Genomic DNA, 63,719 nt, shown 5'->3' on the forward strand with positions numbered 1-63,719 from the left:
TGTCGCATGACAGGAGGAGCCCCCACCATCATTTTCCCCATTTCAACAAGCTAACCCATTCAATTCAATCACCCCCTCTTTTCTCTAAACTAATTGCTACACTTGTTTCTTCCAAGTAAAAACATAAATTAATGATGTATCAGAATAAATAATTTCAATTAGACATGATAATATGGCAAATAAGCATGCTATATCTCCCCAGGTAAACGTTATATCTTTGGAATTATTTAAATCTTCATGTTTGTTGTCACTTCATGATAAGAAAATTGATAAAATTCAAATCCATTGGCGATTATATTTATCCACTGTCAGTTTATAAAAAACATTCTAATTATAAATCTAATATCAATACATAAGAAGTCAATATATAAATATCTTGTGATAGTAAGAAAGTAATTTTTTTTTTCAAATTCACTCTCTTTTTCAAAGCTATTATTCATCTCTTTTCAACTGATATTATAAATCAATCATTGTCTAATTACTAACTATGACTTTTCGAGCGGATCAAAAGAGATGAATAATTCACGATCGATAACAATATATTATTCTTCTCAACAAAATATAATAATTCAACTCATATTTATTTTATTTTTAATATTATAATATAGTCTTTTGAAAGTATTTATATTTTATTTATTTTTATTTAGCTAAGGTGATTATAAAGTAGTGTCTTTTTAAATAATTTTAATCATTTGATAATGAATGTTCAATCACCCTATTGTAATCGATGGTGCTTGAACCTGTGACTTCAATGAACTATAATAATCTTTTAAACACTAAGATAAATTAATTCATGCATATTTATAACTTAATATAAAATGATTTTAAAGCAAGGAGTAATGTGAACTTTGCGTGAAAATTAGAAACGGATGAATATAAAATTCATAAAGTAATTCCTGATTTTTCCACCTCAAATCAGAACTATTTTTTATTTTACAAAACTACCCCTTCAAGTCCCTTACAAGAAACGCAAACAGCATGCAACCTAGGGATACAAATAGTTTATGGAAACAATTTTACTAATCGGAGAAATCGATAAAAATGGTACCCATCACTACCGTCCTCTTCTTCTTCCTCGAAGCTCTCTCATCCCTTCTCACCACTGCTTCCTTCCATCCCCTTCCTTCTCCGAGCTCGTTGGAGACGACGACTGATCACGGCTTCCTTTTCCTCCATCTCGATTCCCCAACATTTCACCTCTTGCAATTCGGATATGCATTTCCATGAAAAAGGTAATTTGATCTTCCATCGTTTCGAATGCACACTTCGTTTTTTCCTTTTAGTTTACAATGGGAGAACAAACAGTTCACAGATCAAGAAGTTTGAGAATGTAAAAGTTTATAATCCATCTTCTTAGTCTGTATATTTAATACATCGTTTGCTGGATATATATATATATATGATGTTTTACTGCAGATCCTACTTTCAGATGTTAATGTATAGCTAAGCTTGTGAATTGTGCAAGTTTACTGCAGATTCTAATGCAAATAAGAATTGAGATTGACTAATCGACTGAACTGATTTTAGGGATCAGTTCAATTCGGTAGGTATATAAGAATCAGATTAATTTAGTAAATATGTTAGTGTCAGACTGATGATAATTCGATAAAAAATCTATTGAATTAATAATAAATTAGAATATATGTATTTTATAATTAATAAAATTTGAATTATTTTTTGTGACATCAACTTCGTATTTAGTTTTGTAGTATTAATTTATTAACACGATATCAAAGAGTTAAGAGTTTAATAGATTTTATCAGTTACTAAATTATATTTAATATTTGTTCTACATTAAATAACCCTCTAAAGACCGACTGTTAGTGTTCTTTTTAGAGCATTTAGGGAGAGGGAAAGGGAGAGGTATAATCCATTCAACAAGTAACCGATAATCTATTAAAAAAAATCAAAAGGAACTACAGGTTTTGTTACGTAAAAACATATTAGGTATTTATGTGTTCTACAAGTAACCGATAATCTATTAAAAATATTAAAATGAGCTACATATTTTGTTCCGTAAATACATATTAGGTATAGTACATAAATAGTCATCGAGTATAGGGTGACATTTTATTGAGTCATTCGACTATTAAAAGTTGTAGAATGATTTTCTGACTATAAGATATTTTTTAAGTCCCCGATTATTAAAAGTTACAAAATGGTCATCCGACTATTTATTGTGTTCCAAACTCGTCATTTTTCGTTAAAAATTTGATGACAATTTAAGTTGGATGTTAATATGCTAAGATATGATATAATATGATCCCAAAATCTTAAACAACTATCATATCTCAATAATATGATCCCAAAATCTTAAACAACTATCATATCTCAATCAGTAGGTTAACGTTTACCTCAAACTACAATAAATATTTTTAATGAAAAAGGACGAGTTTGGAACACAATGAATAATCGAATGATCATTTTGTAATTTCTAATGGTCGGTGATTTAAAAAAGCAATGTCCTATAATCAAGGAGCTAATTTGTAACTTTAAATAGACGGAGAACTCAATAAAATAATCCTCTATAGTCGAGGGACCACTTGTGTACTTTACCCACACATGCTAAATAAAACAATAATGTAATATATGTTTGAAAGGAAAAATAATTATCTAAACCCTTTTCAGCACCTCACTGTGGTCCTATCCAATTATTTTATGCCACGTCATCAATTGCTTCCACCTCATATTTGAAAATTTTTCTTCTTCATCATCTCTAATAGTTTTAAACTAAAGAAAATGCTGAGAAAACATATAAACCAAAAATATTTCTTGTGATGTTTATATAACAGAAAAACCTTTTAATTACCGCCGATCGAAGGGATAAAGAAAATAAAACGGGAATAAAATATTGGCCTGCAAAACTTTTAAAAGTTTATCTCCACCATTATTTCTCCCAGAATTCTCACTGGAATCCTCTAAATTTTGGTTTACATTTTTATTTGAGTTTTTTTTATTGATCGGACATAATTACACACAATTCAATATTATTTAATTTTAATTTTTTTTCTTATTTGATGATTCCTATCGACATTTTCATTCTCATTTATACTTTTTTTTCCTTTTGGATTCATCAACCCATATTTTTGCTCTAGATCTGAATTTTATTAGATACTTAAGCCCTTCTTTTTTGCATTCTCTTACTTTTTCAATCATCTATAAATAAAAGGTTTTTATGCAGTACAAATATCACAAGAAATGTATGTAATTTAAAAGTTTCAGATAAAAATTCTCTCAGCATTTTCTCCAGTTAAAAACTTTGAGAGATAAAAAAAAGGAGATTTTTCAAATAGAGGATGAAACAATTGATGATGCGGTATAAACTTTGAGAAATATATATTTGGTTGTGTAAGACATAATCTAATTGTTGGGGTTGGTTCAATAGTTAAAGTGTATATTCTTCTCCCTGGGGCTTAGGTCCAAATCACACACCCTCAATGCCGTGAATGAATTGGGTTAGAAGTCGCCACCAACCATTTTAAAATGAATTTAGGTAGGTCGGACAACATCTTACATGATCTGCGTTTTACCAGAAATGTGTCGGGTTCGGGAGTCGATTACGGTCAAAGAATAATTAGCACCCTGCCATTTCGGTACTAATTAATTTGTCGGTTGCTTTGTTGCGAAAAAAATTAAAATTAAAATTTACAATTTCAATTCAAATACTTACATTTGATAAAAAAAATTATTCTAAAAAATAAAAAATGTTAGCTAAAAAATATTAAATAAGCAAAAGAAAAAAATAAAATAAAATATTAAAAATAATAAAATGAATGAAAAAAAACATAATAAATGAAGGACCATATAGTGAATTTACCCAATGTTCAAAAGCATGGGTTTTTAATCTCACGCAAAAAGCCAAAATAAATGTCTTTAAATTCATTTGCCAGATATGTCAAACGTGGGCTCCTCTTTGGGTGTGTTTCATCGTGTTGTCTCATGCTTTATCTCCTTCTTCTTCTTCTTTTTCATTTTCTTCCTCGTTGGATTCGGGACTACGCAGCATAGGCTAGCCAGAGCCGAGACAATCAACACGACCATTCAGACGCCACGATATCCATCACGGAACAGTGAGGACGGTTCACCGTTCTCTTCACCACGGAGGGGAACTCCGAGATGCGAACTCTCCGTCGGCCAGGACCTCACTCTCGCCGGAACCCGCCAAATATCGATCCGTAGTCACTACGTCGGCATAGTCCCCGAAGTTCTCAAGGCCATCGTTTTCGTTCTCTTCCTCTTCATCTTCCTCTAGAACCACGTCCTTATCTTCCAACCGGTGCTTCGATCTTCGCTCTCGTTTCTACCGCTTCCATTGACCTCGACCATATGTGAACTTCTAGTTAAAACTCCGTAACAGTAGTCGATGTTCATGTTGTGGGTGATTTGTTGCCAACACTAATTCCGTATGATTCTTTATTGCAGGTAACTGGACGTGCCATATCAAGCCGAGGAGTGTTAACGATTCCATGATTGTTATGAATCTGTGGTTGCAGCACGAACGGCTTCAATGACATAGGGTGTGAGGTGCTTCAGATATCATGGTTTCATAGCTCATCCGCCCAAGGTTATATCTCCTCCTTGTTCATGAAGTTCGTTTTGCTTTTGGCATTAGAATATTGGTGTCATTCTCCAGGCAAAACTCCATGGGGACCAAGATTTTTTGGAATTAAAAAAGAGAGAGAGAGAGCCCGAAATCCTGTTTGGAAGTCAAAAGAATAATAATGGGAAAATGTTGTTCCAACGTGCTGGCATATAGACCCCACTTGCAGTGGGGATCTCACTTAGGTTTCCCCCTTTGAATCACGAATCCAAGAAGAATTTAAAGGAGAAGAAGGAGATATTTGAATCTGTTTAATGCCAAGAGGAAGTGGTGTTGTTGGTAGTTGAGGTTATGGACGGTGTGGGGGTAGTGGAATGGTGGAGAGTTTATTGGAAATAGGGTTGAACATGGCCCTGCAAAATAAAAATAATAATAATAATAATAATATTAAATAATAATAATAAATAAATAAAATAAATCCCAGACAAAAACAACACATTTCTTTGTACTTTATTTTTGTTTCCAATAATATGGTGGTACATGTATTATTTAAAGCAACAAATTGATAGAATATGTAATTATTGAGGAATAATTTTTTAATTATCATGTCAACACTTCAGTTAAATGTTAACGATCATTAACTTGGTTAAAATTGAAAGATCGATGAAAAAAAATAATTATACATTTTGGCCGTAATAAAAATAAGGATAAACTACAAGTTTAGTACCTAAACTATAACTTTTATTCTATTTTGGTATCTAAAGTTTATTTTTTCAAAATCATACCTAAACATTTAATTTAGGTTTTAATTCGATACATTGCCATTTGAAAAATTAACAGAACTGATGATATGATGATTTTTTTCAATGATGATGTAACATTATATTATGGTGACACCTCAACATCGTCGATAAGTTTTTAACGATTGGGGTGCTAAAATGAAACATTAACTAAACATAAATATAATTATGAAAAAGAATTTAAATATTAAAATAGAACAAAAATAATAATTTAGTTATAAATATATAGTTTATCTAAAAATAACTTTATATCCTCGTTTAGTCCCAAATTTTTTCAAGGATCATATATTAAAAAAAATGAGTAAAGAAGGTTCAAACTTAAAAAGAAAAAAAGCCCCTAGTTTCTTGATTTTAAAAAAAGTCTTAATATAAAAATAAATGCTTAAATTATTTTTGGTTTTTAAATTATAATATTAATATTTTTAAAAATTCTTTTTTAAAATTTTATATGTGTAAATTGTATCAAATAATGGTCAAATTTAAAGGCTATTACATTTTAAATACATAAAAAGATAACGTTAAAAATATTAAAAATCTATTCTTAACAAAAAAAAAAATTATTTAACACTCAAAATTAATTTAAAATATAATTTATACTCTATTAATCCAAAAAAGGGAGAAGGTTGGGAAAAGTCCTTATAACGTGATGGTCAATTCGCTATTTGCCGTTTTGCCATTTTCTTCTTCATTGGCAGAAAAGTTTAGGAAGAACTGCGCGGGCGAGCGAGAGACAGAGAGATGCATCTATGGCCATCAGTAAGACTAAGAGATTCATTCAAAATTGCTTATTTAAGGAAACTTGAATGGAACCTCCATCGAATGAAATTAGAGAAACAATCTTCTTCTTCCCCAAAGACTCCAAACAACCAGCAAAATCTCTTAAATGACCAAGAACCTGTCGAGTCCAACTCTGCTTCTTCTGAATGCTGTGCTAGTTTTACTGCGATCTGTAGAGAGATTTTCATGGTCCTTTCTTGCTGTTACTGCTGCTTCTGCTGTGGAGGTAACTCTCAATTTCTCCCCCTTTGACTTTTCCCCCAGGAAACTTTGGTTGAAAGTTTAGCTATTTTAGTATGGGGGTTTGATTTTATTTTGGATTATGGTGCTTCTAGACCTGTGTTTTTGAGTTTACTCGATTTTGGTGTCTTCTTGTAGTTCGTGGTCTGCCATCTTTCTTGTTGATTTGCGAGGTTTAGTTAATGCTTGGGTTATATGGAAATGGAATCTTTGAATCCATAGCATTTTAATAATTCCAACTTAGAAATTCAGTACATATTGTCTTGATTAGTTGTTAACAAATCTCTTTATGTTTCTGTCTTGAACTGGAAGCCTTACAGCAAGTTAATTTACCCTCTTTTCTTGACATATTACTTAAATTAAATTGACCAGTCATTCAAATAGAGTGATGGATCATATTGCTTCAGCCTTATCTCTTGATGATGATACTGCTAATAATCTTTGCGTTCGGAATTAAGTGTGGTATAATCATATTGCTTGGTATTCCGAGCCTGCGAAAAATGAGTTATGTTTGGTACACTCTTAACCTTGAATTGTTGATAAAATGAATCCTTGAAATTTATACCACACTTAGTTTCATATATGAATCCTTGACTGAGTATGTTTATCATGTGGTTTGACAATAAGAAGTTAAAGAGGGACCGATATTAACGTTTATCATGAGCCGATACACCGTCGGTCTTGAACTTTGAAAAATTGTAACTTTTCAAGTTTCCATCTCTTTTCCTTTGTGCTACTGTTTAGTTAGCTTCGGCAAGAATCAAAGGTATCAGCAAAAACTTGTTTCTATATGTTCAGTTATAACTTTTCAAAATCAGTAACGCGGCTTTACCTGCCACCAAACTCAAGAAACCCGAAAGATACTGTGAAGTTTTGCTTCCACTGAAGCATATCAACTTTTAGTGATGATCTTTATTTCACATTTTTACTGGCCCATGTCCTTATGGTTTCTGGAATTGCTTTCGAATTTCGCTACTCAAATCATGTTTCTCATCGATGGATGCCATGGCCGGCTTTCCTAGCTCTCTTTATAACCGGTTTATATATGTGTGCTCTTTCATTTCATGTTTCCTTTGTATATATGCATCTTCTCTTGTTTCTACATGCCGTGATTCGTTACTATCGCCTAACGTTTTGAATGACCGCATTCAGCTTCTCATTTGAAACTTAGTTCTCAATTATCTCCTAAAACTAACGAAGAACGAGAGTCTATGGCAAAAGTTTCATATGCTAATGCAGTTGGGAGCTTGATGTATGCAATGGTGTGTACGTGTCCTGACATTTCACAAGCAGTTGGAGTTGTGAGCAGGTACATGCATGATCCTGGAGAAGGACATTGGCAAGCTGTGAAATAGATTCTACGATATCTCCAACAAACCGTGGATGTTGGTTTAGTTTTTGAACAGGATGAAACACTTGGTCAGTGTGTGGTTGGATATGTTGATTCCGATTATGCTGGTGATTTGGATAAGCGTCGATCAACTACTAGGTATATGTTTACTCTTGCTAAAGCCTCAGTAAGTTGGAAGTCTACATTGCAATCTACGGTGGCCTTGTCTACTACAGAGGCAGAATACATGGCAGTTTCAAAGGCTGTAAAGGAAGCAATTTGACTTAACGGGTTGATGGAAGACTTGAGAGTTGTTCAAAGTCACATTAGTCTCTATTGTGACAGTCAGAGCGCTATTCACTTAGCGAAAAATCAAGTCTACCATTCAAGGACTAAGCATATCGACGTGAGGTATCACTTTGTGCGGGAGGTCTTTGAAGAATGAAATATTCTACTTCAGAAAATTGCGACATCAGAAAATCCTGCAGATATGATGACCAAGGTGGTAATAGTAATAAAGTTCAATCATTGTTTGAACTCGATTAACATTCTGAAAGTATGAACACCTTCGGGTGTGTGGTGCTTGTGAGCTCAATTAGAGGCACTACAAATTTGAGGAGTTGAAAAAGTTGAGTAGGCTTGGTAATTTCAAACCAAGGTGGAGATTTGTTAGATTTGGCTTGAAATTAAGTTGGCAAGTTGGAAATTTCATCTTGGTTGGTGGCCAACTTATTAGAAATTTCATCTTGGTTGGTGGCCAAACTTTGAACGTGGGAATTTCATATTTGGTGGCTAACTTATACACATTGGAAAATTCTTTGGTAGGTGCCCAACTTATTTTTCATCCCTAAAATATTAGGTTATTTATAAGTTTAGTTCTTAAAACTCAAAACTATAAATAGACCTAAGTATTTCATTAGAAATCATCCCAAAAACAAGTTCTCTCTTTCTCTTGTATTCTTCATTCTCCCACTTTGTGAATTCTAAAGATTTCCATTTGTTGTAATATTTGTTGATAGTGAAGTTATCATCCGGTGTGGTGCCCGAGGAGTAGACGATATTCTCGTCGAACCTCGTAAATTTGGTGTGTTCTCTCCTTTATTGTTTTTATTCGGTTTTTTCCATTGTGTTTCAATATTCAATAGTTTGACAGGTTTATCCTCTGTACAACCTTTGGTGGTTTTGATATTGACATTTTAGGTCAATTTTAAAACTACGTTCGTGTGGGAAATAACCCGATTTCCCCAACAGATGCAATCTGTTTAAGAATGATAAGATGTCAGTTTCTATGTTGATTCCATTTATTTGTTTATAGGGTACATTAGGGATTTATAGAACACATTTTGCACGCTTGATCTCACCTGATAAAGAGACTTGAATCATATAAACACGTGCAAGCATGCGTGACTTTGTGCAAGCTACGTGATAATTTTTGTTTGCTTATTAGGCTACGTCCATTTGGTGAATGCTTAGATGTGAACTAAACATAGACGAGAAGTTGATTTGACAATCATGGTTGCTGTTCCAATAGTAGTAGTCATTGCGTTTTTTTTTTGGGTGGGGAGGATTCAATGTCAGCTCACTTCTGTTTTTTCCTTCAGCAAAAATGGCTGGACTAAGACAGGCCAAAGAAGAGGCAGAGAAAGAGATTGCTGAATATCATGCTCAAGTAGAGTATGAGTTTCAGAAGAAGGTAGCTGAGGTGTGAATTCGTAAATTTTATCATTTAGTCTGTTTCAATGACACAGCAATGTGCTGAAAATCTATATATGAGCAACTGATCTTTTTACTGAATATATCTGTTGCCTAATTTATCTTAGTTAAATAATTTCTGTAAATCTTCTGGATTTATGTGTGTTAATTAAAATTCTGATTCTTATCCATGTTTGTGGACTGTCATACAGAGCAGCGGAGACTCGGGGGAAAATGTGAAACGGCTGGAGATCGAAACAGATGCAAAGATCAATCACTTGAAGAATGAAGCTGCAAGGATATCTCATGATGTTGTACGGATGCTTTTGAAAAATATGACAACTGTGAGAAACTAGGGATTCTCCATGAAGAATGACGGTTTAGTCGTCTACAACCTTCAATCAGTTCCTGTATGATTATGTCGAAACTCAGAGGTCATGCTTGGGAACAATTTAATGTCATTATTTATCGTTTTTTGTTATTTTAGTTGTGCCATGTTCTGGCTGATCATCTTCCTGTTCTGAAATAATGTTCATTGTGTGCTCCCAAAGAAATTGTTTCTCTTCAGTATTTTCTGGACTTGAGCTCAGCTCTCTATGGTTTAATGGATTCATTGACACCTTTATGTAAATGATTGAAATTTGTTTGTCCATGTAGCAATATTTCTTCCACTTTGTTCAAATAGATGGAACTTGAAATGAGTTCATATGATTGAAAGGAAATGCAGGTAGATACTAAAGGAGAGACCGGTATGATGGAAAGTGATCAATAGGGAATTAGTTCTATTAGATATTATTATTTTTACAATTTACAAATTAATCCAATCATTGAGATAACTGCAATGCCAAGAAATCATGTAGAATTTGCTCCACAATTAAACCACAGGCAAATAACCCAACTCCCAGAATTGCAGGCTTAGGCATTGTTAACGCCTTCTCATTAGAGCCGTCACCTTCTCTGGTTTCCATGGCCCAAGCCATTGCCGGTGGAAGAACTCCATACAGCATCGTCATACAGTAACCCCCCTGCATCGATGTCCCAGAAACAGATAATGAAGCTAACCTTGGGTTTTCTATTACATGGATTTTTCGTAGAACTTAGTGCTTGAAGTTCTACATCCTAATACTGTTATTGAATTCATATATGGCTTCAGTTTGAACTTACAGCAATATCTGTAGCAGCAGAGAAGGCATCTGGAACTGTTGTTGAGACTAAAAGTGTTGGAGCGACCACCATTGCCATTGCTGTGAGCCTGGTTTTGTTTCTCCCCCACCAATTTGTCTGTGCTGAGGGTTTGTCTGGTTCCTGCTGTATCTCATCCCCTGCCAGTGGCGTTATCTGCATAGATTTAAAAGAGTGAGTGTTGGCACAGGGTTAAGTACCAAACTCAGGTATCTCTTCATGTATTTGGAGGATCATATTCTCGTATTCATGTCCAGAAATGCATCGGATACGGGTGTTTTATACCCGATACTTTCGACATAAGGAGAATCGTAGCAACATAAATCAGAGCAACCTGTGCCGAAGAAGAATTCCATGACAGGTCCTTAAGCTGCTCCTTAAAGAACTCCGAGAAGCCGAGGAGGGTGCCGATCATTGATGTTCCCACGGCTAGAAGTGAAAATGCTTCTACCATAAATGAAACTCCACTCCATTTTACCCTGAAAAAGAAGTAAATTCACCTGCCAAATCAGCAAATTCATCTGACTATATGAATCATCCACAACAATCCTAAAGGAATCTGTGTTTGACATACCTCGTAAGCAGCTCAACAGGATCAACAATTTGATCAGGTTGTGTTGGGAGGCCAAGTGCAATAGCATCCCAAACAAACAATGCCAACAACGGAACGGCGCTTCCAAGCAAAACCGAAGCCCTTAATCGAGTAAGGTCACTGCCTAAATAAGCACAAAGAACTGCAACAAGTAATGAAATAATAAACCAAGAGACATTGTAACCCCGTGCTTGGAAAATCTGAAGCTTCAACTTAAAACAATCGAGATTTTTTCTTTATGACCTGGTGCAATGTCATGATAAACCAAAGAAAATATCATAACAGGAATGGTAGCCGGAACTTTCCCCCAATCACCATTTCCCTCCAGGCCTGACCATCCTCCAAATACCACTGCTAACCCTTCAATTGTCATTAATAAGCCTGTTCACATCAGCAAAGATAAAATTATAAATGTTATTCAAAACTCGGGTATGAGTGTCATATACGAATATTTTCAGTTGTATTTAGAAGGTCCTTAGAAGATCATATCCTCGTACATGATATCTATAAATAGATGTCAAGTAACCCAACAGTCTAACAATTGGTCCAAAATCATACCTATCATGGAAATAGTGAGCCATTGGTTAACGAGATCAGTGGTTTGAGTCCCACCAACAGAGATGAGAATGGTGAAAATTGCAGTGAACAGGAAGCCAGAAACTGGTTCAGAAAGATTGATCAAATGGAAAAGGATGTCCCCAGATTTAGAACTATAAGCAATCATCGAAATGTAACCCAAGAAAACATAGGTAATAGTGGCCAAATTTCCACCCCAATCTCCAAGTGTCTGTTGTGCCATTGTCCTTATGGAAATCACATCCAATTCACCCTCTTCTTCATCCTCCTCCTCCTTCGTTTTCCTCCTTAAAACAACATTTACTTCAATGAGCAAAAGTGCTTCAATTAGCAAAAATGCCCAGCAAACTACCAAGGATATTGAACTTGGAACCAGGCCCTGCAGTGTAAAAGGAGACTTCTAAATACAGTTTCTATCTAAGAAGTTACTCACAAAAGGAGAAAAATGAAAGCAATTTACAGCAGGAGAGGCCTTTTGAGGGAGAGCAAGAATCCCGGAACCAATACTGGTGCCAATAATAAGAGCAACCGCCCCTGCGATGGTTCCTCTTTTTCCAGCTCCATCGACAGCCTTGTCTTCCACTTTTATAACACTTTCTCCTTTTGTGACATGGATTTTGTGGTTCATCCATGGGGTTTTCTTCTTTTGCAGCCATAGACGAACACAAGGATGCTTCTTGCTGCCAAGACCAACCCCTCAAAAAACATGGATGAGGAAACGGGAAACTGGTGTCCATGTATAGAGGAAAATCTAAATGAAATGGTAAGTGACAATCAGAAGGGGAAAGTCATACATACATATCGACATTGATGCAAGCTGTGTCTTTTCTTTGGAGAAGAATTGCAGACTTGAAAATTATTGGGGCGTTTTTTATTGGAGCTTTGGGCCTCGGTGAAGAAGATGAAGTCATGCACTTGGTATCCATGGAAGAAAGGAGAGTGATATGAAGAAAGGAGAGTGATATGAATGAGTGGAGTATATGAATAAATGCAAGATTCTGCTCCCAGATTTTTGTGAACTTCCTTGGATATTTTTGGACTAAATATGCTTTTTTTCTTAATAATTAGGATATTTCATTATCAACAAACGTGTGATGACTGAATAAATACGGTTATAATTATCAAAAATAAAATATAACAATGATTGTTTAGAGATAATTTGATAAACAAAATCATTAACAAATGAAATAATTAACTACATAAATTAAAACACTAATACTTTTGGGCATTAGACATGAAGGAGAGAAATTGAAGAATAACCAAAATAACCAACGGAAAAAACAATCTCCTCTTAATAAGAGTCTCATCTAGCATATATATGCGATAACTGATGAACCGTCTTGTAAAAACGAACGAAGGATTCAGACATCGAAAAAGCAATCAACCATGTATGTAGGGAAAATAAAAGATCGAGAAAAAGACCAATAAAAAATTTACACCAAAAATCCAAAAATACCAATAATCATGATACTATTTATAAAAAAAAGATAAAAGAAATTATCATTATAAATACGATAAATTAAAACTAAAAATGATATAATTGTGGTCAGAGCCATGAACAAAGATTTTAAAAACCGCTTTGCAATTTTATAACTTCCGCAGAGAAATTTGTAGCTTCCGCTTTGTAAATATTCTTTGAATTGCCTTTTTAACCAAGTATTAGTTTCAATTTGATTTCTCCATTACAATGCACACCATGCACGTTCGTTTTTAATTCAATGATGTATGAATTGTTAATTTTAATTAAAATTTTAAAAATGTTAAGAAATTTAATTAATTAAAAAAATGATCAAATCAAACAATTTAATTAAAGACTTTTATTATTAATTCAGTTTACCAATTAATATTTGTTTGGTTTCATTATTTTTTAAAAGCATAATTATATGGTTAGATTTTTTAAATCATTGACAACGTATAGATCTTATAGACATTATAATTTGAATTTAAAATCTAAAGAGATAATAATATTTCCTTTAACCATTAATGTCACTTTACGAGTTCAAACGCAATGAGAATAGATCCAAATATTATTGTTCATGATTATTAGAATATTCATTTCCCAAAAAGGGGATGATTAGAATAATCAATGGTTGCACACTGGGCTTGAACTTGAAGTCATGCCTTGTAGACATCATCTTTCATAGGGGAAGTTCAAATGCTTGGGAGGTCAATTCATCTACATTTAAGTCGTGCTACTTATTCAGATATTTAAATTATATAGATTCTCAATTAAAGGATTTTTAATTAATTATAAAAATATAATATATTTTACCACCGGGGAATTATTTCTAACGTTCCTTTCGTGAATTGTTTTAAGACCCTTGTTTATCAATTTCCCAAATCAGTTGTCGCGGATTTTTCTTATATATTCTGAGACCTAGCACTGAAATATATGTCAAACATTTTGTTTTAAACGAATAGTCCATGGTACATAGGTAACACCTTAAACTAAACTAATACGACACATAGTCGCTTTTCTTTAATTTCTCATTTAATAAGCATATATAAAACCATTTTGAATAAGATAATTTCAACCATAATGTATATAATAAAATGTACATCGGGAGTTTCCAAAATAAGTATGTCAAAATAATACAATCCAACATTTCAAAATAAAGTTATGACTCTAATATATAAAGAGAAAATCGCCTCAGTGACCAAAAATGCCTTATAATATACGATTTTAACAAACTTTTTTTGGATTTGCCAAAATGACCAACAAAATCGCAACGCGAAATAAAAATCGCAACGCGATCCCCAGAATCGCAAATCAGTTTCCAAAATCGCAACGCGATTCTTGAAAATCGCAATGCGATAGTACAAATTCGCATTGCGATTTTCCAGAATCGCAACGCGAATATGAAAATCGCAACGCGAACACATAAATCGCAACGCGTATCCGTAAACCGCAACGTGTATCCGTAAATAGCAACGCGTATCCGTAAATCGCAATGCGTATCCGTAAATCGCAACGATAATCCGTAAATCGCAACGAGAATCTGTAAATCGCAACGATAATCCGTAAATCGCAACGAGAATCTGTAAATCACAACACTGAAATTTTGGGTATATAACTACGCAACAGCAGCAAATCATAAACTAAATCCCTAAATCGCAACTCATTCCATCTCCATCTATCACTCTCTCCGGCGACATCCGTTCCTATATCCAACGACATCCTTCCCAATCCGGCAACAGGTTTTAGTTTCGCAGCTCGTCTGTTTAGTAAATTAATTTACAACCATGAAATCATCTAATGTTGATCATGTTTGGATAGATTTGTGTTTTAGAGGATCATGGGATAATGTTCATGGTGTTTTACAATATATGCCTTTACCCATGAATCTTCAACTAAAATTGTCTTTACAAAAGTTAACTTATGAAACTCTAATGCTACGTGTTTCAAAGAAATTGAATTTAGAGTCCCTAAGTGGATTTAGGCTATCTTATCAGAGAAATGGTAAAGTTTATTTGTTAACCGACAATGAAGATGTTGAACGATTCATTGCTTACATTAGTGTTTCACAAGATGATGTTACATTGTATGTTGTTGAACCAAGAAGTAGTATTGTTGGGTCAGTAGCGGGTAGTAATCAACTAAGTTTTTCTCAAAATCCCAATCAACTTTCAGCACCAAATTCCGGTTTTCGTATTGACCAGTTAGACGATGATGAGCCAACAGAAAAAATTGTGAGTACTAGTCAGTATTCGAAATTTGGTCTTGGTCAATATCCGGACTTTGATATTGGTCAATACACGGATTTTGATGATGTTTCAGAAGAAGAAACAGACCCTGCGTGTAATGATTTTGATATTGGTCAATACCCGAATTTTGATGATGAAACAGCCGTTGCCGAAGAAGGTATTGTTGATGATAATGAGGAGGAAGTTACGACTGTGAATGAACATGTTGAACATCCATTCTGTAATTCATATAATCCTGAAGAAGAAAAAGAAGAAGAAAAAGTCCCCGAAGAAAAGAAAATGCCACGGGCGTATAACTGGAATATGCCAGAATTACTTCAGATACCGGAAGAAGAGTTGGTAAAGAAAGCAGTTGATTGTTACACAAAAGTTATTCGTATCAAGAAAGATGATTGTTTTAATACAAAGGAAGACTTGAAGATAGCTTTGTATACGAAATGTGTGGAAGATGGCTATCAACTAAAAGTTAACAAATCAAGCAAAGATCGTTTCGAAACAAGGTGTATGATTGACAAAAACTGTACGTGGCGTATGATTGCAAAGAGAATAAAAGATTGTGAAATGTTTCAAGTTAGGACTTTTATTGATAAACATACATGTTCAAGAACCCAAGTTTTTCCTCACCATAGACAGGCAAACAAAAAGGTGTTGGGTGGTTTTCTGGCTGAGTTAATGTTTTTGAATGGCAGGGTATATCGGGGACATGAAATTATGACTGACATGAATGCTCGGTTCAAGATTAGTATATCATATTCTCAAGCTTGGAGAGCCAAATGTTATGCCTTGGAATTGTTGAGGGGGTCGCTAGAAGCATCGTTTGCCCAACTGCCGGCTTATTGTCACAATTTAAAGCTGAAAAATCCTGGGTCGGTAACTCATATCAAAACAGATAGAGATGGACACTTTGAGTTGCTGTTTATCGCCATTGGTGCTACGGTTAGTAAATCAATATAATTTTGTTGACTCATTTTTGTTAGTTACATGCATTTCACATTTAAATGATTATATTTTTTGTGTATATTATTTTGTAGATTCGTTCGTTTATTACTTGCATGCGCCCAGTTATTATAGTTGACGGAGCACATTTGAAAGGTCGATACCTTGGAGTAAACTTATTAGCAGTAGCCATGGATGCTAACAATGGGATATTGCCAATAGCTTACGGGGTTGGCAAATCTGAAACCTCTGATTCATGGACATGGTTTATGGGGCATCTTAGGGATTGCATAGGTCCTATTAGCAATCTGACAATCATATCTGATAGGGCAAACTCAATTGACAACGATGTTAGAAGGTGTTTCCCAGATGCTTTTCATGGACTTTGTGGTGTTCATTTGTATAGAAATCTAAAATCAAGGTCTGCTGGTATAAAAAAGCACAAATGGACATACTGGAAGGCTGTAAAAGCTTATCGGGAAGTGGATTTCAATAAGCATATAAATTGTTTAAGACGTGTTTTTCCTCAGTGTGCTCAAACACTAGAAGATGTCGGGTTTGAAAGATGGTCAAGGGTACATCAACTTGGAGCAAGATATGGTTTCATGACGTCTAATAGTGCAGAATCAATCAACGCTCTAAGTCGTCATTCCCGGAAATTACCCATTACTATGTTAATGGAGTTTTTTCGAGCCTCTATTCAACAGTGGTACTACAAGAAAAGAAACCATGCAGGTATTATTTATTTGAATTCGTAACTTATCATATTTATATATTTTACTAAGTATTGTTTATTTAAATTTACAGGAACATTGGAACATCGTGTTACACCATGGACTGAAAAAAAGATAACGAAACGTGTTGTGAAGTCAACGTCATGGAGAGTTGAACCATGTTCAAACACTTTGTTTCAAGTACTGGATAATAACTTAAATGGGCTAGTCGATCTAAATGCAAAGACGTGTAGTTGTATGAAATGGCAAACATCTGGTTATCCGTGTGGCCATGTTATAAAAGTTGCTCTTCATTTAAACCAAGATGATTCAAGCGCATACGCTATGGATTGCTACACTACAGAAGTTTATCGACAGACTTATGCCGAGATTGTCTTCCACATCCTTCTGAGTGGGACATACCAGATGACTTACAAACAGTTTTGCCACCAGCCATGGACAGAAGGCTACCTGGCCGACCAAAAAGTCACGATCGTATACCGTCTAAGGGTGAAGAGAAGAAGAGATCGACATGTAGTCGGTGCAAGGAAAGTGGTCATACAAGGTTGACATGTGGATCACCAGTGCCATCACAATCATCTTTTCCTCTACCAAAATATGGATCCTCATCAAAATCCAAAGCTCATATGGTGTCAAGCAAAAGGCAATCATCTTTAAAATCCCAATCACAACTGGCTTCACCTTTTGGGACTGTTAACTTAGGTGATTTTTAAATGCAAACGTTGTATTATGTGGATTTTATGTGTGAACTTTTAACATTTTCAGTTGAATTAATGACTCAGGCCAACCATTTTGACTTAACCAACTCTTGTTATTCAGTTGTTATCACTTATTAGGCATGCATTTGACTATCGCAACACGGAAATTACAATCGCAACGAGAGAATCGCAATGCGAAATGAAAATCCCAACATGAAAATCGCAATGCGGAAATTAAAATCGCAATGCGAAATGAAAATCGCAATGCGAAATGAAAATCGCAATGCGAAATGAAAATCGCAACGAGAGAATCGCAATGCGTAAATGAAAATCGCAATGCGAAATGAAAATCGCAATGCGAAATGAAAATCGCATTGCGATTCTCTCGTTGCGATTTTCATTTCCGCATTACGATTTTCATTTCGCATTGCGATTCTCTCGTTGCGATTTTCATTTTGCATTGCGATTTTCATTTCCGCATTGCGATAGTCATTTTTGCCTTCAACATAATGCAGATTGAAATCAACAAAATCAACCATTACATTTCAATCAATTAAACAAGCACAAATAAGAATTATGTTCGCATCAATTACACAAATCAACTTTTACAAATCATCTTTTACAAATCAATTAAACAATCAAAAAATAAGCAATAATTCTTATTTCCAATCATCTACTATTGAATCAACTTTTACAAATCAATTAAACAATCAAAAAACAATCAATTAAACTATTGAATCAACTTTTGCAGCCATACATCATTTTCACGCAGTTCACTTCTGAGATTAACCTGCAGAAACCAAACATTTGCTCAAACAACACTTTCTACACATCTAAAACCTACAAACAGCAAATTATTGAATTCTAGGTACTTAACCAAACATTTTCAAACCAAAAGTCTATAAACTTACCAATTGTTTATGGACATTTTTATAACGCGGATGCAGGTAGGCAGCGTCTCGTATATATCGATTTAGCCATATAATGCCGAAACCACAAGCCTACTGCAGCTCTATCTCTATCGGTGGGAGGTAGATACTTGGTGCTTCCCGTCGTCAAACGCTCCAACGCCAAGCATACGAGAGGACCACAATCTCATCTGGCTCCTTCCGTTTGTTGTGGCGCGGTCTCGTCTCTAATAACTGTAATATTGAGCTTCTTTGGCTTCTTGTTCCCAGAACGAGTCCAATAATTGATCGCATCCAAGAATTTAGCCAAATGAGAGCTCCATCCCTTAATAATATCTCTTAAATCAGCCAATGATATGTAATTTATCATGCTGTCATACACTATTGTCTTAAGGGATGGGAGCTGAAGCTCGACGAGAATCCAATGTTTACGTTCCAAAACAGGGATAAACACCTGCAATCATAAGTAATAATTCATTCATTTGCGCACTTATTTCATAAAACCTTTAAACTCAATCTAAAATAAATACTAACCTTATCGACCTCCCACCATGCAGGATAAAGTTTAGCTTGTCCATTGCCCAAATCAAATGATTCATCTCGTTGATTCTTCAAGTGAACGGCGTTAAAAGACGTCGGCATAATTGTATATCGTATATTTTTATTTTTCTTAAGTTTTCTTATTATTAGAAGACGTGTCACCCACGCATCGATATGCTGTTTTACAAAAAAAGACATATATTAGTGACTTACATAAATTTAAAAAAAATTAATCAAATTGAAATATAAGAAAAATATAAGACTTACCCCCCATCGAAATAGCCATTGTCTTCGACCCCTAATAATACGCCCCACCAAGACCGATCAAGCAACAAATAGATATCATCGGTGAACTTGCATATGTCAGTGAAACACCCCTGGCTGCGCTCATGTAGATAAAAATCAACTGCGGTCTTAGCCCAAAGGGTGTTATCCAGAATTGTGTCTGGTAGTTGTCTCCTCTCCACTTTCGATACCGGAATGGTACTGGCCGGTAACTTATACGAGAGCCAACTCTCATCCATTATGTCCGGCACGTCAGAGGGTTTCTCAAGAAGCCTACATATGACGCCATGTGAATCGGGCTCTTGAATGGTGGGAGGGACCTCTTCAATGATGACAGTGGCCTCTTGAACGGTGGGAGGGGACTCTCGAGGAATGATAGGGGGGGCCTCTTCAACGATAGGAGTGGACTCTTGAGGGATGACAGGCGAGTCGGGCTTCTTCTTGCGGTGTCTTCACACTATTGGGGTGTACGGAGACTTAATAGCACGTGCACACTGTCTGATGCGTGAACTCCGTCGTGCAAGCATAACCCGACGTAAAGCATCCACTCTATCGGGCCGCTAAATAATTAAATACAAAAATCAGTAAATAAACAGACATGATATTTAAACAGTGAAAACAAAGACAAATATGTTTCAAACTTGCATTGTATTCACCCAAGTCATTATTCTATCATAGTTCACAAAATGCATCAGATAACAAAGAAAAATATGTTTCAAACTAATACCCTGAAGTTAGTATTTGTCTTTGTTTTGTCTATTGGTTGAAGTAATGCAATCCATTCAAGTTTCAATTTGCAGAAGAAGAAATAGTTTACTTTCGCAACACGAAACTTAAAATCGCAACGCGAAACCAAAATCGCAACGCGAACTGAAAATCGCAACGACAGAATCGCAATGCGAAATGAAAATCGCAACGAGAGAATCGCAACGCGAAATGAAAATCGCAATGCGATTTTGGTTTCGCGTTGCGATTTTGTCGTTGCGATTTTGGTTTCGCGTTGCGATTCTGTCGTTGCGATTTTCATTTCACGTTGCGATTCTCTCGTTGCGATTTTAAGTTTCGTGTTGCGAAAGTAAACTATTTCTTCTTCTGCAAATTGAAACTTGAATGGATTGCATTCCTTCAACCAATAGACAAAACAAAGACAAATACTGACTTCATGGTATTAGTTTAGCAGAATTGGCAGCAACCGAACAAATTTACTTTCAACCAAAAGACAAAACAAAGACAAATACTATTTCACAGTGTTAAAGAATACACAGTTTAGCAGAATTGGCAGCAACCGAATAAATTTACTAAGCAATCTAAGTGAAATGGCTAATCTAAGTGAAATTATGAGTAAATTTATCATTAAGTTAAATATGGAAAATCTTAAACTTACCTCGTTGCGTAGAGTATGAACCTCATTCTACAACGATACTATCATCTCACGTAGAGCGGCAACCTCACCACGTAAAGTTGACACCTCCACACGCCATGCACCATCGTTATCGCGTAGAGTACCGATCTCCTCACGCAAGGCATTGACCTCATCACGTAACTCATCCCGTGGAGGTGGAGAACAAGGAGATAAATGTCGTGGCCTCTTTACCGGTCGCCTATCATGAGGTGATGGTGGAGAAGAGGCTCGATGATGTGACGGGATAGGTGATGGCTCTCGTTCTAGAGGTGTATAGTCGGGTCGATCGGGTGATGGCTCTGGGTGAGGTGATGGCTCTCGAATTGGAGGAAGTGGATGCTGCTCATCATCCGTGCCATCAAAAAAACTCTGACTAGCTTGCCACCAATCAGTGGCAAGCTCTTCCTCCGTGGGTGTCAGTCTTTGTAATGGAATGTTGGCCTCCTAACAATATAAAAACTCAAACAAAGTTAAACGTCTACTATTAATAACTTGTTTATATATTATATGAAAGTATTTGTGTTAACTTACATTATTTATTGTCGCATATGGTATTAAGTCTTCCCAATCCAACTGATTTTTCCTCTTCCAGGAAATAGCCCTGGGAATATCATTTGACGTTTTTATTGCATATGTACGCATGCTGGGGAAAGCCTCGAATATCCAAATCTACAAACAATATAATAACAAAATTAGTAATTGTTAAATAAGTAATTATAATTTTAGAAACATTATATAGAAATTCTTACCTTAAAGGCCCAAACAAAGCCTGACAAAGTGTATTTCGACCCATCGCCACGCAAACTTTTGCGGTCATCAAAGGCAGTAGACAACTTAGTCCAGGTAGCTTTCCATATATACGAACCCCACGGAAACAGATTCCATGCATTCAGGTCCTCTACCAATATTATTAGCTCCCGAGGAATAGGTTGTCTGGCCTCTCTGCCTAAAAAGCCGGCATACACAAGTAGTAGAAGGCATACTCGGACAACATCGACGTCATCCATCCGAGTGAAACCATCTTTCTTATTAAACAATTTCTTCAGGTCGTCGACGTGTAGGTTCGGCTTCTCCATTGACTCATCCGGAAAAACCCGGGATAACCATGATGGGCGGGCGATATGACGAGTGTACCGGCCTACATCATCGTGTCCGAATCGTAGACCAGTGATTAAGCAGAACTCCTTCCGCCCAAAACAAGTATACGCTGGTGGAAAATGAAACCATATCTCTTCCTCACCACGTTGTATACTGTCGGGTAGATTTGATGTCATGGTCTGAAGCCACAAATGGGTCAAATTAGCATCTCCACCCGGATGCTGTACTCTCAGCCATGGCCCGAAGCAGGTTTCCTCAAACAATTGTCTTTGTGCAGGTGAAAGCTTCGAAGCAATTGTAGTGGCTAGGCTAACTTTATTCCTTAATGTCAATGAAGCCGAAAAAAAATTCTACAAAAACAATAAACATACCAAGTTAGATATACCAAAAACTACACTGTGAAGATATATCAAAAACAATAAACATAAAAAGTAGTAGTTTATTCTTGAAACTAAAATTTGCAACACTGTTTTGTTTTTTGGTTGAAATGAAAATCGCAACGAGAGAATGACTGTCGCAACGAGAGAAATGAAAATCGCAACGAGAGAATCGCAACGCGAAATGAAAATCGCAATGCGATTTTGGTTTCGCGTTGCGATTCTCTCGTTGTGATTTTCATTTCGCGTTGCGATTCTCTCGTTGCGATTTTCATTTCTCTCGTTGCAGATAGTCATTTTCACGTTGCGATTTTCATTTCTCTCGTTGCGACTCTTCTGCAAATTGAAACTTGAATGGATTGCATTACTTCAACCAAAAGACAGAACAAAGACAAACACAAATACTAACTTGAAAATCGCAACGAGAGAATAGCAACGCGAAATGAAAATCGCAACGAGAGAATCGTAACGCGAAATGAAATCTAAGTGAAATGGTTAATCTATTATTGAAATGACCAGTAAACTTATCATCAGTTTCAATATGAAAAACCTACAATAATGCAAAAATTTCAAAATAAAAATAATTAAAAAAACTAACCCTCGGAGGTTGGTTTTCCATTTCTGAATATTGTGAGGGATTTCTGACCGTGAATGGTTGTGAGGGATTTCGCCGGAGATGGGGACGGAAATCTTCGGAGATGGGGACGGATTTCGCCGTAGAGAGTGAGAGATGGAGATGGGACTGAGTTGTGATTTTAGGTTTTAGGTTTATGAGTTGCGATTACGGGATTTTGTCTTAATATTCGTTTTTGTAATTTGAAAATAAAATACGCGTAGCGATTATAATGGCGCTTTAAAAATCGCGTTGCGATTTTACGTATTGTCGTTGCGATTTACGGATACGCGTTGCGATATACGGATATGCATTGCGATTTACGGATACGCGTTGCGATTTACAGATACACGTTGCGATTTACGGATACGCGTTGCGATTTATGTGTTCGCGTTGCGATTCTGGAAAATCGCAATGCGAATTTGTACTATCGCATTGCGATTTTCAAGAATCGCATTGCGATTTTGGAAACTGATTTGCGATTCTGGGGATCGCGTTGCGATTTTTATTTCGCGTTGCGATTTTGTTGGTCATTTTGGCAAATCCAAAAAAAGTTGGTTAAAATCGTATATTATAAGGCATTTTTGGTCACTGAGACGATTTTCTCATATATAAAAGGGTCTACAAATGATACATGCCCACAAAAGAGAGTAAACTTGAGATGTACTTCGCTTCACACTCGGTCTGGAAAGCTACTGCTCAAAAGGCTCTTTCTAAATACTTGTACGAAAACAAATTCTGAATGTTGAGCTCTCTAGCCTAGTGCAACACTAACAACTAAACCATATTAAAAGTGTTCCTTAAATGCTCATGATATGCAGTGTAATGCAACAGTGAGTAGACTCTTATACTTTACTCTCTATTTTAGAGTAGATATCATGGTACGACTGTGGGTTCTACATCTCGGAGCTCATAAACCCCTCTAGTCTACTGAGGATAAGACCCAAAATCTCTAAATCGAATATAACACCCTCAACTAATTCATCCCTCACGAGTGTTGGACCTCCACTAGTTAGTCAGCTTAAAGTGCCTTGCGCACTACCTAAGTATATCTAGACAATATTATATCTTGACACCAATATCTTTACAAAAGAAACTCGGGTATCTCGTCGTTTCCCGAGCATCAATCAATGCTAGTGTTATGTTTCCCTAATTGATCTCATTTCTTGTGTGTTTGATTATTAACTTCTTCTCACTTATAGTTTTATTAATAGTAATTATCGAGTTATTAGAAAACCTCATTATATCTTAAAATGCCTTGGGATTAATACCCAAAAAAATGTACGATAGTATTGATACTAGACCTCTCGATATCTGCACTAACCTTGAGTATCGATATCGGGATAGATTTTATTTTGCCTAGATCGGAATTTGACCTTCACACACTTTATGATGAAATGCTATGAAGTGGCTTCCATCACTTTTGCTGTTGTTTTCCATTGTGTAGACATATATTTTTCGTACATATTTATAAATATATCTATATATAGCAAATATATCACATATATTTATAGTTTTATCGTATAGTACATATTTTTATACAGTACATATGATATTACACTATATAGCACCAGAACCTGCCTCACGCGATTGGCGCAAAACTGAGGCTAGTTTCACGTCAAACTTCAGATCAATGGCAGCCTCGAAAATTCCGGCGCAATCTTAGCTCTCTTCGCTCACCTCTCCCTCACGTATCTCAACCATTTCAACCACCCTCGAGAATCCGGCTAGAATCCCTGAATATCTGGCAGATGCAACCTTCCAACGTCTATATATGTGCTTATATAAATCATAAGCAATGTCCAACAAGGGGAAGGAGGAAGCATTCCGTAAAAGCAAAAGCAAATAACAGAGGGGTGAAAAATCATCCGAACAGGAGCATTCGAACCAGAAAAAAATATATCGAAAAAAAGAGATACACAAGATTGTTCGGGGGGAGAATCATACAAAACCGAGGGGGAAAGGAATCCTGAAAAAATCAAAATATCTGAACGTGAGAAGAGAAGTTTGCGAAAAAAGAATCAAAGCACTAAAACGGCGAACAAACCTTTAAACTCCGTGCAAGCTAGCGTCCGGTAGAGGATATCTAGGTTTGAAGAAGGCAAAGACGTGATCGTTCAAGCTAGGAGAGGCACCTAAAAAAAACCTTTGCATATCTTCTCCCTTTGCGTCAGAAGCAAGTCCCGGCTTGCTCCATGCGGTTTCGTTCTGGTTCGAGGCCCATCTTCAGTTGTCTAGCGGCATTCCAACTTCCGATTTGTTTACTGGTTTGTTTTCGACAAATTTCCTATTGTGGGGTGGTCTAATCTTTTTTTTTAGCACAAAATACTGTCTTTGAAACCTCGCAAATCCAATTGAAAATTTAACTTGTCTTTTACGGACAATGGTTTTGGATCGACTAGCGAATCGGATCGGTTAACGAACATGTCATGTTATCAGTTTACTTGTTCAACCGGTCGAAATAATCGGACGAAGTCATAATTATTTAAAAAATTAAACAAAAATATCAAAAATATTTAATAAAAAATAATCACAAGTCATATTTAAAGCAAGTCATAACATATATAAGTTAAAAACCATAAAATCAAGTGAAACAAAATGATTCAAATTAACTATAACATAATATTTAAGGTAAAACATATTAAATAATAAATATAATTATATAACTATAATTAAAAAATAAATTTGGGATTAAAAAAATCATAACAAAATGATATTGTTTGATTTAATTTTTTTTAAAAATAATCTCACATGTTTAAGAAACATAGAAGAGCATCTAAAAGTCTAAATAGTAAAAATATGAAAACAAAACAATCTTATATTGCTAAAAAAACATAGAAGCGCATCACAGTTAACTTATATAAATAATAGAGGTAATTTGGCATTCAAAATCATGGAGCCTTTTGGTGAGCATTGAGTGAACTATTCTTTCACTTCAATCAAGCTCGAATTTTAAGCTTCAATCGAGCTTCTAATTTTTTTTGAGTTCAAGTCTTTTTGAGTTTAAGTTTCAATATTATATTTCAAGTTTAAATTAACTTGATAATTTTTAGCTTGTGAGTTTGAGTTGAGTTGAACTTACTTTTAAAGTTTTCAAGTTTGATTCGAGTTCAGCAATACTTGAGATCGACTTGGCTCGTTTAACAAACGACGTTATTTGGTTTAATTTTTTTTTAAAAAAAAACAAAAATCCTGGGTTTTTCCCGATTTTTTTCGGTTTTCAGTCGGTCTGGTTCAAACGGTTCAATGATTCTGACCGATTCATTAATAACGATTTAACCGATTTAGATTAAACCGAACTAAACAACGGTTCCTGATTGAACCGACCGATCTAATCTTATTTTCAAAACAGAACGGACAATGATGACATGATATGGTATCGTCAAATCTCTCCTTGAATCGTGTGCCAACTTTTCCTTGCCCTCAAAACCGGTGCTATAGATGAGTTAGTAATGAGATGTAAAATTCCACGCCTACCCTACATTGTTGGTACGTTCACTTTGGTTGTTTTGACAACATTTACACGTTTAAAGGACACACGTGTTTTATTGATCTTTGGAAACAATGTGTTAATTCCTTCATGTTTAGAATAAATTTAATTTGCTCTCGTAATTAGCTTTAATTTAAGTTATGTTTCCGTGTAATATATGGCTTATTGCCCTTTAATCTCTAAACTTGTTGAATGTGGTTGAATTGTATTGATGCCTCTCATGGTTTGAAAGGACGTGGCCTCCATTTAGTTAGGTTCTAACCATTAGTATTATTATTTCTATTATTTTATTTTATTATTATTATTTTTTCCTCTTAAATTTAATATTTTCTCCTTTTGTTGTCTTTCTTTCAACATTTGTTTCTTTTAAAATTTAACATCATTTTTTAATTTTTTTTATTATTTAATTAATTTTTACTAGATTTCTTTTATTTACCATCTAACATTTTCGTAATTAAAGACAACCGATAAATTAATTGGTACCGAAAGGACGGTTTAAGGGTGCTAATCCTTCCTTGACCGTAACCGACTTCCAAACCCGACACATTTCTAGTAAACTGCAGATTAAGTAAGATGATGTCCGATCTACCTAAATGTTTTTAAAATGATAGGTAGTGACTCTAATCCACTCATTTTAAGTCGAAGCCCAATTCCGGACCCAACCGAAAGACGTTTCTGACCCATTGCCATAAGTTACTTCACTCCAGAGCCAACTACATATCTTCTGACTTTGATATTCGGAACATACATGGGCTGGATTTACCTCAGGTACCTGCAGATAAAAACCAGAAGCAAAGCATGTGGGTGATCCAAATGAAGATTTTGCATTCTCCACATTCTTCCCTCAATTTCTTAGGAGTTATCTGCCTTTCGTTTTTAGCTTGTGAAATGATACGATACTTTAAGCTCACAAGCGTTTCCATATGATTCGGTACAGACCGATTATCGATCCCATTGCATGGAAGTTCCACCTAATGCTTTGTGGAAAACCTGAAGCTCCCATAGATGATGTTCAGGGTTATACCTCTGAGGGTTCACTGTTTCTCGATTCTGACCCCACTGAGGCATCAAGAAGAAGGTACGCATTTATGTTAATTCTGCCATATACGTCGTTGGAAAGTTCAATGGCACTTTATCCCCATGGTAATGAGTATCAAACGAATCTTGAATACAATATATATGAAAAGAAACTTTTTCATGAACATTTGCAGAGAAAAGGGGGCCAGAGCATTGGAGGAGAGAATTGCTGCTGCTGTAAAGAAATCAGAAGATTCGCATGTGAACGGAACCGACACTGTTTGATTGCACAAGTTAGAAACTCCATCATCATCCTCTGCAACTATAGAGTTTATATGCAATCTCTAGCTCACCATTTGGTCATATATTCTACTGTAAATTGTGAATTTCATTTTGTTGCATTTTCCGCTCAATGATTCATCTTGGTTCTTGCACCATACGCACAAGATGTGATCTACTTGTATTTATGTAAAGACTGAATAGTTGCAATTATTTTATATAATTCATATTTGTTTCATCCCACAATTTTATTTTATGCTTTATTCTTGTAGATCATGCACATGAAGTTTCAAGTTAAAAAAGTTTACCCTTACATGAAAAATAGATTGAGGCAAGTAGCAATATTTAGGCTTGACTCCAAAGAGTCTAATCGGACTGCTTAATTTTTTATTTAGTTTTCCTAACCCGATTTATGAAGTCTAATTTATTTCACTTATCAATTGCGGGCAACAGATATGAATACGAGTATGTCGGCATTGGCTTGTCTTCCAAGAAAGATCGGAAAAGAATGAAACCTTGACGAGGGCGGTGGAGTGGAACCTCATGACCGGCTCCAGTTACCGACACTAATGTCAGCCCTTCGTATTCTTGGCTCCACCCACCAACCTTTATTCACAAAAATAAGCAACTCTGATCAGATCAACACACGCATATATATATATATATATATATATATATATATATATATATATGAAAGAGTGTGTGGGTTTATCAGAACTTACCTTGCCATTGTCATACCAGGGATGCCACTTGTTAATGGTTGGTAGTTTCAGTGCACCGATGGAGTATCGAGTGGCTGTCACCGGAACCACTGAATCAGTGTCTCCACTGCAGAAAAAGAGTTCAATCAAAGCTCTCCGTACTTAGGTTAACCTACCTTACTTGGACTGCGGACAAAACAAAATCCAATGAAAAAACAAGGAAAAAGAAGAGCAACTTACCTGAAAACCCATATCCGAATACCACCGGAAATTAGTTCTTGGTATATAGGAAGCATAGAGAGAGGCGAATCCGTCCAGTTATCATATACGATGTCGCTGTAAAACGAACATTATCATAAATAACGTATACCGAATTGAAAAGAAATCACCATCAATCACCCACCTGCAAGTTTCCCATTGATAAGGAATACCGGTTACATTTGCATGAAGAGCCTTCTGAACTTCGGGGCGATTAAAGTACACTTTCGTATACTGCTCGGTGCATGGATCGTAAGCTCTTAAGATCCACGGCTGCATGTAGAAACAAATTTTAGTGCAGTGGAAAAGAAAAGAACTTGATGAATCGAAACTCAATGTTTTGAAGACGACGTGCATAACAAGTTAGGTTCATGAATTATGTATGTATATAAATATCATGATTTAAAGCCATACTATTGACAGAAACTAGAGAAGAAACAAGATAGAATGTGAAGATAATATTGTAATACATTTGGACTATATGCAGAAATATGTCTGGTCCTAGATGACAGACAAAGGGCGATGGAAACTTACATAGTGACCCCTGAAGTTGTGTCTCAACGTTGCGGTATCCTTGCAGGGTGGCGTGTAGATGCTATACGGATCGATGTTTCCTTGCTCCTTTTCTGCAACTTCGAGAGCTGCAGCGCAATCCGATGAGGGATGTGAAGCTGATCCCAGGTCACATGCGGATTGCAAATTGCGATAGGTCGAATCGGATATTAAACCATGAGTCCACCAGTACTCGAATGTACCAACAAAATCATGGAAGTCATCAATAACTGCATTTCCAACCTATATGATCCAATGATAAGTCATTTTCCCAGAAAACAAGAGTTGATTACCAGCAAGAACTGAAACTCCAACAACTAATATTCTTACCATAAGTCCTTTGAAATTGAGATCAGGATTCTGAATCCCTTTGTTTCTTTCATAAACAAGTTGAGCCAATTGAGGAACATAATGACCTGAAAATAAACATAAATCATCGTCGAATCATGCGAAATATCACAAACGGAACAGCGAACCGGGATCAAAGTGAAACCTGCATAACTTTCTCCAGCAATGTAGAAATCCCTATGCTTATACTGTGGAAACCTTTCAAGCCAATTAACCAGAAAAGCATATGCATCTTCAGCTGCGAATTTACAACACCCAGACCCCAAAAACATCTAAAGATGTCAAAACCAACTCTCTTACAATCTAAAGTAACAAAATTGACATAAAGATGATGAACAAACACAATAAATTACCAGTTCTCTTATCACCACAGTTGTATAAATCTGATGTTGTATTTGTGTATGAGAAACCAACACCAGCTGGAGACTCAAGGAATAGTATATTTGCCACTGAAAACAAACAATTGAAATGAAACAAATCTTAGATGAAATTCAGACAAAAACACAAACAGAAGACAAAACGAAAAATGAAGACTTACACTTGTTCCAAGCATAAGGATTGAAGTAAAGTGTCTTTCCATCTGGTCTAATACGAAAAGGACCAATCTCTTCGGCTGCTCCATAAGCAACTGAAGAGCAACCAGGCCCTCCATTGAGCCATAAAACGAGTGGTCTTGTTTCTGGTGTACGGTTCAGTGGTGACTCAGTCAACCAGTAAAATAATGCCCTTCCAGCGTCTTCGTTGACTGTCACATACCCTGAGTACTGATTGAAGTCGACATTACTCGGTTGTCCGGGCAACTCAGTGATTTTATCGGAGTGTTGATCCCCAGAGGAGGAGGAAGAAGAAAAACACGTGGAGCAAGTTAAGAGCAGAAAGGCTAAAACGATGAACCTCGACTCGGCCATGGATGGAGAAATTAAGATATTACACAAACACGCAAAGCCCAGATTCAGAAATACATGAAAATTTCGAAGATGAACCTTTCGGAAATCCTGGAAAATGGGGTTTGATACGAATGTATGGAACTTCGAGACAAACAGAACAAGGACAACACAAAAGACAACGAAAGTGAGCAATAATAACACAGTGAAACACAGAGGCAAGAAAAGTGACGCTTGCTCAACTATTAGACTAAATTAAAAGTGAAAAACTAAGATTACCCAAATCCCAAAATGTCTCGAGAATTTCCCAATGAATCCTCATAGAAATTTTCACTCAAGGTTACGCAAGTCACATTATAATTACAACAAATAATTAAAATGAATTTAGACAAACCTCATAAATGAACAAGAAGACTTGAATTAACATAAAATTAAATTTAAACAATTGTGAGACTCGAGCATAAAATATCAGAACTTTGAAGATAGCCTCATCCTTACCAAACACATGGAAATAATTTAAACCATACAATTCATGTGTGGGTGGTCCTCATTTGTCAGTTGATTAGGTTGTAATAAATTTGTTTGGAATTTTCTTTTCTTTAGCCCTCTCTGCCATTAGATTTCATCCCATCAGGTGAAGTTTACACCTTGGTTTGCACCAAGTTTCATTTTTCAATTTGCAAATTATCAACATTTAATCTGAACTTTGTGGGAAAAATCTGCAGTTGTCAAATACGGAAACAAATTTTCAACATTTCATTGGAATCCATGTTGTTCTCGCTTTTTAGATTATTTTAAAGTTTGTTGTAATGCATACATTTTGCATGATTTGGATAATTAGATGCGTAAAGGGTTATTATTATACTTCTATGAGATTAATATTTTTATATAGTTATCTATTCAAGATTTTTTTTTATATAATTATTGATATTTCATTTAATAATTTAAATTATACGAACCAACTAACTTCAGTTGTTAAAAGAATTGTTGTTTCTAGATGTCACAAGTTCGAGCATCAACGACTGCAGCAGGGTGATTGAATGTTCATTGTCGAATGTTTGAGAGTATTTAAAACATATACTACTTTGTAATCACCTTAATAAAAAAAACTAATAATTTAAATTGAATACTATATATATCTAGGGATAAGTTTGAGATTTAGACCCGAATGATTTTGATCTAACTCAACCCTATAAGACTGATTCTTTATAAAAATTTGGATTTATGTCGGACCAGGTTGAATTTTTGAAAAAATATGATCAAGTTAGATTCAGGTTTAAGGTAAAAAATTATCGACTTAGTCTAATATGTGTGTATATATATATAAGGTCAGATGCGAGTTTTTATCCAAAAATCAAGTCAGATATCAGATCAGGTGGAGCCTCCCTAAGCTCGGATCAAGCAGGATGACAAATAGAGTGATAAAATACTTAAATCGGACCACATGATGGATAAAATGATAAAATACTTGAATCAAATTAAAATCAACTGCAAACCCAACTTAACTCGACACATATCCATTCCAATATATATCTTATAAAACCATCCTTCCAGCCAATGTATTTCATTCACTTTCCATTGCATTATTATTGGTTGCTCCACTCACTTTCTAAAGTTTGTTGCAATGCATACATTATGGGCTTGAAAAGTGAAAGGAAACACATGTTTTACATCTCATGTGGTATGTCTATATATGTATGATCTCGAGTCTTATAAAATTACATTATTTCACTCGAGAAGAAATATTAGCATTGTTAGGGTTTGATTAACCACAATTATCAGCAACATTTGACTCTTTTTTTTGGGTTTTCTTTTTAATTTACAATAAAGTTTCTAACTTTGTCGAAGTATAATATTTCATTATAAGTTATAACATATTTTTATATTTTGAAAAATAATATATATCACTGTGGTGACCGCATTGATTAATCGAATTATGGTTAAATTGATAGGATGTAAAAAAATTTAAGGATTAAAATTGATATTATACCAAGTCATTTAATTATTTTATCTAATGACCCAATAATTTATTTATAATAATATTTTAATTAAAAGATCATATTATAAATTTTATAAAAGCATGTTCCGTTTAGAACTTAAATATTATAACTGAATAATTTGAAATATAATTTACACTAAAATAATTTTTAAAAAAATAATTGCACTGATAAAAATTAAATACCAGATTATATCATTTAAAAAAAGTAAATTTAGCCTTGTAAAAAGTTGAGCTTGCACATTAACACCCTGGTGCATATCTACGAACCCTCGGCTCCTATTCCCCTGCCTATCCTTCATTTCCCCATTAGCTATATAAAGCTGACCGTTTCACTCCCAATTACAACCCCTCAAACCATAAACTAAAAGGAGAAGAATAGAATTTAATGAACTGCCGCACAATGTCTACGTCAGCGTCCATCACCGAACTGGAAGTACAGAACGTTAACTTCCCCCCAAAGGTGAAGCCTCCGGGTTCCACCAACACTCTTTTCCTCGGCGGCGCAGGTTAGTGTTCCCCGCATTCTGTTTCGAAATCCGTTCGATCTTCTTTTTTTTCCCTTCTTATGTTAACGTGTCAGTGGTAACGTTCGCCAGGGGATAGAGGATTGGATATCCATGGGACATTCATAAAGATCACCGCGATCGGAGTGTATTTGGAAGATAAGGCCGTGGATTGCCTTGCTGATATGTGGAAGGGTAAGAACGCCGCGGACTTGGCAGATTCCGTTGAGTTTTTTAGAGACATCATTACAGGTAATTTCCATGATTTTGTTTGTTTGTTTCGGTTGGGAAATGTAAAATAGAGTTTTGATGAACAGTTACTAGTGATAAAAGATTGAACAATTATTTTCGTAAAAATGTGAGGGAAAGGAAACCTACGATTCTGACATTGAGCTGAGAATTAATCAACATGCGAGGGATATATGAACTATATTGCCATTGTTCATTTTTCTAAAGCAGGTCCACGAAGAATTATATGTTTTTGGCGGATTTTATATTGCCTCATTGCCATCCATATCGTCGTCAATCCTAATGTTTTTGGTATGCGTTTGCAATTTGTATGTGTAGGTGACTTTGAGAAGTTCGTACATGTAACAACGATCATGCCAATAACGGGTCAACAGTACTCTGAGAAAGCAGCTGAGCAGTGCGTTGCCATCTTGAGATCTCATGGAACCTACACTGATGCAGAAACAAAAGCCGTCGAAAAAATCATGGCGGCCTTCAAGTATGAAACCTTCCTGCCTGGCTCCTCCATTCTTTTCACAATATCAACCCGTGGTTCCCTAACTGTAAGTCCAAAAACATTCATTGCTTTTTTCATCGTTATAATCGGATGATTGATTACCCTGAATTGCTAAATGAATAGAATTCAAGCAGTATGTCTTCCTGTCAGCCTGGTCTTCAATTTGGGCATTAAAACATGTTAAATATTTGTTTACTTGCATAGTTATGACATGTTAAAAAATATACCATATCATTCGAATTTAGGAGAATTATAACCAAAATCTTTGGTTCATTTCTTGGTACACTTGAATAAAACCCTTAACCTTGCACTCAAATAAGCCTTTAAATAAATAAGAGATCAGGGGTTTATTTAGTACAAAGGAAGTATAGGCATGCATGGACCGAAAGGGGCTAGTGGGGGCAGTCGTCCTTGAAAATTTCAAATTATCATATAATTTAGATATTTTCTATGTATCTTCAATTGATTATTTATTTTTTTCCCTAAAATTGTATAAGTTCGTCCTCCCCTAACATAAAATTTTAGGTCCATCCATGAGTACAAGGTTTATTTAGGTGCAAAAATAAAGAGATTAAAAGGATCCTAACTTGGGGCAAATTCATCGTTCTAAAAAACAGATTGGATTTATGAAAGATAGGTTAGTGCCAGAAAATGGGAAGGCAGTGATAGAGAATAAACACCTTGGAAATGCAGTGTTGGAATCCATCATTGGCAAGAATGGAGTTTCTCCTGCAGTAAAGCGAAGCCTGGCATCCAGATTATCGCAATTGTTCTGTGAGAATCTTAAGTAGAGTGTCATTGTCTCTTTCAGACAAGATGATTTTGCGATCTTTTAAATCCTGTGTGGGCTATGTCAATGAAGCAAATAAAATTTACGTTGAACTCTAGTTTCTGAGACAAATATTACACCGACTCGGATTTCTTTGCTCGGAGGAAATGCTTCCGTATGTGATAAATAACTTAATTTTATGTATTTTTACACGTGCATGAATGTATGTATTTAATAGACTTGGAAATCTTTAAAAAAAAAAACAGTAAAGCACAGTCCGTGAACAGACAAAAATTGCAAAAATCGGATGACTGAATTTTCACGACATTTTTAGAACAATGCAAAGGCTGATAAATCCAAATTAGAAAAACCCAACAAAGAACACAAAATTTTACGTAGAAAAAAAGTGGTTCCTGAAGAATTTGCTGCCATAGACAAAGCTTATTGAAAAATGAGATTCAGCCCCTCAGTGGAATCTATGCATATAATGTTCATCTACCTCGTTTGCTCACTTAACATTTGAGCAAATACAGTGGTCATTGAAACGCCGGCGAGTTCACTTACACTACCGGCTAGGATGAACTCTGAGCTTGTTTCCAAGTGTTCGCCACAGCTGATTCCAGAAGAAAGCTCACCATCGTGAGCGGTTTTTTGTTCATTCCTTTGTAGTTGAAGTGTTGATTCCAAGTTCCATAGGACATCTCCCATTGAAGGCCTATAAATTCCATGTTTCCCCAAGCATTTCTCAGTTATCTCCCAAAACTTGTTTAAAGACTCTGGTTTTATTTCACCAACAAGCCTAGGGTCTACAATGTCTTCCAATCTCCCATTGCTGCGAGACTTCAATGCCCAGTCGACTAAATTCACCTTTTCTCTCGGGAGGGAAGGATAAATAACCGGCCTTCCGCAAAGGACTTCAAGCAAAACTACACCAAAAGAGTAAACATCTGATTTCTCTGTTAGTTGTTGCGTTGTCAAGTACTCTGGGTCGAGATATCCAAAGCTTCCTTTCACTGCTGTACTCACATGCGTCCGATCAATATCCGGGCCTGTCTTTGATAAACCAAAATCAGCAACTTTAGCCATGAAATTCTTGTCAAGTAGTATGTTAGCAGACTTGACATCACGGTGAATTATTGAATTAGTTGAACCGGTATGAAGATAGTGAAGTCCTTTGGCTGATCCAATGCATATCTCAAGCCTCTGTCTCCAACTCAAGCATGGATGACTTGAGCCATATAAATGATTCTTGAGTGTCCCATTCTCCATGTACTCATAAATTATGATCATCTCATTGTGTTCATCACAGTAACCGATCAATGATACCAAATGTCGGTGCCGAAACTGCGATAGCATTTCGATCTCGGTCCGGAATTCTGTGAGACCTTGACTTGATTGAGGAGTTCCCCTCTTGACTGCAACCTCAGTTTCATCCCACAATACTCCTTTATAAACCTTACCAAAACCACCAACCCCAATAACTAAATTTTCACTGAAATTATCAGTGGCCTCTACAAGTGCCATGAAGGGGAAGCGATAGCCTATTTTCGAGCTAAAAAATATGGCAGTTCCATTCCCTGCAACATGAACATTTCGTCCTCCATTCCCTGGATCTGGCTTTCTTCTTCTTTGGCAGAAAAGGATGAGAACTGCAGCCAGAACGACGAAAACAAACAATCCGACAGTCAAACCAACTATAAGTGCTATCTTGGAAGTTCTCGAGGAGACGACCTCAGGAGCATCAAAACCTCCCGCAGCATTATTTATTTTCATGATCTCCAAACCATTGAGAATGACACTAGGGAAGTTGATTATATTCGACGAGCCGACGCTTACATTAAGCTTACGACTATCATGGGCCCTTGTGCAGACATCCATGAAATATGGGGCACCTAAAACGTGTGATGTCTGAGAACCAAGATCAAGATGACCTGCTGAATGTGTATTGATGAAAATTTCAACAAAGACACCTTGCTGAGTAGAAGAATTACTTACGATATCACAAAAATGAAGCCGGACAAGATAATCTAACCCCGGGTCAACATCGAAGCTCCATGTCAGGTTTGCATTAAGATTGGGATCATCCAGGTTAAACCGAGTGGCAGTGCCATATACAGAAGCTGGAGCAATATCCTCCGTCACCAATCCTCCCGTAAAATTAACAGCCGAGACATTTGATACAAATGATCCTAGATTCTTGTCTATCAAATATTCATCATCTGAAACCCATAGTCTCCACAAGGTATCATTTTGTGGAAGCACTGTTGAGTTCCCCATATCCACCCTCGCAACCGTCTCCAACGCAACATCTCTCAGGCTTCTCTTATCGTCTTTTCTACCAATCGTTTTGGCTTCTTCGGGAACGATATTCTCAGGGATCGAGAAAACTTCCAAGGCATTGATGAAGGCAAATGACACTGAATCAGGGATAAAACTAAGAACCAGTCTATTAGAAGTAATGTTCAAGCTGTATTCCTTGACAACTGAAACATTCCCCGATTGGGGTTCTCTAGTAAGGCTGAAGTTTTGTGCTGAAACAGAGAATTTTGCGTTGCTCATGTTGTACTTTCCATATACAAACGGAAAGAAATGAAGGCGAATCAAGTGCCGCCCTTGTTCTTTGATTGGAAAGCTGTAATCGGAAGGTCCATTGAAGATTCTAGCAGTTCGATACAGTGATGAATCGTAGTAAAGTGAGATGGGATTTGAACTAGAATTAGCAAAAATATGCTGTGGGGTTGAAAGATTATACGATGAAGTGTTTGAATTATCGGCGACAAATTGTCGATCACCTAATGATCTATTTCTGGAGGATCCACAGTCTAGCAAAAATTCATCTACAGGGTTGAATCCTAGTGAAAGATTAACTAAACAAAAGATAAATAAAGCCTCAACAATCAATCTAAAATTCCCAGGATTCTCCATGAGAGAAACTCCAATATCGGGAACTGACGAGCACAATTGCAGTTAAAAATGGCAGAAACTAGAGACTGGAAAAAGAAGGAAAATACCCCAAGAAGAACCTAACCTGAGATTTGTATACGAGAAAGTTGATGAGCTGAGAAATCGGCAGAAACCCAGTAAACGAAAATCAACGAATAAATGTAATCAAAGAAAAGACGGTACAGATTATGTCACCTAGCGACATTAATGAGCTTAACAACCTGTACCTGTTTGTTCAAAAGTTTCAAGCTGTGACCAAAGAAGTACGTATAGAAATGAAACAAGTATACTTCAAAATTTTATATTTATAATTGTGTTGGGATTATCATCATATTTGTTTGGTTCTGCAAAGTTAAATTTGACATTACTGGGATCGAATACTAAAATACAATCAGTCAAGAGGAACGAATATTTGGGTGATCAAAAAGTAGATAATTTGAGTCAAAATAGAGTTTGAAAATTTGAAATTTGAAATAATTGAAGTACAAGCGGAGGACAGCTATAGAGGGTGGCTGAGTCTCACCTTCCTCCTGTGTCTACTTTAAAAACAGCGAACTTTGGTTGAAACTTGAGCTTTTTCTTAAAACAAATAAACAAATTTATATTAGATATATTTACGATAAATAGAAAAAAAAATCCGAATTGCCTTATAAATTTTATTTCCGTTAATCTCAAATGAATTTAAAGGAAAAAAAGATTTTATAAAATCATCACTATACGTATTTTAAGAATCAATCGTGTATACCAATATTTTATTTATGAATTATATTATTTTCATTTTTTCAAAACATATTTTGTTTTCAGTTGTCAAACTTGTTTACGTAATTTATAGGATTTCAAAATAAAATTATTTCCAGAAAATAAAATAAAAATTTGAAAAAAATATATATATGTGTGTATAATTATTATTATTATTATTATTATATATGTAAAGTCTGTAATTGAACATCCAAATGATGCTGTTCTATTATCTCTTGTCGCCATCCTACAGATGAGAATGCGCGTTCTGGAAACCAACCAGCATAGCAGCGAGAATGACGGAAAAAAGCTCAAGGAAAACAACCCTCTACGGCCAGGCTCAGAGGTCTTTCTTAAGATCGAAAGACATTTTTTTTACGAAATGTTTCGAAATCCATTTATACAAATATATATAGATTTTGTATTTAATATAATATTTTTTTTATAAAAACACTAATAATTTATAAATAATCTTTAGATGTAATTAAGTATACTTTAAACATGTTTAATTCTTTTTTTTCAAAATAAATGATTTGATATTTATGCAAATATTATTTGTAAAATTATTTTCACCTACCGATATACATTAAATAATATATACAATTAAAAATGAATTTATAATAATAAATAAATAAATAATGCCGGGAAGGGATTATATTGAATAAGGACAACTAAATTTAGGTGCCTACCACAATAATTTTGTTGATAGCAAACAAAGTTAAGTGGCAAGCGGGCCAGTTTTGGATTAATTCAAACTTGAATAATATGAATTCTAATATTTTTATGTTAAGAATTTGTTGATCTTGATTTATTTGAGATTTAATTTTTTTTATATTTGAAATATTATAAAATTAGATTAGGTTAGTTGGCGTATTCAATTACTCCTATTTTGTAACTTTTGTAAGGCTTAATTTTTTATTTTAAATATAATAATTAAGTTTATTATGATACAATTCTAATTTTTTTCCAGTAAAGAATGATAATAAACTGCAACCTTGAACCTACAACTACTTAAACAGCAGCGTAAGTAAACATATCCTCGTGCAGCAAGAGACGCACCTCCATCGGTGGCTTTGTGAACTTCACACAATCGTACCGACTTCTATTCGTCAAATTCGCCATACAATTCGCTGCTCTATTTTATTATTCTAAAAGTCGTATTTTAATTTATTTATTTTAATTTAATATAATTTTATCCCTTCACTTTTTACACTGTTATTAATATGCTAAAACTAATAACATAATTAGTTGTTGTTACTTTGATTAGTAGAATTTCATTTTTACTGTTATAATACTCACCCAATTAATACCACATTGATTTTATGAACCAAACCACCTCATCTGTGAAATCAAGCATTTGATGCTAACCTATGTTATTCGGATTTGGATGTGAACATCGGATCACGTAGACGTGGATATGTACAATCTTTTCGAAGTTTTCTTGGTGCACTGCGAATGTCTTCGGAGGGTAATATCCCCTTATCCAAAAAGAAGTGTCCGAGCAACTTAGACGCTAAAAGATTATAAAATGTGAGAATAACAGATGAGTTAATGGAAAATCGATGCAACTGCCAGCATTAGAACACAATAATGGAGTAGAAGGCGCGAGTCTTGACTTGATCAAGTATATAGATGCTCACTTTGAAGGGCCTTCTCTTCTCCGATGTACAATTTCAGAAGCTCCTGATTAGTTGTTTCTCACCTCCATTGTTCTTTCATGCTCATAGACTATATAACAGGATCCTGCAAAGAGAGTTTGCAGATGAATTATTCTCACCTCCATTTCCCTTCATTTCTTTTGGCTCATCTTTGAACAAACGAAGATTCTCTAGTTTTCCTAACGTTAAATCGAGACGAGGGCACTACCACACTAGTATTCTCGTGCTTTATAATATTTGAGAAGATAGTCCGGTTTAAATACCCCATCACCCATATAAAAAAAATGCATACTGGACATGTTACAACAGATGAAAATGAATGATTTAACCCTCTGCAGATGAGCACTGACCTTGGAATTTATTTTCTTCAGAAGCTTTTGCCTGTGGAGATTAAGTAATCAATGGAGAATCATCTATTGCTATTGTATTCAACAGAAAGCAGGACATACCATTATTAAAATCAATGTAGTATTAACCAGGAAAATCTCTCATTGTGAATACATATGCTTCCCTATTCGTTTCGTATGGCAAAACTTTTAATGAACAAAATTAAAATCTAGTTACACCAGAAATCACATTAGTCTTATGTTACTCAAACTCTTGAGTTCATTTCCCCTGAAACACCCTTTCAAATGAGTATAAAGATTAAACAAAATTTATATCTGTGTCAGATCAGATGAATACCCATGTCTAATAATTAACTAAACCCTGAAAGCATAAGCATTGGTTAATGCCTAAGGAACAATCACTCACAGCAGCAACTTACCATGGGAGAGAGTGAGCGACGTGAGAGAACTACATCCAAATGTATCTGAAGGAGAAACCTTCTCTGGAACCTCCATCATGTGCCAAAACTATAATCTGCTCATACCCTGCAAAAGCATAAGCCTCTGCATGCTGACTGAAATTTTGTTGCTCTAACTCTCATTTTTCTTGAAATGCCCATCTGACTATATTCAGAATATGATCCTACAAAAACCCTCCAAATAAATGAAAAGCTTGGGAAAATGTTAAACATACATGCCTCAGATCTCCACGACCAAATCTAAGTAACATATGATTGAAGAATATTCAACAACTTTGAAAAGTCTCTAACATCAATCCCATAATCTATTCATCATCATAAAACTGAGTTCAGAAATGAATAAGTTATAAAAGAGCAAGAAATTGCATTATACATAGCATGCTTTGATTACTTATCACTTGTGTATAACTGTGAGCAGCCACTTGACTAGCAATTAACATTTACAATAGAATAGCTTAGTAAGAGTTCCTCAATTTCATGTTGCAGTTGCAAATTACAGAGTAAAATGTGTTAAATGTTGGGAGTCGACTTGCTTAAAGCAATGATCATCCTCCATGAAATTTAAGACATAAGCCCATGAATATATGGATACTACCCTCACCAAACAGCCTAATCTGAAAGGAAATTCCAATATTTGTGAACTTCAAAAGGCGGGACTTTTGAAAGGAAATAAAGATGGCATCATCATCAATGTGTGAAAAGTATTCCGCTAGAGAGATCAGCCACAAACAGTCGGCAACAAAAAATGCAAGCCGCTACAACCCAGCAGGTAAAGATAACTACTTAAGTAATACTTTCCCCATCTTCTCCAAATACACGGCTAGTGAAATCACCGAGATCCCAGCTGAAAGATAAAGAAAAATAACACCAGAAGCAACTAAGATCCCACTTTCTCTGGAGCTGCATAAAGAGGGAGAGAAGCAGAAAATAGTAAACAGCAGGATACTGCAACCAGGGTTGTTTGGCATTTATTATTTTCATGACAGTGAAGGAAGAAATTTAATAAACCTGTTATCTCGTGTAGCCAGAAGTATGGTTAGTGCAACCATCTGTGTGGCAGTTTTCCACTTCCCCAGCTTATTTACGGCAACAGCCTAATTCTCGAATCAAACTCAATAAATAAGCTACAGGCAAAACTCAAGCATTTCCTACTTCAAGATATTAGTAAAATAGAAAGTAGTTTGACATCCGAGAGAGAAACATACCTCTGAAATCTTACTATTCTGAGAAGAAGCCCATTCCCTAACAGCAGACATAGTTATCTACAAACAAAATAGCAACAATTTGTAAAATATTTATAACTAATTCATACATGTACAGAACATCATCAGCTATGGTATATATTACCTCCCTTCCTATAATGGCTATTGACGGTACATTCAGTAACCATGGCGCTTGCCCAAACACCGCAACATTCAAAGGTTTTGAACATAGTAAAACTAGTGTAGCAGCAACCATAAGCTACATTAAACAGGCATGGGATCAGAAGAAATGCTCACAGCTTCAGACAAGTCAATACAATGACTTCGGCCATTAAACTCTATCTATTAAATAACTTGAATATTCGGAAAATAAAAAGGAAATTAAAAACTACTCACCTTGTCAGCGACTGGATCCAAAAGGGCACCAAAGGCAGAACATAACTTCATCTGAAAGAAATGATAAAGATTTTACTCAGTTAAATTGTATAGAATAACTACACTCTTATAAAATGAGAGGAAAAAGAAAGGTTTCCATAGAAATTTGAAAAGGAGGGTGGCAGAAGGCATACTTTTCGAGCAATGTACCCATCAAGCCAATCAGTTATAGCAGCAGCCAAAAATATACTAGTCGTAGCAGTCCTTCCCCACCAACTATCGACAGAAAAGGCTAAAAGAAAAATGAAAACCATTTTTGTTAGTCTCAATGCATACGAAGTTTTCGCATCGGCAATACATTTAACAATTGCCACAAAGAATTCAGAAGTACACTGATCATACAACTAATAATAATCCATAGATTTCTTTACACCATCTAAGGCATACCACATTGCAACCTATCGTCATTGGTTGTCATAATTCAAATGAGCAGAGTCATCAAACACAAAATTAAGCTATAATTGCCAAAATTCATCAGTATTATCAGAGGTCGACTCCAAGGGACATCAAAATTACTGACAAAATACCCGACATACACATAAATAATGAGCCAAGACATGAAAATAGCAAACAAACCAGCTGACATAAGCATACACATAATGGTTAAGCATGTTATGTCTTAAACATATGATCTAAACATACAATTAACTCGTAAGAAAACAAATGAAAAACCTCGGATGGCTTAATTTTTTAACCAAGCTAAACAGATAGAAAAATTGAAGGTCTAAAAATGGAGGAAACAACAAATCAGGAGAGTGCATTGCCTCAAAGCTTGAAATGCCATTGTCAAATCATCATCATCAATACTAGAAATTTCAAATTAAATTCAACGAGCAAGTGATTAAGAAGAAAAAAAATCTAAAATCGCAAATCACAAAAATTCAGCTAAAACAATGCGCTATTTATGAAATTCAAGAAAAAGAAACTGAACTGAAAATCAGCACCGGCACTGCGGCGACGCGGCCGAGTGTTAAAACAGTGGGCAAAGTTAAAATTTTAGAAGAATTATTTGAATAAGCTAATCTAGGCTGGAGTGTTAGTTGATCTTGCATCAAAGGCCTCGATTCCATATCCACAAGAATGTCGGAAGGCCCGGAATCCGACCCGTTAAAGTTTCCTTTGTCGTTTGTTAAGAAGGGGGAGATAAACGCTTGTGGAAAAGCAACGCAGATCTAGTAAAAGGAAGGAGCTTTTTATGGGAAAGATGGGGAAGGCCAAATTGAACCTAGGGCTTAAAAGGGAGCAACAATGCGCCGGGATACATGGAGAGATGATGGAGCCCGGGTGGTGATTATGGTTAGGAGTTTGGACTACCAAATCTACATGATTCACGAAGTTTGAGGTTCGCGGACAGGATTATAAAATTAAGGGTAAAATATATAAATAGTCCCAAACGTTTAGATTTCTTGAATTTTGATCACCTAACTTTTGAAACTTAAAATACAATTATCAAACTTTTAGTTAATTTTTAATAAGGTTCTGCTATTACCTCATGTTAATTATTTTTGATGTGACACTTAACTCTTGTTAACTCATCTCCCTCTTCTTCCCCAAAAGCTTTCCCTATGAACCCTAAAATTTGTACATAATTTCCACTGAATTTATTGAAGGTGAAGACAAATGGAACTCAAGAATGTATGTGATGACATCCACGGAAATTAACTTATTCATTTGTTTCAGACGCAAACCCCTTATCAAAATTCGACTCAAAATGAAAAAGTCAAGTTTTCAAATTGAGTCAAATTTTGCTCACCTGTAATTCGAGGTTTCTAATAAGACATAGACTAGGCGTTGATTGCAATTTCGTTTTGACTAATTTATATTTGATTTACAGTATAAGATTATAAGGATATATATTCATGCACAATTTTTTTAAAAAAAAATCTAGTTTATTCATTCAATAAAATAATATCATTAAAATAATTAGAAAAGTCAATTAAAAAACTGAATAATTGGTGTTTATTTTTATCTAATTCATGTAAAAAAATGAAATATAGTTCAATTATTAAGAGGATCATATTAAAAAAATAAATAAATTAACTTCAAATTTTAAAAATAAAAATAAATATTATCGTTGACAATAAAAAATAAACAACGTTAACTTTTTTTAGTTTTATTGGATTTAATAGAAATAATATACTAAAAATGAAAAAAAAAAGGTTTATAAAGTGATGATCGCATGATAAAATGGCAAAACCAGAATTTGGAACTACCGGTTCGTCTAAAGGAAAAAAGAAATGTGGCGCTCAATTCGCCAACTCCCTTCTTTCTCCGTTCGTACAACCAGTACCCAAACGCTTCCTTACTCTTCCTTCCCATCTCTCTCTTCCCCTCTCCCTAAACCCCGAGCTACCTCTTTCTTCTTCGCCCCCTCTAAAACCCTACGGTCAGCCGCCACGTCATCACCCTCCACCATCATCTTATGGTCCTTCAACGGCGGCGGCGGCGGCTGCATCGGCTTCAGCAACGCCAGTCGAATTATCGCTTCAAGATACATTTCATCGTTCCCGACTCCGCAACCGGAAATGGTGGTTGATTGGAGCGAAGCGGTTTCTTGCTCGGAAGTCGGCGATGGAGGCGGCGATGGAGCGGTGGAAGAAGGCACTAAACGCTCTATTCCAGTTCGAGCTTATTTTTTCTCCACCAGGTTATTGTTATTTTTTTACTCAATTTACGATTGGTTTTTAGTGGGACATCATTAGAATCGATTTCTCCCCAAAAGCTTTCATTTTTGGGCGTTGTATTTTGGGAAAAATATCAGAACTTCCGAATTGTGATGCTTAAACCCTATTATACGCTTTAATTAAATGAATTTTCTTTTCTGAGTGTAGTGTGGATTTGAGAGGACTGGTGGAGCAGAACAAGCAGAATTTTATACCGCCGACATCACGAATGACTAATTATGTAGTTCTTAAGTTTGGTGATCTTGCTAGTTCCCCTGTAAGTCGATTTTGACAAATCTATTTTGCTGTTGAGAGCTAAGAACAATTACTCTAATCAATTACAACCATGTTTTATGACGATAGTTTTTTTTAATATTTCTAATCACGGATGGCACTTTATTTCTTATGTATTATTTATTTATTTCATCCACATAACTGTTATTATCTGGCGGAAAAAGAAGCTAATTAGGAAAATATAGGGGGTTTAAATTGGAGGTAAGTGGAAACTGCCTATGAACCAACCAACAATGAACCTTGGAAATGAGATTATGCTTCTTGAGTTTGAACTGTTGAATTTAAAAACTGGTTGTTACGGCGGATTCTTTAAAACAATGTAGGGATATGCTTGGTTTTTCTATGTAATGTTGTGGCTGTCTTTTTATTTAAAGGAGTTTCACTATTTATGTATTAGGTGTTCAGGTTGGATTAGGACGTCGTTGTCTTCACTATGCTGGAAGCTGATGAAAAGCTTTCTCTCTTTCTTATAAGGATAACGTATTTGGGGATTTTGTGAGTAAAATAAAAAAGTTTTTAGTCAGTGTTAACAACCTAGAACTTATTAATACCATTCCTCCTACCTATGGAATATTGAAAAAAATTGAAGAATAAGGAACTTCTTAATTATTAATGCATGCATTAGTTTAAACAGTAAAAATGAGGGGGCTCTTGCTGTAAACCAGATTTAATTGAGATTTGTCAGTGTCATTTATCTCTGTGCAGCTAATTTGCTCTCTCTCTCTCTCTCTCTCCTTCTCTCTCTCTGTCTCTCGGGAATTGGGTTAAGTGGCATATATCTCTAAGCCTTCTGAGTTCCATTTACAGATTAAGTTAACAAATTTCAGCTGGAGGAACATATACAATATCTGGTTTGCATACTATAAACTGTTCTCTGTTAAAATGTTTCTGGATAGATTTTAATTGGCATGAAAATTCTGAATAGATGTGAGATTTGACCATCATAGTACGAGGCATTTCCAAACTCTTGACTATTTTTTCTAGAAAACAATAGCTCTATCATTCAAATCATGCATTTTAGTATTCTCTAGACTCTTTTCATATGTATGTTTTTTTCTAGATTGTCATGTATGAGGAAATCTAGTAAAGTATTTCTTTGAATTGTCAACTTCCTTGTTTCAGGGTCCTGGTGTTTTCATAAGTGGAAGTGACTGCTGTTTCATGGTGGTATTCCAGTATGGTTCCATCGTGATGTTCAATGTTCATGAATGTGATGTGGATCAGTATCTGAAAATTGTTGAAAAGCATGCATCTGGATTGCTTCCTGAAATGAGAAAGGATGGTGAGTTCATAAAATTCTTGTTTATCAAAATAATACATAACATATATTGATATATATTGTAAACTGGATTTCTTGCCAGTTTCTTTCTCTCCTGCTTATGCATGTCCCATGCTTGATTCACAAGATACATTGTGGTTTCTCATATACATCTTTCAACACATGCACATGAGTTACTGGCATGTTAAATGGGTTTTGATGGGAATTGAGATGATTTGGGTATCAATCTCGTATTTTGCTGTCATTTTCAATGGATTTCTTCTTAATAACTCATTCATTTGATGGCGTGTTTTTATCATTCAGTTTCTTTTTTCTGACTAGACCTTTTTTCTAAACATATATGGATTAATTATTAGAGATTAGATCCATTGCTTTCATAAGGAACAAAGAAATGTGGAAGGTACTGCAATCAAGGAGTTTTTGTTTGATCGTTTTATTGCTCTTTGAGTTCAATGTGTTATGAACTTGCAGAGTATGAGGTAAGAGAGATGCCTACTCTGAACACATGGATGCAAGGTGGATTGGATTACATCATGTTGCAGTTCTTGAATATTGATGGAATCCGTACCATTGGAAGTGTTCTTGGTCAAAGTATTGCTCTTGATTACTATGTGCGCCAGGTGTGTATTATTTGATTGCCAATGTCGGCTTTCTAAACATTTTGCTTTATACTGATAGTCAAAACTTTTTCCTTAGGTTGATGGGATGGTTGCGGAATTTACCGACATAAATCGTGGGATGGAAAAAACAGGAACATTTACCATGGACAGCAAAAAACTTTTTCAGATAGTGGGAAAGGCAAACTCTAATCTTGCTGATGTGATTCTTAAGCTCGGACTTTTTGAGAGGTAACTTTTTACCCATTACGGTACAGAGAATGTAATCGATTCCTCATAGAGCTTTGTTTGAGGCTACTCCTTCCAAATTAATTTGATATCATCTGTTTTTGAATTTATCTCATTATGGCATAAAAAATACGAATAGGAATGTCTATTTTTGGAGTGTTTGCAATTTAGCTCATGCTTTTTTACCCCCCCCCCCCACCCCCGGGGTTTTAACAGATCAGATATCGCCTGGAAGGATGCCAAATACGCTATAATTTGGGAATTTCTACGAGATGAATTTGAATTAACTCAAAGATTTGCAAGTCTTGATTTCAAGCTTAAGTTCGTTGAGGTATGGTATTTGCTCTCTTAGAAATGCCCTCTTTACAGGAGAAGGCAATATGAAGCACAGATGTGCAAATTTCCCATATATATAAGTTCTAACAAGTATTCGGCTTTTCCTGGATATTGTACATTACTTGCCTTCTAAGTTCTAACGCGTTACTGCTTTTGCAGCACAACATTAGGTTTCTTCAAGAAATTCTTCAAAATAGGAAATCAGATTTCCTGGAGTGGCTCATCATTGTGTTGATAAGTGCCGAAATTGTTATCTCTCTTTATGACCTCATTAAGCGGTCGCTATGACCCTTGGTTAGAAGTTAGTATTTTTTTTCAAATTGGTACTCGTTGCAGTTCATAAAAGATTCATTAGTCAAATGCAAAGAAGTTGGCTTTTGCTGACCACAGAGAGGACCATTTAGTTTGTTGTAAATTATATGGGTTCATCCAAATTTGGCCCTTCATATATATGTTGAGTTTTTTTGGGGTACTTTATAAGATGGGATTAACTCTTGGAGTTTATTTTTTGTTAAATAATTGTTGTGTAACATGATATTTTAATCCATTTTTCGAACTATTAACCTGGGTTTAGTATTAATAACTTTTCTTCTACTTTAACTCTTGTATGACTAATGAAATAATTTATTGATATAATAAAATTTTTGCAATAATTTAGTACTCTTCTTTCAGACTATGACCATAAAAGAAATAGCGTTTTGGTGCAAATCCTTTAATTTAAGACAAATTATTATTATCAGTTACTCACTTAAACAACAATAGTATACATTACAAATATTTCAAACTAAAATATTGTTATACAGATGTGATGTGTCGCTTGGGAGGGGACTTGTGGGTCTTACGAACAAACTTTCGAGCCCAAACATGTTTTCCATTGATAGAGAACTTGGCTTTGGGCTTACCATTCAGAATCATCTCAAGCGTGGTACCTGTTTCCAGTACCAGCTTTGCATATAGAGGCTGCTCCCCTTTTTCCACTTCTTGCATCTCTATTCCCTCGAATACTTCCCCAAACCTCCTGTCCAAAACAAGCCAGTCAGTCAACATCTGATAATTTCAAAATTAAGGGGGGGGGGGGAAATTAAGTATCAATACCTGGTGAAGAAGTTTCTCACTTCATCCTCTGAAACCGAGTATCCTTTTGAGAATGTCAAGAAAATGGTTCTATCGTCTGCTTCAACTTCTTCCTTATTATTATCATCACCCTTCTTCTTCTCTTCCGAGCTGCTAATGCGAACGCTATGTATACGGTTCCATAGATCCTCCATTTCATTGTCCATACACTTCTTTTGAGCCCTAAAGCTGCTAACATCTTCAGGATCAAATCCATGAAAGTTTGGCCTTAAACTTGGCAATATCGGCATAATCGTTGCACCATACAGTGCTTGTTTCATTATATCATCAAAGGCTCTATAACAAACATCATGAACCAGGTTAACGACCCCATGAACAATCTCCACACGATTCTCGTGAAAGAAGCGAAGCGAGATGTCGTCGTTAGTCAACATTCGAATCAAAGGGACGATGCAGTAATCGTTTTCGAAATGTCCGAAAGGGAATTCATCGCTGTTTATACAATTCAAGCATTGAACACTTTCGATGGCCAATGCATCGACGAATGTGTCGGGCCATGTCTGGATGGTGTAAACCAAGTTCTCTCCACAGGCGACAGAGCGTTCGAGCCAAAGGAGTAGAGCCATGACGTGCATGGACTCGAACGGTTCGCGTTGAAGGTTCAGAACAAGCCTGCAGAAGATGGCTCGGTCTATAGTGTGGAACAACTTGAGTTCTTCTGGGGAAATTGTGTGAGAAGTAGAAGATGATGATGATGATGAAGCCATTGTCGGGTTTTTGAAAGGGATTGGAAAGATGGGTTGTTATTGAAAGTTGGTTTTGGGGATTTAATACAAGGGAAAGGGCGCCATTGAAGAAGGCTTGAGTTGTGTGGACTTTGAAGGGACGCCATTTTTGAGCTTTTGGGCAGAAATGGAAGGTTTTAGAGGATTTCTTTGTTAAGAGTTCTCAAGAGAACGGTCATGTTTTGGGTAGGTACATTTGGTTTCAAGGAAAAATAAATAAAATAATCATAAAAAATATAATATCGAAGGAAGAGGAAAAAAAACTTTTTTTAGATAATAATAATAATAATTTAGACTTAGAGTGTATTTGTTTAACGTAAATATTTTTTGAAAATTATTTTTTCATTTTTCAATGTTTTATTGAATAAAAACATGTTAATTAACGTAAAACATTTTTTTTTGTCAATAGAATTTCTTTTGTATTTTCTGAAAAATGACGTAAGGTCTGATTTTTGTAAGTTATTTTTCAAACTTTTCACTTAAAAGAATAAATGCTCAAAATAATTTTATTTTATGAATTTAATATTAATAAAATATTTTAATATCATCTTAATCAAAATATTAATTATAAAAATGTTTAAAATATATTTAGTAATATTTCTAATAATAAAAAATTATATATATTTTATTTTAATAGAATATTTAAAATTTATTTATTAATATCTCTAATAATATAAAATTATATATTTTTTATTTTATATTATAATAAAATACTCAATTATATTATAATAATATAAGATATTATATTTTTATTTTAATAATACATAATAAATTATTCATAAAATTTATATTATTTATTAATTTCATAGAATAATATTATTAAATTATTAATAATGAGTAATATTATTTATGTATTTAATATTAGTATAATAATCTAATAATATTTTAATAAATATATTTAAAATATATTAATTAATTCTTTTTAAAATATAATATAATATGTTAGGATCGAAGAGGCTCAAATCAAACAACCAAAAAATGTGCAAAGGGGGTGAATTGATAAAAATTTATTTAGGGAGTAAGGAGAGTAAAAGATAGAGAAATTTGACACAATGATTTATAGTGGTTCGACTTATCAACCAAATCTACTTCTACTACCTTAGCTCCTCATTAAAAATTTTCTAACAAATTCACTAATTTGTTATTTCTTTTTTAAAGATCAAGAGTAACCTTTACAACTCCCTATCTTTTCACTTGACTAAGATAGAACCAAACATCTTTTACAAAAGGATAAAAGAAGTAAACAAATAAACATCTCAAAGGTAGGGTGTTTACAAAGAATTAAGCTCACACAAAACACAATATTTACAAGAGAAATGAAAATAAGAATGAAAAACTCTTCTCTTGTGTTTGATTGCTTGAATAGGTGTTCTAACCCTTTTTCAAGTGTCCTCAACTTGTATTTATATGTTGAAATGTTGTTTGTGGCCGTTTCTAGCCGTTAGGAGTGTTTTGGAGCTATTGGGGATTAATTTTTGTGCAAAATAAATCTGCCCAGAAAAGAGGCTATCGATACTCCTAAAGGGTGTATCAGTACTACCTTTGTTATTTTTAAATCAACTAGTCGTTGGGGTATGATGGTATCGATATTATGCCTATGGTATCGATACTACTATACAGAGTAGTATCGGTACCCCTTTGGGTATCGGTGTCATTTTTGCATTTTGGAACTTGAGCATTGTTGGTAGTATCAATACTACCTAGTGAGTACTAATACTTCCTTTACCTTTGGTATTAGTACCATACGAACAATATCGGTACTGTTCAAGAGGTATCGATACTGTAAGAACAATATCGATACTGCTTGTCCAAAAAATTATTTTGTCCTCAATTCCAAGCTTTAAGGATATTGAATTATTTTTTAAAACTTTGAAAAACTTTGAATAAATTCAATTCAAGTCCAAAAACATTTCGTCTTAATTGTTATATCGAAATATAGTTAAACATGATACTATTACTTTAATAAATAATTAATATAAGTTATAATATTTTTATTTTAATAAAATATACTAATCTTAATATTTTTATTAATAAAATTATAGAAATAATATTTTAATAATAAATAAATTAATTAATCTAATATTTAAAAATAATAATATTAATTTTTTATGATAAATAATATTTTTATTGTATTTAATATTTGTAATAAATATTTTTTTTAAAAAAAATCATCAACTAGTGAAAAATAGATTAAACAACCTCTTACAAACATTGTAAAACATTTTTCAGAAAATGTAATTCATTTTACGGAAAACATTTTCCAAAAAATGTTTTCAATGAAACAAACGAACTCTTACTCATATTTTTTAATAAAATAATAATATTTTGTTTGGATTTTCGGAAGCTCGAATCGACAACCGGAACGGTTTGCAAAGAGGGGTCGGAACGGTTTTGTGTTTAGGGAGTAAGGGGATTGAAAGATAGAGAATTGCACAGCGATTTATAATGGTTCGACGTTTTCAACCAAAGTCTACGTCCACTACCTTAGCTCCTCACCAAGTATTTTCCAACAAATTCACTAATTTGTTCTTTCTTTTGAGGATAAAGAGTAACCTTACAAACTCCCTAGTTTTTCCGGGCTAAACTAGAACCTTTCCCTAGCTTTTACACGGGATTAGCTAAAACCTTTCCCCTTTACAAAAGGATAAGAAATGTGAACAAGAAAATCTCTCTAAGGTAGGTGTTTACAAGAATTAAGCTCACAAGAACAAAATATTTACAAGAGAAAGATGAAATAAGAATGAAAAACTCTTCTCTTGTGTTTGATTGCTTGGATGGTTGTTCTCTTTCTTCTTCAAGTGTCCTTAGCTTGTATTTATAGCTTGGAATGTGTTTGAAGTCGTATATAACTGTTGTGGATGTTTTGGAGCCGTTTGGGGATGAGAATTAATTAATAAAACAACTTGGAGCGTGGGGGAATCGGTACCCCCTCATAGGGAATCGATTCCCTAAGTGTAAAATTTCAAATATTTCGATCGTTGATCAAGGGGGATTCGGTATCCCCTGGGGGGGAATCGGTTCCCTCCGAGCATTCTGTTTTTCTCGGAGCCAAACCATTTAGGGGGAATCGGTACCCCCTTGGGGGGAATCGGTTCCCTCTGGACATTTTGAAATATTTGGCTTTGAAATGGTTCGAAATACTTTGTAAAATTGTTTTGAAATTATTTTAAGATTAAAACTTAATTTTACACTTGAGTAAGGATTAAAAATGACATTTGAAAGATTTGGAGTAATATTTTGATATTCGAATAATTATATCGAATATACTTAGAAAATCTTTTAGAAAATCTTAAAATTCATTTATCTTAATTTGTTATATCGAAATATCAAAATGTTTTCAACAATCTCCTCATTTTTGATATAACAAAACATTTGAGTAATTTTAAGATTTTGAAATCAAGTTTGAAATTACTCCCCCTTACTTTAACACTTCTCCCCTTTAACACCTTAACACTTCTCTCTTTTTTTGTTAAATCAAAAAGACTCTAATCTTTGAAGTTCAAAATAACTTTGGAGAGTAAGTAGTAAATTTGACATTTTAAAAATCATTTGAAAAATCAAAGTTCCCCCTCAATAAATGCATTCCAAATAAAATTATGCTTTTAGGATTTTTGACACTTAAACAAAATTGAATTTCAACAAAGAATAACAAACATGTTAGTAGCACATGAAATTCAATACATCCAAGTCTAAAATACTTTATGCAATATCAATTATTGAAATTAAGTGCATATGCATAAAGTTTTCCAAAAATGTTATGCATTTGAAAATTTTGATATCAATTGTTAGAGAGATATCATTTTCATTTAAACCACATGCATAAACATTTAAATTTAGGTCAAAAATTTTAAAATTTATAAAATCAAAACATTTGAAAAGTTGATATCAATTGTTAGAGAGATATCATTTGCATTAAAACCAATTTTGACCAAAATTCCTTATGATGAACTAAAAAACATAAAACTTTAAAATGTTCATCATAAAACCTTTTTAACATACATGAGATTAAAACAATAATGTATAATTATTTAAAAACAAAACTCATGCATGCTTAAAATCAAATGAGCAACCAAATAACTAAAATTAAAACATTAAGGTTAGAGGTTACCCATTCCTTTTCATGTGTGGCTAGAGCATCTTGAATATCATCATTTTCATCACAATTGCTTCCACACACCTACAAGAGACATTTAAGTAGATTTTGGTATCCAAATTGCTTTGGATCCTTGAACGTTAGTTACAATGCCCCTTGTTTCTTTCGGAACCCATACTTGCCTAATTTTAAAACGTTTTCCTTTCTTCAAAGGACAAGTATGTTCCAAATGACCATGATAATGTCAATGTGAGCATTTTGCCATTTTTAAACATAATAGGTTGTTTTTATAAATTAATTCTTTTTCTTTTGTTAAGTTTTCAAGCTTAACTTCTAACTCAAAATTTTTCTTTTCTAAATCATTTATTTTGATTTTTAAAAGCTCTAAATCATTTTTCAAAATTTCATTTTGATTTTCAAAATCAACTCTAGCTTTCAAAATCGATTTATTTTCAATTTTGATTTTTGAAATTAATTTTGTATATTTGGAATTCATGGTCTCAAATCCCAAATACAACCTATTATAATCATCTTGTAACTCATCAAAAGTAAATGAATTAAATTCATTTGAGTTAGAAGATACCTCGAATTATTCTTGAGTGGACATGAGGCATAGGTTGACTACTTCATCTTCATCATTGGAATCATCTTCATCGCTCCAAGATGCAATAAATGTCTTCTTCCCCTTTTTCTTTAGAAGAGGACATTCATACTTGACATGCCCCTTTCTTTGACAATCGAAACATACCAGGGGACTTTTCTTCTTGGTTGATTCATGTTTCACTTCCTTGGAAATTATGAATCTCTTGAGTTCCTTCAAGAGCTTGACCATCTCTTCTTCTTGTTCATCATCGTCTTCATCCACCTCATCACTTGAATCTTGATAGCTTTCATTGGTGGATTTGAAGGCAATGCATGCCTCCTTCTCCTTATTCTTCTTCTTTTTTTCTTCTCTTCCCTTTCTTCATCTTCCTTCACCATCATCTCATGAGTGAGAAGGGAACCAATTATCTCGTCGAGAGTGAGAGACTTTAGGTTTCTTGATTCGATAATGGTCGTCTTCTTTGATTGTCACTCCTTTGGAAGGGAGTAGATCATCTTCCTCACAAGCTTCTCATTTGGGATTACTTCTCCATATCCCTTGAGACCATTGACAATCACGAAAAATCTATCTGTCATAGCTTTGATGTCTTCATCGGGTTTCATCTTGAAGTTCTCGTAGCTATGGTTGAGAATACTTTTCTTTGATTCCCTCACTTCGTCGGTTCCTTCATGAGTGACTTGGAGCTTATCCCAAATCTCTTTGGCACTGAAATAAGATGAGATTCTTCCATATTCATTTGGGCCTAAAGCGCATAATAGAATATGTATAGCCTTAGAATTAAGCTGAAAATATTTATGCTCTTCTCTACTCCAGTTGTTGTACTTGCCAGGTATAAAGGAGTAACCGTCTATGATTAAGTTCCAAGCTCCTAGATTGTAGGATTGAATAAAGTACATCATCTTATTCTTCCAATGTGCATAATTTTCTCCATTGAAAAAGGTGGCTTGTTGATCGGTTGTAAATCCATAATAGGATATTCTTCAAGATAATAAGCACCGGAGGAAAAAGTCATTTCTTTGTCGGTTGCGTCGGGAATTGGTAGAGCTTCTTTGAGGACCGTCTCAAGGTGGTTAAACCTTCTTAAAGAGTTAGGCTCTGATGCCAATTGTTAGGATTTTCGGAAGCTCGAATCGACAACCGGAACAGTTTGCAAAGAGGGGTCAGAACGGTTTTGTGTTTAGGGAGTAAGGAGATTTAAAGATAGAGAATTGCACAGCGATTTATAGTGGTTCGACTTTCTCAACAAAAGTCTACGTCCACTACCTTAGCTCCTCACTAAAGATTTTCCAACAAATTCACTAATTTCTTCTTTCTTTTGAGGATAAAGAGTAACCTTACAAACTCCCTAGTTTTTCCGGGCTAAACTAGAACATTTCCCTAGATTTTACACGGAATTAGCTAGAACCTTTCCCCTCTACAAAAGGATAAGAAATGTAAACAAGAAAAGCTCTCTAAGGTAGGTGTTTACAAGAATTAAGCTCACAAGAATAAAATATTTACAAGAGAAAGATGAAATAAGAATGAAAAACTCTTCTCTTGTGTTTGATTGCTTGGATGGTTAATCTTTTTCTTCTTCAAGTGTCCTTAGCTTGTATTTATAGCTTGGAATGTGTTTGAAGTCGTATATAGTTGTTGGGGATGTTTTGGAGCCATTTGGGGATGAGAATCAATTAATAAAATAACTTGGAGCGTGGGGGGAATCGGTACCCCCTCATAGGGAATCGATTCCCTAAGTGTAAAATTTCAAATATTTCAACCGTTGATCAGGGGGAATCGGTACCCCTTGGGGGGGAATTGGTTCCCTCCGAGCATTCTGTTTTTCTCAGAGTCAAACCATTTGGGGGAATCGATACCCCCTTGGGGGGGAATTGGTTCCCTCTGGACATTCTGGAATTTTTGGCTTTGAAACGGTTCGAAATACTTTGTAAAATTGTTTTGAAATTATTTTAAGATTAAAACTTAATTTTACACTTGAGTAAGGATTAAAAATGACATTTGAAAGATTTGGCGTAATATTTTGATATTCGAATAATTATATTGAATATACTTAGAAAATCTTTTGAAAAATCTTAAAATTCATTTATCTTAATTTGTTATATCAAAATATTTTCAACATATTTGATTCATTAATAATAAATAATTTTATATATTATCTGTAACACCATTAACCAGTATATGTCTCGTTATACGAGTCAACAATGTCACATCAACTTGAAAACATTTATTGAATTGAAATTTCCCTACAAATTTCTTTCCTTTGAAAACACTCTTATTTTAACTTTAAAAATATGTTTTAAAGTAGATCTCAACTATAATTTATTTATTTGTCATTGAAAAACAAATTAATGTTCTTTTCATGAAATCTTTAAAAAAATGTAATAACATAATATATTCTTTTCATGCATAAATACGGGTAAAACTAAACTAAGTAAAATAAACTAAAAATAATTATAGTTTACAATTACATATTATTTAACATAACTACGATAAATAAAAATTACTGACATAATTATACATGCCACTATAAGTCAAAAGAAACATCTTAGATGCCTTACTGATACTGATGATATGTATGACTTTCCAAAAAGATGCTCTGATAGCTCCTTACTGATCGTACTTATCCTTATTAGAACCTACGCATGAAAATCATCACGCGCTAAGTATAACTTAGTGAGGCAGTAATAATCTAAGGTGAGAAAAATCTAAAAATATCATAAATATAAATAAAATAATACAACTTAAAACATTAAACTTGCAAACCAACTTATCCAAGTCGATTTCTTCACTGAGACCTGAAATTTCGTTTTAAATCATGAACTAATGAAAATTCTAATAAATCATATATGATAAAATAAGCATTTCATGCTTTTTGTCAACTAGAAATCATACACCACTTGTATATTCATTTTCATAGCCCAATGCATATTTATGAGAACATAAGATACGTGAGTAAAGTGCGCACTATGCACAACACGGTGCAAATCGTAACTGATACTGAGATATGATGCACTTCAGTGTCATCATAACCTGAATGAGCACCAACGGTACTAGACAATGATACACGAATGTACCAAAGCTGATATGATAACATTGATACACGAATGTACCAAAGCTGATAATGGATAAATACTCAACTAATGACATGCCAAGTGTACCAATAATTCTCATTATACATACAATGGGCTCATGCGTCATAATTAAATCCATAATCAAAATATCATGCTTGGGCAGTTCATGCCCTAAATCATTCATATAACTGATATAAAATATTATAAAAATATTTTTTATAAACTTTATAAATCACACTATAAATTGGAATGAGGTTGACTTATCGCAAGTCGTCCTTGATCAAAATAATTAAATAAATAACTGCACTCACCTTTGCCTCACTATAGATTCCTTTAAACGATATTTCTAATCACATGCTTTTTCTTTTCCTTTCGAATTGTCCCGATTGCTAGATTTGTTGTGGTCTGACAATACCAAATAATAACACAAAGTGTTTGAACTACATATTAGAATCGTACTAATACAAAATGAGTTTAATATTAGAAAATCTACAAAATAAAAATCATTATCAAACTAAATCATATTTCTATTATAATTTCCAACTTCTGAAATACTCTTTCAAATCCATGAATATTATTTTCATCTTTAACCCTTCATCTTTGCTAAATTACACAAATAAGCCACAAATTGTGAATTTTTTTTTGAATTCACCTCAGCCTTTCCATTTAATTCATAATGGTCCTTCACCATTATGCCCATTGTACATTAAATATAAAAATTAAATCCCTTTAATAAAATGTTCAAATCAATACCTCAACCTTTCAAACATTACTCTTCATCTTCTAATCCATTTCAACTTAAATTCTAAAATTTTCATATTCAGACAACTTGCACTACCTTTAAAGAATCAATATTCTGTATTGATATACACACTGTAATTTAATTCCGTTTCTTTCGTTGAAAACTAGACTCGAATGCAAATCTATCCATATAAAGAAATTCTTCCAATTCATTCTGTACAATTTATGGTGAATTTTCAAATTTGACCAACAGAATCTGTTTTGTGCAGAATCTGCTGCCCGTTTTTCTGACCTTTCCTCGGTTAAAAATTCATATATTTTTGTATACACCTTGAAATTAACCCCCGTTTATTTTAAACAAACCTATATTGATATAATAACACAATACATAAAAATCATTTCCAAATAATTTTTATAGAATTTCTGGTGAATTTTCAAACTCACTGCCAGATTTATTTCCTATGGCTGAATACCTCTAAATCATTTAGGGAAACTTTTTTGTTCATTTTCAAGCACGAATTCAACCTCCTATGATTAAATTCATGCATTTCCAATCATAACAACATCAAATTGAATCAAAATCTCATCATTCTCATAATCCCTAACATGGCCAAACCATGTTTTTGTATGTACAGTTAATTTTAACTATCATACATGCTTTAGAAATAATCACTAACATCAAAATCATAAAAATCTTTCATCAATTCTTCAAGATCACTAAACCTCCTTAAACCTTATTCATGAAATCTCATCACATAATCATATTCACCATGAAATATTGGTACCAAATGATAGGGAATTTCATGTAGATTAATTCTCTATCTAATAGCTAAATCCAAAAAAATCAAGTATATTGCTCAGAAAATCAAAATAAAAATCTTACCTTGAAGAACTTAGAGTTTTCAGTAGCCTGCTGGAAGAGAGAAGAGTTCGCGAAAATTCTCAAAAAAAAAAATCTCCTACTTTAACCTTTAAAAATCAATTTAAAACTAATTTTTTATTCATTTTGGGCCAAAAGACTAAATTACCATTAATAAATTCCCTAAATTACCTCCATGCCACTCCTTCATCTCTATTTTAATATTATAAAATTAGCTGTAAAATTCTCATCTCTCAATTTTTCTTTTTGACCCTTCAATTTTCCAAAATTTCATTTTAGTCACTAAAATTCTACATTTCAGTAAAATCTGAAAAATTACACTGTTCTGAGCCAAATTTCTCTGATTTGAAATATGAAAATAATACTTCCAACGATTTGATAACATCCTTCAAATTTTTGTAAAATTCTGATTCGATCCGATTATCTGATTTCAATACAGAACTTTACTACTTTATAACTTTCAACACAATTCCCGTACCAAAAATTTGATTCCCACTAAAATCTCTGTTTTACTCCAAACTATTCATTTACATACTAAAATATATAAATTTTAAAAATTACAAATTTCAGTCCCTACATGTTTCAAAGTTTATACTTTAGCCCCTAAATTTTTAAAACTTATATTTTAGTCACTGGTCCAAATTTGGGGTATTACAATTCCTCCCCTTAAAGAAAATTCATCCTCGAATTTTCTCTATGTATCTACATACCTGAAATAAATAGATGATGAAACTTTTTCTTCATATATTCTTCTCGTTCCCATGTTGATTCCTCAACTTTATGATTCCGCCGAAGAACTTTTACCAATGGAATCGTCTTATTTCTTAGTTCTTTGACTCCATGTGCTAAAATCTTTACTGGCTCCTCTTCGTATGTGTAATCACATGTGAAGGATCTGATCTATATTTTTGAAACATCGATACATGAAATACATTATGGATCTTGTTCATCTTTAGTGGTAACGCCAAATGATAAGCTACTGGTCCAACTCTCTTTACAATCTCATATGGTCCAATAAATCTTGGTCACAATTTTCCTTTTCTTCAAAATCTCATAATCTTTTTCCAATGTGACACTTTAAGAAATACCTTGTCACCTTCTTGATATTCAATCTCTTTTCTTTTTAAATCAGCATAAGATTTCTGTCTATCGGTTGCTATCTTGAGATTATCTTGGATTACCTTCACTTTGTCTTCCACCTCCTTAATTAGATCTGGACCAATTACATCTCGATCTATTAATTCATACCAATTCAGCGGAGTTCGACATTTTCTTCTGTATAATGCTTCAAAAGGAGCCATTTTGATGCTCAATTGATAATTATTGTTATAAGCAAATTATGCTAAAGGAAAATACTTTTCCCATGATCCTTTGAAATCAATAACACATGCCCTTAGCATGTTTTCAAGTATCTGAATAGTTCACTCAAATTGACCATCTGTTTGAGGATGATAAGCTGTGTTGAAATTTAATCGAGTTCCTAATGCCTCATGCAAAGACTTCCAAAATCTCGAAGTGAATCTCGGATCTCTGTCTGAAACTATCGAAATGGGTACTCCATGAAGTCGTACAATTTCTCTGACATATAATTCAACATATTTGTTCATAGAATAATCTTCTCGAATTGGGATAAAGTGTGTTGTCTTTGTCAATCTATCCACTATCACCCAGATCAAATCTTTCTTACTGGGTGTCAAAGGTAATCCTATTACGAAATCCATGGTAACTCGTTCCCATTTCTATTGAGGAATAGAGATAGGTTGCAATAATCCCGAAGGCACTTGGTGTTCTGCTTTTACCTGCTGACAGGTTAGACATTTAGAAACAAACTCAGTGATAGCTCTTTTCATACCTGCCCACCAATAACGACTCTTTAAGTCTTGATACATTTTGTTTCCTCCTGGATGCATAGTCAAAGGATTATAATGAGCTTCAGAAAGAAGATCTTTCTTCAGTTCTTCATCATCTGGTATGCAAATTCGATTGCGATAATACAAACATCCATCAGACTTAATTTCAAAAGCTGTCATTTCTCATTTCTTTGCTTGCTCCATTATATCCAAACATTTTTTATCTTTATTCTGTAGATCTTTGATACGATCCAATAAGGCAGGTCTCAATCTCAATTCTGCGATCAATGCACCATCATCTTCCATTAATAGTCGTGCATCTAACGCTCTCATAGAAGCAAAGGTTTTTTGGCTAAGTACGTCAGTTACCACATTAGCCTTCCCAAGATGATAATCAATAATCACATCATAGTCTTTGAGAAGCTCAATCCATATCCTTTGTCTTAGATTTAACTCTTTCTGAGTGAGCAAATATTTTAAACTCTTATGATCTGTATAAATGTAGCATCGTTCACTATATAAATAGTGGCGTCATATCTTCAGAGCAAACACTACAACTGCTAGCTCCAAATCATGTGTCAGATAATTCCGTTCGTGCGTCTTTAACTACCTTGAAACATAGGCTACCACTTTACCTTCTTGCATTAAAACACATCCCAAACCATTATGTGGCGCATCATTGTAGATTACATAATCCTTTCCTGACTCTGGCTGTACTAATATCGGTGTCTCTGTCAGAATCCTTTTAAGTTTCTCAAAACTTTCTTGACATTTTTTAGTCCAGACGAATTGTACATCCTTTCGAAGTAGTTTGGTAAGTGGAGATGCAATTATTGAAAAATTCTTCACAAATATCCGATAATATCCGGCTAACCCCAAGAAAATTCAGACTTCAGAAACATTTTTCGGAGGTTTCCACTCCACTACCGCTTGCACTTTCTTGGGATCTACTCTAATTCCTTTTGCTGAAATCATGTGACCCAGAGAGGTGACCTCTGACAACCAAAATTCACATTTTGATAGTTTAGCATATAACTTTTTATCTCGTAAAGTTTGAAGTACGATACGGAGATGTGTGTCGTGCTCTTCCCTAGTCTTAGAATACACCAAAATATTATCAATGAACACAACTACAAATTAATGCAAATACGGCAGAAAAACCCGATTCATCAAATCTATAAATGCTGCTGGAGCATTGGTTAGTCCAAACGGCATCACAACAAACTCATAATGACCATATCGAGTTCTGAAAGTCGTCTTTGGAATGTCTTCCTCTTTTATCTTTAGATGATGATACCATGATCGAAGATCAATTTTCGAAAATACTGAAGCACCCTTGAGCTGATCAAACATATAATCAATCCTCGGAAGAGTGTATTTATTCTTCACCGTCACCTTATTCAGTTTACGATAATCTATACATAATCGCATCGAGCCATCTTTCTTTTTAACAAAAAGTACTGGTGCACCCCATGGAGATACACTCGGTCTAATAAAACAACAATCAAGTAGCTCTTGTAATTGCGCCTTTAATTCTCGGAGTTCCGTTGGAGCCATCCTATATAGAGCCATTGAAATAGAAGATGTACCTGGAAAAACTTCAATTTTAAACTCCACTTCTCGATCAGGAGGTAATCCAGGTAAATTATCAGGAAATACATCTGGAAATTCTCGAACTGTCGGAATATTCTCCAATCGAATTTCAGATTTTCGGGTATCGATTACATTTGCTAAGAAAGTTGTGTAACCCTTTTCCATCATTTTCACTGTCGTAAAGGCTGATATTACATTAGACAAAGATCCCGTTTTTTCTCCAATTACTATTATCTCGGTACCCTCTACATCCTTTATAAATAATCGCTTCATGCGACAATCTACCCAACCATAATGCCGAGATAACCAATCCATGCCAATATAATCTCAAACTCGTCAAACGGTAACTCTAAAAGATTCGCTGGGAATACAACCCCTTGAATCTTTAGCGGACAATTTCTGTTAATCCTTGTGACTCTAGCACTATAACCCAGTGGATTTATAGCTATCATATCACTATTGATGGGTTATAACGGAATATTTTTATTTTTAACTAATTCCGAACTAACATAGGAACGCGTAGAACTCGGATCAATCAAAACAAATACAGTCTCATCATAAAGATCGAAAGTACATGCTATGATCTCTGGGTTATCACGATCCTTATTAGTCTTGATGTTATAAATTCTAGTTGGAGCACGAATGTCGGACTGGGAGGCTGTCTCTGAATATCCCCTTCTTCTACCTCTGTCTCTACCTCGACCACCTCTCTGAGGCATTGCCACTGATCGCTCTGTCTGAATAGATCTCTCTCCTGCCATCGGACAATCTCTAATATAATGATATGGGTCTCCACAACGAAAGCAAACTCTTGATCCCGCTCTACATTCACCAGAATGATACTTTCCACACCGTGTACATAATGGGTGTTGTCCCTGAGACTGAGCTGATCTGCCAGCTCCTATAGCCATTGTCTGTACCTGATGCCATTTTTCCTTAGCCTCAGATCCTCTGCGACTAGAAGCACCGACTTCTAATTTACTTTGGTACTGATATCCTGAACCTCGACCTCTTTTAGATTGAAATAAGGATGATGCTCCTGATCTTTTAGATTGTCGTCTTCGTTCTATCAGAAAATTCTCATTTTGCGCCATTTCTAAATCTTTTGTTTTGTTCACCACTTCCTAAAAAGTGGTTAAGTTCGCAGCCAACAAAAGTTCACTGAGTCTGGGACGGATACCTCGAATAAATTTATGACATATATCTCTCTCAGTGAGAACCATCTTTGAGGCATATCGAGCAAGTTTATTAAACTCACATTCA

At 34.6% G+C, this 63,719-nt stretch overlaps 8 protein-coding genes and 1 long non-coding RNA gene across 11 annotated transcripts; 3 read left to right on the forward strand and 6 right to left on the reverse strand.

Moving 5' to 3' along the window:
- The first annotated feature begins 6,008 nt into the window (after positions 1-6,008).
- On the forward strand, positions 6,009-9,989 carry LOC120153955. Of its 2 annotated transcripts, none has more exons than XM_039165813.1 (3): positions 6,009-6,343; positions 9,289-9,380; positions 9,592-9,989. In XM_039165813.1, the coding sequence occupies exons 1-3, from the start codon at positions 6,079-6,081 to the stop codon at positions 9,733-9,735; spliced, it is 501 nt and encodes a 166-aa protein (XP_039021744.1). In that variant the 5' UTR covers positions 6,009-6,078; the 3' UTR covers positions 9,736-9,989. The 2 variants fall into 2 exon arrangements, with proteins under 2 accessions (XP_039021744.1, XP_039021743.1); XM_039165812.1 differs by having other exon boundaries at positions 6,010-6,343; positions 9,289-9,389.
- Positions 9,990-10,141: 152 nt separating this feature from the next.
- Positions 10,142-12,731, reverse strand: LOC120153977 (tyrosine-specific transport protein-like). Its single transcript, XM_039165835.1, has 9 exons — positions 12,713-12,731; positions 12,528-12,682; positions 12,190-12,409; positions 11,712-12,108; positions 11,397-11,534; positions 11,136-11,295; positions 10,896-11,040; positions 10,544-10,717; positions 10,142-10,404 (listed from the first exon to the last, which is right to left on the reverse strand). Exons 2-9 carry the CDS (start codon positions 12,653-12,655, stop codon positions 10,204-10,206), a joined length of 1,563 nt encoding a protein of 520 aa, XP_039021766.1. The 5' UTR covers positions 12,656-12,682; positions 12,713-12,731; the 3' UTR covers positions 10,142-10,203.
- Positions 12,732-27,195: 14,464 nt separating this feature from the next.
- Positions 27,196-27,574, reverse strand: LOC120153941. Its single transcript, XR_005518833.1, has 2 exons — positions 27,451-27,574; positions 27,196-27,366 (listed from the first exon to the last, which is right to left on the reverse strand). It is a non-coding gene; the product is annotated as an uncharacterized LOC120153941 (long non-coding RNA).
- A 531-nt stretch (positions 27,575-28,105) lies between these two features.
- LOC120153785 (serine carboxypeptidase-like 27) lies at positions 28,106-30,886 on the reverse strand. The gene is made up of 9 exons (XM_039165666.1): positions 30,209-30,886; positions 30,024-30,119; positions 29,816-29,908; positions 29,653-29,738; positions 29,305-29,565; positions 28,916-29,043; positions 28,753-28,848; positions 28,534-28,639; positions 28,106-28,417 (listed from the first exon to the last, which is right to left on the reverse strand). Exons 1-9 carry the CDS (start codon positions 30,576-30,578, stop codon positions 28,241-28,243), a joined length of 1,413 nt encoding a protein of 470 aa, XP_039021597.1. The 5' UTR covers positions 30,579-30,886; the 3' UTR covers positions 28,106-28,240.
- Positions 30,887-32,920: 2,034 nt separating this feature from the next.
- On the forward strand, positions 32,921-34,592 carry LOC120153738 (chalcone--flavonone isomerase-like). The gene is made up of 4 exons (XM_039165638.1): positions 32,921-33,059; positions 33,150-33,308; positions 33,624-33,847; positions 34,419-34,592. The coding sequence occupies exons 1-4, from the start codon at positions 32,939-32,941 to the stop codon at positions 34,590-34,592; spliced, it is 678 nt and encodes a 225-aa protein (XP_039021569.1). The 5' UTR covers positions 32,921-32,938.
- A 363-nt stretch (positions 34,593-34,955) lies between these two features.
- LOC120153784 (probable receptor-like protein kinase At2g39360) lies at positions 34,956-37,579 on the reverse strand. Its single transcript, XM_039165665.1, has one exon. It carries the CDS (start codon positions 37,493-37,495, stop codon positions 35,066-35,068), a length of 2,430 nt encoding a protein of 809 aa, XP_039021596.1. The 5' UTR covers positions 37,496-37,579; the 3' UTR covers positions 34,956-35,065.
- Positions 37,580-41,064: 3,485 nt separating this feature from the next.
- Positions 41,065-43,636, reverse strand: LOC120153974 (CDP-diacylglycerol--glycerol-3-phosphate 3-phosphatidyltransferase 1, chloroplastic-like). The gene is made up of 7 exons (XM_039165832.1): positions 43,283-43,636; positions 42,486-42,583; positions 42,313-42,363; positions 42,062-42,175; positions 41,920-41,976; positions 41,723-41,808; positions 41,065-41,614 (listed from the first exon to the last, which is right to left on the reverse strand). The coding sequence occupies exons 1-7, from the start codon at positions 43,419-43,421 to the stop codon at positions 41,494-41,496; spliced, it is 666 nt and encodes a 221-aa protein (XP_039021763.1). The 5' UTR covers positions 43,422-43,636; the 3' UTR covers positions 41,065-41,493.
- A 903-nt stretch (positions 43,637-44,539) lies between these two features.
- Positions 44,540-48,182, forward strand: LOC120153894. 2 transcript variants are annotated; one of them, XM_039165757.1, is made up of 7 exons: positions 44,540-44,998; positions 45,183-45,291; positions 46,431-46,590; positions 47,059-47,207; positions 47,284-47,435; positions 47,649-47,763; positions 47,928-48,182. In XM_039165757.1, exons 1-7 carry the CDS (start codon positions 44,589-44,591, stop codon positions 48,054-48,056), a joined length of 1,224 nt encoding a protein of 407 aa, XP_039021688.1. In that variant the 5' UTR covers positions 44,540-44,588; the 3' UTR covers positions 48,057-48,182. The 2 variants fall into 2 exon arrangements, with proteins under 2 accessions (XP_039021688.1, XP_039021689.1); XM_039165758.1 differs by lacking the exons at positions 47,649-47,763; positions 47,928-48,182 and adding an exon at positions 47,802-47,813 and having other exon boundaries at positions 47,284-47,455.
- A 381-nt stretch (positions 48,183-48,563) lies between these two features.
- Positions 48,564-49,609, reverse strand: LOC120153739. Its single transcript, XM_039165639.1, has 2 exons — positions 48,864-49,609; positions 48,564-48,786 (listed from the first exon to the last, which is right to left on the reverse strand). Exons 1-2 carry the CDS (start codon positions 49,607-49,609, stop codon positions 48,564-48,566), a joined length of 969 nt encoding a protein of 322 aa, XP_039021570.1.
- Between the last annotated feature and the right edge of the window lie 14,110 nt (positions 49,610-63,719).

The sequence above is a fragment of the Hibiscus syriacus genome, unplaced genomic scaffold (genome assembly GCF_006381635.1).
Source record: "Hibiscus syriacus cultivar Baekdansim isolate YM2019G1 unplaced genomic scaffold, ASM638163v2 tig00111105_pilon, whole genome shotgun sequence".
Taxonomy (NCBI): Eukaryota; Viridiplantae; Streptophyta; class Magnoliopsida; order Malvales; family Malvaceae; genus Hibiscus; species Hibiscus syriacus.

Coding starts and splice junctions, on each gene's coding strand:
- LOC120153955 (XM_039165812.1), top strand. CDS start 6,079: ATGCATCTATGGCCATCAGTAAGACTAAGAGATTCATTCAAAATTGCT. Junction 6,344..9,288: donor CTGCTGCTTCTGCTGTGGAG/GTAACTCTCAAT, acceptor TTTTTCCTTCAG/CAAAAATGGCTGGACTAAGA. Junction 9,390..9,591: donor TTCAGAAGAAGGTAGCTGAG/GTGTGAATTCGT, acceptor ACTGTCATACAG/AGCAGCGGAGACTCGGGGGA.
- LOC120153977 (XM_039165835.1), bottom strand. CDS start 12,655: ATGGATACCAAGTGCATGACTTCATCTTCTTCACCGAGGCCCAAAGCT. Junction 11,535..11,711: donor GCTCACTATTTCCATGATAG/GTATGATTTTGG, acceptor TGATGTGAACAG/GCTTATTAATGACAATTGAA. Junction 10,405..10,543: donor CTGCTGCTACAGATATTGCT/GTAAGTTCAAAC, acceptor ACATCGATGCAG/GGGGGTTACTGTATGACGAT.
- LOC120153785 (XM_039165666.1), bottom strand. CDS start 30,578: ATGGCCGAGTCGAGGTTCATCGTTTTAGCCTTTCTGCTCTTAACTTGC. Junction 30,120..30,208: donor TCCTTATGCTTGGAACAAGT/GTAAGTCTTCAT, acceptor GTTTGTTTTCAG/TGGCAAATATACTATTCCTT. Junction 28,640..28,752: donor ATTCGGATATGGGTTTTCAG/GTAAGTTGCTCT, acceptor CTTTTTCTGCAG/TGGAGACACTGATTCAGTGG.
- LOC120153738 (XM_039165638.1), top strand. CDS start 32,939: ATGAACTGCCGCACAATGTCTACGTCAGCGTCCATCACCGAACTGGAA. Junction 33,060..33,149: donor TCTTTTCCTCGGCGGCGCAG/GTTAGTGTTCCC, acceptor AACGTTCGCCAG/GGGATAGAGGATTGGATATC. Junction 33,848..34,418: donor CAACCCGTGGTTCCCTAACT/GTAAGTCCAAAA, acceptor TCTAAAAAACAG/ATTGGATTTATGAAAGATAG.
- LOC120153784 (XM_039165665.1), bottom strand. CDS start 37,495: ATGGAGAATCCTGGGAATTTTAGATTGATTGTTGAGGCTTTATTTATC.
- LOC120153974 (XM_039165832.1), bottom strand. CDS start 43,421: ATGGAATCGAGGCCTTTGATGCAAGATCAACTAACACTCCAGCCTAGA. Junction 42,584..43,282: donor AGTGCCGGTGCTGATTTTCA/GTTCAGTTTCTT, acceptor TTTTTCTTTTAG/CCTTTTCTGTCGATAGTTGG. Junction 42,176..42,312: donor TGGATCCAGTCGCTGACAAG/GTGAGTAGTTTT, acceptor TGTTTAATGTAG/CTTATGGTTGCTGCTACACT.
- LOC120153894 (XM_039165757.1), top strand. CDS start 44,589: ATGTGGCGCTCAATTCGCCAACTCCCTTCTTTCTCCGTTCGTACAACC. Junction 46,591..47,058: donor TCCTGAAATGAGAAAGGATG/GTGAGTTCATAA, acceptor ATGAACTTGCAG/AGTATGAGGTAAGAGAGATG. Junction 47,764..47,927: donor TCAAGCTTAAGTTCGTTGAG/GTATGGTATTTG, acceptor CTGCTTTTGCAG/CACAACATTAGGTTTCTTCA.
- LOC120153739 (XM_039165639.1), bottom strand. CDS start 49,609: ATGGCTTCATCATCATCATCATCTTCTACTTCTCACACAATTTCCCCA. Junction 48,787..48,863: donor GTGAGAAACTTCTTCACCAG/GTATTGATACTT, acceptor TGTTTTGGACAG/GAGGTTTGGGGAAGTATTCG.